Here is a 72,089-nt window from a genome sequence, read left to right on the forward strand (position 1 = left end):
ACAATTTGAAAGGGATGTGAGCGACACTTGTTTTTAATACAGATATTTTTGTGCGTGTGGAATAAGTTGCCACATTGAGTGGCAGAGTTTGGTGCGCTCACAACACTTCAAAGGCATCTAAATGGGTATGCAGACAGGAAGTGTTCGGATAGATACGGGACAAATATTGGCAAATATGTTTAGATTAGATACGGTCATCTGTTCAGCAGGTGCAAGTTGGATAGGAAGGCTTGCTTCCGTGCTCGGAAATTCTGTGATACTCCAGTACCTGACAACAGTTTCAATAGACCAATTGCAAAAATGCATGCTGTTTGTTACTAAGTCAGCGCGTTTGAATTTTATTTTTTCTTGAGGCGTAATGTTTTGAAATGACATAGAGAGGAATGTTTTCCAGACATTTACAGACAGTGACCATTCTCCTTGATACATTCCTTGATACAATCAAATAATTTTGTTGACTAAAAAAACCTCACAAATCGTGTTATCCCTCAACTCTCCAGAGAATCCAAAACTGACAGCTCTTAACGTGGACAAGGTGCAAAACTCAAAAGGCAGAGTCATTATCAGACACACAAACTCATTACTTCTGTCTGTGAGGCAGTGCGAGACGTGTATGTCAAGAACTATTCACACAAATAGTACCGAAGCAATTCCAAACGGAGCTTCCCGACATTCTGGAGATTTAGTGCATTGCCAAGTAACAGAAAGTGTTCAAGTAACATAAAACAAAACAGAAAACTGTACCATGCAAAGTGAATATTACCAATTATATTCTCGATTAAATTAGGTCAACAAGGCGCTGGTGCCTCCATCTGATCGAGAGAGCTAATCTCCATCCTCCCTCACCAGAACAGTAATGGATGAAATGAGAGAAATATAACAACGTTTCACGTTGCGGTTGCCCACCTTTTACCCACAACAACAACAAAAAACGAGGGAGCAGATTCAGTGCAGGATCTGGCTTCACAACAGCGGTGAAATAACGACGTCCACTCACTTTCAGGGAAAGCTGTGAACAACTCACATTGTCCAGAATATGAAGACACAGCGCAGGCTGTTTAGTTCCCATATTCTACTGCTGACCCGACATTCATACGAAAATGTACATTTCCAAAAGAGCGTCTGTAGCTGTGGAATGACAGTGGCAGCTGTTTCCCCGCGCTCTTACTGCCGCCCTTGGTCGTGTAGAGGCTGGTATTCTCATCTTACACGCGGTAGTTGAGTGTGCAATTGTCTGTTGTGGAAAGGCGGAGTGTTTTGGAGCAGAACGATGTGAAGTTCGGATGCTTCTGGAGATCTTGTTGAAAAGTTCGGTGACGCGAGGAAGATGGTTTGCAGACTTTTCCTCGCCTGTCTGGGTGACATTCTCAGCGCTGCAGAGGTTCCTGTGAAGCGCTGCTCTCATGTTTTGGTACGAATGCATTTGGTTTCATTCTCGCTGCTTCCGTTTGTTGGGATTGCAGATTGGGTCCAACGGATAGAATCCGTGGATGAGTGCCCTGCTTCCAGGAATTGTCTGGCTGTCTTCTGCTTGCCCTGTCCTATTATTGTTGTGCTATTCTAGTCGAATGTGTGGCCCTTGCCGTTTTTATGTATTGCTACTAGGTACTGCTGGACTGACGTCCACACAAATTCTTTGACAAGAACCAATATCCACACACCTTCATTCGCAGATGCATGGCACACAAAGTTCGCAGCGAGGATATGCTTTGAGGTAATGTTTAAATCATGCTTCCCTGTATTAAAAACAAATTCTGGAAAACGATATCCAGACTCCTCCGAACATTCGGACTTATGACAACACAGAAACCGAGAGCCTCACTGAGACAACAACTCACGAGAAAACAAGGCCCAATCCGCATCATGTGCAGGTCAAACGTGGTTGACGAGATTCCACGCAGGGACTGCACGAAACACGACAAAGGAGAAAGAGGCTGACAACTAGAGAGCTGCATTCATAATTTCACATGGACTATAAACGCCTCCGACAGCTGTTCCTTGCAGTTATGCACAGAATATTGAATGTCTCTGATTCCAGGGCTTGGAACTCGGATGATATGACCGTCTGCAGCACTGGTTACTTCCTTGTGTGAGGTAACTCCTGATGGAACACATGTGACACTCTATTGCTCATTGAGAAATATATCCAAAATAGGAGCTCAGAGCAGCATTTCTGTTGTCTTTCTGGTGCTGTCGCTGACATGCCCTGTGGCACTACACTTATTCTGTGATTCCTGAGGGTTTGGCACATGCTTCCACGATCGTATTATGGGCAGTAATCTGCATTTTCGCTTCAATAACGGGTGTGTGAAGCGGAGGTCCACAATTCTCTATTCAATTTTTCTCTTCTTATGCGCAACTGCAATACAGTAAAGGATCAATTAATATTGTAAGATGATATACAGAGGCGTGTGAAATACCGAAGTTTTAATGACATTTATGCAATGGTTAGAGATTACCTTGATTCGGGAAGTAAGGATGTAAAGTCTGTTTGGCTGGATTTGAGGAACAGTGAGGCATGAACTCACAAGCATGTGTAGTTTAAAAGCCCACTCGCAGTAACCACAAAGCGAAATAAATCGTACAAGGAAAAAATATTGTGTGTGAGTGACAAAAATGGCAATAGTCATGCGTGATGTTAACTTCCCATCTAAAACTCTCGGTTCCATTGTACAAACGTTTGCAGAACAATAATCAAATAATCCCACATGTCCCATAAAACATCACGAGGGATATCTTGGTAATTGATTACTCTACTGGTTACTTAATTTTCCTATTTTCTTGGAAACCATCTCTTTAATTGTGAGCATCAGAAAAGGCTTTCTTTTGCCAGCAAGAAATAAATATGTGATTAACCTTTGTTCGTTTCATATATAAGAACACTGAGACTCCTCTGCACTGCACATCTTTTGTGTTTCTATCGATTTTAATAGTAGCGTGTCTTTTGATTCTTCCCAATCAGTCTCCCATGGGGAACATTGTTGAGCGCCTTACTGAAGTCCATATAGACCACATTTACTGCTCTGCCCTCATCAATCTTCTTTGTTACTTCTTCAAAAAACTCAATCCCGACATGAAACTGCATCTGCCAAGAATACTCCAATTGTTGGAGGGAATCCTGAGGAACGGAATGTACATGTATTTGGAAAGGCATGGACTGATTCGGGACAGTTAACATGGTTTTGTGCGTGGGAAATCATGTCTCACAAATTTGATTGAGTTTTTTTGAAGAAGTAACAAAGAAGATTGATGAGGGCAGAGCAGTAAATGTGGTCTATATGGACTTCAGTAAGGCGTTGAACAATGTTCCCCATGGGAGACTGATTGGCAAGGTTAGATCTCATGTAACAGCAGTGGACCTAACACCGACCCTTGTGGTACGCCGCCAGTACATGGACACCAAGAAGAACATGTTCCATTAACTACAACACTGTTTTCTATTGGCAAGCCAATTACTGATCAAAGCTGCAATCTCTCCCACAATTCCATTCCACCGCATTTTGTATAATAGCCTATTGTGGGGAACCTTATCGAACAACGTTCTGAAACCCATATACACCACATCAATCGGTTTACTGTAATCTCCCTGTTTGGTCACTTTGTCAAAAAAGTCAATAAGATTCGTTAGGCAAGGCCGACCCATCACGAAACCGTGCTGACTGTCCCTGATCAGATTATTCTTTTCCAGATGGTCATAAATCCTATCCATAATAACCTTTTCCAACACGTTACTAACAACTGCAGTGAGACTCACTGGTCTGTAATTACCAGGGTTGTCTCTACGACACTTTTTGAACACGGGAACCGCGTATGCTATGCTCCATTCCACAGGCACTATTCCTGTAGATAACGATGATTTGACGATCGATGCCAAAGGCTCATCAATCTCTTCCCTTGCTTCCCAGAGGATACTAGGACAGATCCCATCCAGCCCAGGGGACTTGTCTGTTATCACACTCTGCAGTATTTCTATCACCTAATCCTTGTGAACCTCAATCTCTAGTACTCTGGACGCAAGTATCTCAGTATCATCCTCGCCAACATTTTCATTTTCTATAGCGAACACTGTCGAAAAATATTTATTTAGCGCTTCCCCAATCTCCTCTGACTCCACACACAACTTCCCATTATTATCCTTGATTGTCCCAAATTTAACTCTCGTCATTCTTTTAATCCTGACATACCTATGGAAAACCTTAGGGTTAACCCTGATCCTATCTGCCAACAACTTCACATGTCTCTTCCTGGCTCTTCTCAGCTCTCTGTTTAGATCTTTCCTGATATCGTTGGAACCCTCGAGCGCTCTAACTGAGTTTTCACATTTTGTCCTAACATAATAAGACTTCTTGTTCTTCTTGACCAGGGATTCCACTTCCTTAGTAAACCACGGCTCATGCGTTCTATATCTTCCTCCCTGCCTGACAGGTACATACTTATCTAGGACACACAGGAGCTTTTCCTTGAATAAGCTCCACATTTTAATGTGCTCACCCCCTGCAGTTTCCTACCCATTCTACGCTTCCTAAATCTTACCTAATCTTCCTAAATCGTGGGACTTGAGCCTCACAACACACTTCACATTCAACAACCAGATATACGAACAAATCAACGGAACACCCTTGGGCTCACCGATGTCGGAACTCATAGCAGAAGCAGTAATGCAAAGGTTAGAGCAGTCTTACCGCAAATTCAACCCAAACACTGGTTCAGATACGGGGATGACACCTTTGTAATCATTAAAAACACGGAAATAGAGAAAACATACAGGATCATCAACTCCACACTCACAGGAATCCGATTCACGAGAGAGGAAGAAAAGGGCAACAAACTCCCATTCCTAGACGTGATGGTACAGAGAACACCTAACGGAGAATTCACCACAAAGGTACACAGGAAAGCCACACACACAGACCAAGTCCTGAATTATGAGAGCAACCACCCCAACATACACAAACGAAGTTGCATCAAGACACTATTCAAAAGGAGCACAACACACTGCAGCACACCAGAACTGCAAAAAGAGGAAGAGGAACACCTATACAAGGTATTCGCCGAAAATGGATATCCTCGCAATTTTATCAACAGATGCCTAAGGGATAGACCACGGAAAGAGGACATGCCACAACCCAAAGGACTAGCCCCACTACCACACATCAAGAACATCTCCGAACTGACAGCCAGACTACTGCGACCACTAGGACTCTTAACAGCACACAAACCAACAGCCACACTCAGACAACAGCTTATCAGAACTAAGGACCCGATAACCAACATGAGCAAAACTAATGTAGTATACAAAATCCCACGCAAGGACTGCACAAAACACTATATAGGACAAACAGGAAGACAGCTAACGATCCGCATCCAGGAACATCAACTAGCCACGAAACGAAGCGACCACCTATGCGTAGTCGCCACACACACAGACGACAAGCAACATGAATTCGAGTGCGACAACACTACTATTATAGGGCAAGCCAAATAAAGAACAGCCAGGGAATTCCCAGAAGCATGGCACTCATCCACAAACTCCATCAACAAACACATCGACTTGGACCCAATATACCAGCCACTGCAGCGGAGAGCTGAAACTGACAACAGCAAGCGGCAAGGACAGGCCACTATAAATGCCACACGAAACACCACAGAAGCGATTCACAGGAGGATCCCAAGCACGGAGGATGCCACCTCGACAGGGGACGAAACGTTTCCAACAAAAACTTCCAGCTCGGCGAACAGAAACACATCATTGTCTTGAGTGTTCCAGAGTTTTTCATTGTCCCAGAGTCCAGATGAAGTTTGCATTCCTCACGTACGTGAGCGAGAATGATTTCAATGTCTCAGATCAGTTCCTGTCCCAACAACATCAGAGTCAATGTCCCGTCCTCTACTCGGTCCGACAGTTCACACTTCTTCATTCTCCTCTGATTCCATTTCCCAAAGAGTTTCTCAAGATTTACAAAGCTGGAGCCTAAATTATATGGTTTGCTTCCTAAACATTTTTTCAACTGCCAACTGACAATATTTTCACAGTATCTCTTCACAATCCTCTGGCTTGCACCATGTCCAGGGATGAGAAGTCCCGCTTGGTGGAGAGATTCCCGAGGCTGATAAGTTTCACTTTGGAACAAAAATGGTTAAGTGGCGATTTCCTGCGGTTGTTTCTAATGCTGGAGAGGGAGCGGTGGGGAATGAGCACTTTGACGAGCAGGAGGAAGTGTTGCCAGTGACCCGAGTCACAGAACAGTGAACAGGGATTAAAGGAATCTAATGAAAAGTAGCACTTCTGCTCAGGACGTGTCGAGCAGTGTATCTGGAAAGAGAAACAGAGATAATGTTTTAACTATGGAACATTTCTGATGAAGAACTCGAGTTTCCCAAGTCTAATCAAATTCCCGGCCTGGTTCACAAAATAGTTTTTCTGAACTTTGAGCGAAAATTGTACCAGCAGGAAAGCATCTACAACGTAGTCAGCAGGATTTGAACCTACGTGGGAAAACCCCAATGCATTTCTAATCCATCGCCTTAACCACTCGGCCATGACTACCGACAGCTAAAGTGGGTTGAGCATTGACCAAATCAGCCGTGATCTCATTGAAAGCTACCGTTGACTTGAGCGAAATGCTTCCATCTCCTTTCATACCTTTGCTGTCATTTGTAAGGTGCGAGACACCAATGTAAAAGAAGAAAAGCACAAAGGTAGGAAAAGATATTTGCAGCCAAACTGAGTCAAAATTATTTATTGAAAGGAAAATCACACTTGGCAATTTGCCATATCTCTTTGCGAACATGACCAGCAGAAGTAAGCAAAGGAGCTATTGATCTGAGTATTCTCGGACCTGAAGCAAACAAAGTTTAGTGACATATTCATTTCTTTTTCTGGCGAACGAAATGATCTTTCCTGATGGTTACAATGAAAAAGATGGTTCCCAATAAAAGACAGAGATTAATTCGCATGTAGATATATTTCAATGTGACACGATTCATTTTCAGTCCCTAATTACCCCAGAGATGGAGGAGGTGAGTTACTTTTCTTCACTCTTCAACTCCTCAGCACGGAGGTACAAACATGAAACCGCTAGAGATGGAGTTCTTGAATTGGGAACCAGCGACACTGAAGGAACGATGGAAAAGTGAGGACTGCAGATGCTGGAAACCTGACTTTAGATCAGAGTGATGCTGGAAAAGCACAGCAGGTCAGGCTGCATCCGAGGAGCAGGAGAGTCGACGTTTCTGTTGCTAGTCATGCTCCGCTGTACAAACAATTCTCGTTTTTGGCTCAAATTTCCAGCACCTGCAGCTATTTGTTTTATGTTAACCTTCATAATGTTTTGGACAAAACCAATGACCTGCCAGCATCGGAAAATCGGCAGAAGTACTGGTACACCGATATGTTTGCTGAACAATACAACCATTCCATGAGCGGGAATACGATCCGGGCCACGGTGCTGAGAATACCGAATCCTCACAAGTAAATAACAAGACAAGGCGATAGATACTATCGTACTTGGTGTAAATAAAACACCCTGTCTGAACATTTTCGTTGCAGATTTTTTTCAAATTGTCTTCGAAGATTTACAAAGTGGGAAAAGGCCATTCCGCCCGTGTGCATTGCGGCTAATCAGAGAGCCATCTATTCTAGTCGCAGTTTCGAACTTTGGCCCAAAGTCTCGTGTGTTCTAATGTTTCCAGGTCAAATGTCAATGAGGTTATCCTATGTTCTTACATGGCACAATAATGGGACAGAAGTATAACGAATTGTAACTCTTTTGAGGAACTCATGCTCATTTTCACCCACAGAGGGAGACACACCAGAAGATACCGCCAAACTGACGGAGGTGTCCGTTGTGGAGAGCTGGAATTTGAAATGGACAATAGGACAAATGCAAGCTTTACATGCAGAAGCACAGAGGCGATGTCCCGAGAGAACTTTACAGGGGAGCGTCAACGTATACCACGGTTAAAGCAAAACAGTCCCCCTCGAGCCAGGTAGGACTCGAATCTGCAATCTTCTGATCCGAAGTCAGACGCGTTATCCATTACACCACTGGCCCAAGAGACAAGCGTGCACTTGGCAGAATGTCGATATGTAATGCCATGGACTTTCACGGAATCAGAATTAAAAAGGTGAACAAGCAGCGAAGATAATCACCAACATTGCTTCACTTCGAAGTTTCCAATTTGTGAAGCAGTGCCTTTCACTGGCAAAGGAGAAACATTTGTCCTCAGCTGCCTGCTTCAGGGTCGCCTCGTTCTCTGCTGGAAGTTTCCATCGTTTTATTCACAGTCACGACGCGATGTCATGATCCACTCCAGTGAAAAAGTGTCATGGTGTCGTCCAAACAAGACCCTGCAGAAACTCAGCGAGAGACCTCCGGTCATTTCAAGCTCTGGATGTGGAATTAGACGAGATGCGTGACACCTTTTATTGGCGCCGCCACTTCACTGCAAATTAGCGGCTCAAAACGAGCCGTTGTTGCATCAACTTGATTTGTACCTTCCTGTCGTGCTTTTGCTAAACAACATCAGATAGATCCCATCCGGCCCAGCTGACTTATCTATTTTCACACTCTGCAGTATGTTGTGGTTCTGTTCGCCGAGCTGGAAGTTTTTGTTGCAAACGTTTCGTCCCCTGGCTAGGGGACATCATCAGTGCTTGGGAGCCTCCTGCGAAGCGCTTCTTTGATGTTTCCTCCGGTGTTTATAGTGGTCTGTCCCTGCCGCTTTCGTTTGTCAGTTTCAGCTGTCCGCTGTAATGGTTGGTATATTGGGTCCAGGTCGATGTGTTTGTTGATGGAGTTTGTGGATGAATGCCATGCCTCTAGGAATTCCCTGGCTGTTCTATATCTGGCTTTCCCTATGATAGTAGTGTTGTCCCAGTCGAATTCATGTTGCTTGTTGTCTGCGTGTGTGGCTACTAAGGATAGCTGGTCGTGTCGTTTCGTGGCTAGTTGATGTTCATGCATGCGGATTGTTAGCTGTCTTCCTGTTTGTCCTATATAGTGTTTTGTGCAGTCCTTGCATGGTATTTTGTACACTACATTAGTTTTGCTCATGTTGGGTATCGGGTCTTAAACTACTGAACTTGTGCCTCACAACACACTTCACATTCAACAACCAGAATTACGAACAAATCAACGGAACACCCATGGGATCACCAATCTCGGGACTCATAGCAGAGGCAGTTATGCAAAGGTGAGAACAAACAGTCCTACCACAAATTCAACCCAAACTCTGGGTCAGATATGTCGATGACACGTTCGTAATAATTAAAAACACGGAAATAGAAAAAAACACACCGGATCATCAACGCCACACTCACAGGAATCCGATTCACGAGAGAAGAAGAAAAGGATAGCCAACTCCCATTCCGAGACGTGATGGTACAGAGAACACCGAAAGGAGAATTTACTACAAGGGTATACAGGAAAGCCACACACACAGACGAAGTCCTAAACTATGAAAGTAACCACCCCAACACACACAAACGAAGCTGCATCAGGACACTATTCAAAAGGGCCACAACACACTGCAGTACACCAGAACTGCAAAAAGAAGAAGAGGAACACCTATACAAGGTATTCGCCAAAAACGGAGACCCGCTCAACTTCATCAACAGATGCCTAAGAGAATGACCACGGAACGAGGACATACCACAACCAAAAGGACTAGCCACACTACCATACATCAGGAACACCTCAGAACTGACAGCCAGACTACTGCGACCCCTAGGACTCCTAACGGCACACAAACCAACAGCCACGCACAGACAACAACTCACCAGTACGAAGGACCCGATACCCAACATGAGCAAAACGAATGTAGTGTACAAAATACCATGCAAGGACTGCACAAAACACTATAGAGGACAAACAGGAAGACAGCTAACAATCCGCATACATGAACATCGACGAGCCACGAAACGACACAACCAGCTATCCTTCGTAGCCACACACGCAGGCAAGCAGCAACATGAATTTGACTGGGACAACACTACTATCATAGGGCAAGCCAGACAGAGAACAGCCAGGGAATTCCTAGAGGCATGGTATTCATCCACAAACTCCATCAACAAACACATCGACCTGGACCCAATATACCAACCACTACAGCGGACAGCTGAAACTGACAACCGGAAGCGGCAGGGACAGACCACTATAAACACCGGAGGAAACATCAAAGAAGCGCTTCGCAGGAGGCTCCCAAGCACTGATGATGTCGCCTAGCCAGGGGACGAAACGTTTGCAACAATAATTTCCAGCTCGGCGAACAGAACCACAACAACGAGCACCCGAGCTACACATCTTCGCACAAACTTTGAACTCTGCAGTATTTCGAATATCTCTTCCTTGTGAACCTCAATCTCTTCTAGTCTAGACGCAAGTATCTCTATACCTTCCTCGCCAACATTTTCAGTTTCAATAGCGAATACTGTCGAAAAATATTTATTTAGTGCTTCCCCGATCTCCTCTGACTCCACACACAACTTCCCACTATTATCCTTGATTGTCCCAAATTTAACTCTCGTCATTCTTTAATTCCAAACATACCTATGGAAAGCCTTAGGGTTAACCCTGAACCTATCTGCCAACAACTTCACATGTCTCCTCCTGGCTCTTCTCAGCTCTCTTTATAGGTCTTTCCTGATATCGTTGGAACCCTCGAGCGCTCTAACTGAGTTTTCACATTTTATCCAAACATAAGACTTCTTGGTCTTCTTGACCAGGGATTCCACTTTCTTAGTAAACCACGGCTCACGCGTTCTATATCTTACTCCCTGCCTGACAGGAACATACTTATCTAGGACACACAGGAGATTTTCCTTGAATCAGCTCCACATTTTAATGTGCTCACCCCCTGCAGTTTCCTACCACATTCTACGCTTCCTAAATCTTACCTCGATACATCGTAATTTCCCTTCCACCAGCTGAACCTCTTGCTCCGTGGAGTACACCTATCCCTTTCAATCACGAAAGTAAACCTGAGAGAATTGTGATCGCTGTCTCCAAAGTGCTCATCTACTTCCGAATCTAAAACCTAGCCAGGCTCGTTACCCTGTACTAAATCGAAAGTGGCTTCGTCCCTTGAAGGCATGTCTACATACTGAGTCAGGAGGCCCTCCTGCACACACTGGGCAAAAACTGACCCATCTATAGTACTCGTACTGTCGTGATCCCAGTCAATATTTGTATTTTTTCTTGAGTGTTCCAGAGTTTTTCATTGTCCCAGAGTCCAGATGAAGTTTGCATTCCTCACGAACGTGAGCGAGAATTCTTTCAATGTCTCAGATCAGTTCCTGTCCCAACAACATCAGAGTCAATGTCCCGTCCTCGACTCGGTCGGAAAGTTCACACTTCTTCATCCTCCTCTGATTCCATTTCCCAAAGAGTTTCTCAAGATTTCCAAAACTGGAGCCTAAATTATATGGTTTGCTTCTTAAACATTTTTCCAACTGCCAACTGAAAATATTTTCACAGTATCTCTTCACAATCCTCTGTCTTGCACCATGTCCAGGGATGAGAAGTCCCGTTTGGTGGAGAGATTCCCGAGGCTGGTGAGTTTCACTTTGGAACAAAGTTGGTTAAGTGGCAATTTCCTGCGGTTGTTTGTAATGACCGGAGAGGGAGCGGTGGGGAATGAGCACTTTGACGAGCAGGAGGAAGTGTTGCCACTGACCCGAGTCAGAGAACAGAGGACATGGATTAAAGGAATCTAATGAAAAGCAGCACTTCTGCTCAGGACGTTCAATAACAACTGCAGAAACCCGATGTGTCGAGCAGTGTATCTGGAAAGAGAAACAGAGATAATGATTTAAATATGGAACGTTTCTGATGAAGAACTCGAGTTTCCCAAGTCTAATCAAATTACTGGCCTGGTTTGCAAAATAGGTTTTCGGAACTTTGAGCGAAAATTATTCCAGCAGGAATGTATTCTTACGTAGTCAGCAGGATTCGAACCTACGTGGTGAAACCCCAATGGATTTCTAATCCATCGCCTTAACCACTCGGCCATGACTACAGACGGCGCAGGAGGGTTGAGAATTGACTAAATCAGCCGTGATCTCATTGAAAGCTCTTGCTGACTTGATGAGCTAAATCCTTCCATCTCCTTTCATACCTTTGCTGTCATTTGTAAGGTGCGAGACACCAATGTAAAAGAAGAAAAGCACAAAGGTAGGAAAAGATATTTGCAGCCAAACTGAGTCAAAATTATTTATTGAAAGGAAAATCACACTTGGCAATTTGCTAGATATCTTTGCGAACATGACCAGCAGAGGTAAGCAAGGGAGCTATTGATCTGAGTATTCTTGGACCTGAAGCAAACAAATAGTGATATATTCATTTCTTTTTCTGGCGAACGAAATGTTCTTTCCTGATGGTTACAATGAAAGAGATGGTTCCCAATAAAAGACAAACATTAAGTCGCATCTCGATATATTTCAATGTGACACGATTCATTTTCAGTCCCTAATTACCCCAGAGATGGACGGGGTGAGTTACTTTTCTTCACGCTTCAAATCCTCAGCGTGGAGGTACAAACATGAAGCCGCTAGAGATGGAGTTCTTGCATTGGGAACCAGCGACACTGAAGGAACGATGGAAAAGTGAGGACTACAGATGCTGGAAACCTAATTTTAGATCAGAGTGATGCTGGAAAAGCACAGCAGGTCAGGCAGCATCCGAGGAGCAGGAAAGTCGACGTTTCTGTTGCCAGTCTTGCTGCGTTCCGCAAACAAGTTTCGTTTTTGGCTCAGATTTCCAGCTACTGCAGCTATTTGTTTTATGTTAACCTTCATAATGTTTTGGACAAAACCAAGGACCTGCCAGCATCGGAAAATCGGCAGAAGTACTGGTACACCGATATGTTTGCTGAACAATGCAACCATTCCATGAGCGGGAATACGATCCGGGCCACGGTGCTGAGAGTACCGAATCCTCACAAGTCAATCTTCACACGAACATTTTCGTTGCAGATTATTTTCAACTTGTCTTCGAAGATTTACAAAGTGGGAAAAGGCCATTCCGCCCTTTGTGCATTGCGGCTAATCAGAGAGCCGTCTATTCTAGTCGCAGTTTCCAATTTTGGCCCAAAGTTTGGTCATGCAGAAACTCAGCGAGTTCACTCAGACATTTTTGTGTGTGCAGAATGATTTGCCACATTTAAGGCAAATGCAATGGCATCCCGAATGGGTATATACACAGGAAGCGTTCGGAGAGATTAGGAACACATTTTGGCAAATATGGTTCAATTAATTTCGGTTATCTGTTCAGCAGGGACATGTTCGATAGTAGGGTATTTTTCCGTGCTCGGCTTTGTTGATGAGCTCCCGCAGCTGACACCAGTTTTAATGGACCATTTGCAAAAAAATGCACTCTGTTTGTTAGGCAGTAAGCGCGTTTGCCTTTCTTTCTGGAGGGTGGATGGGACGAGTTGACCAAGCGATGAGGGTCTTTCCGGACTTTTGCTGCCAATGACCATTCGTTTGGCACCTTCCCAACTTTGCCATCAAAAAGTTTGGCTGAAGAATAATACCGCACGTATAATGTTACCCCCCTCAGCTCTCCTACGAATCCAGAAACTGACAACTCTTCATGTGGAACAGAAGCAAAACAGAAAGGGTGGACCATTGCCAGACACACCGAAGCATGCATGCTGCCTTTGATGCAGTGCAAGCCGATTACGTCATGAACTGCTCAGAGAAACGGCAGCGAGGCAATTCAGGACATACTGGAGATTTAGTGCATTGCCAAGTCACAGGAAGTGCTCAACAAACATAAAACAAAACAGAACAGCAATAATCCATGAAAAATGAAGTTTACCAATTGCACTCGTGATGAAATTAGGTCAACAATGCGCTGATGACTCCATCTGATCGAGAGGACCAATCACCAGCCCCCTTCACCAGGACAGTAATGAATGAAATGCGAAAAATACAAAAAAACATTTCTCATCGCGATTGCCAACCTTTTCGCCACTGCAACAACAAAAACGGCGAGCAGATACAATGCAGAATCTGGTTTCGTATCAGCAATGAAATAGTAATATCCATTCACTTTCAGTGAAAACGGTGAACAAAGGAAATTGTCTGAAATATAAATACCCAGCGCAGGCTGCTTGGTTCCCCGATTATACTGCTGCACAGACTTTCATATTTAAAGGTACCTTTCAAAGAGAGTGTTTGTGGCTGTCCATATGACAATGGAAATTGTTGCCCTCGTTCTCACTGCCATTATTGATCGTGTTGGGTTTGGCATCCTCACCTTGCACGCGGGAGTTCAGTGTACAATTCTCTGCAGTGAAAAATCGGAGTGCTTTGGAGCAGAAAGATGCGAATCTCGTGTGCTTCATGGAGATGTTGTTGGAATGTTTTGCGGTGCTGGGAAGTGGGATCCTCACAGTTCTGGGTAACATCCTCAGGGTTGCAGAGCCTGTTGTGAAGCCTACTGTCCTGTGGCGGTTGGAATTGATTTAGTTTCAGTGCCGCTGGGTCCAGTTGTTGGTGTTGCAGATTGGATCCTGATCAATGTGTCTATTGATGGAATCCATGGATGGGTGCTCTGCTTCTAGAAATTCTCTGGCTGCCTTCTGATTGCCATGTTCTATTACAGTTGTGCTGCTCTCGAGGATGCTTTCTGTCTGAACGTATAGCTACTCGGGACAGCTGGCCGTGCCAATTAGTGACGGCCACACAAACTCTTTGCCAAGAATATGTATCCCACAACTGCATTCCCAGATGTCTGGCACACTGAATTGTCAACTAGGATATGCCATAAAGCAATTGAAACACCATGCTTCCCTTTAATAAAATAAATTTCTGGAAATTGATAGCCAGACTCCTCTGAACACACGGATTTAGGACAGCACATAAATCAGGGAAAGCTCACCAGAAAACAATATCCAATGCCCATCTTGTGCAGGACAGATGTGGTTGTCAAGATTCCACGCAGGGACTGCACGAAACACGATATCGGAGAAACAGTCGGACAACTAGCGAGCTGCAATCATGAACTTCAGCCAGCCAGTATACGCCATGGGCAGATGTTCTTGTAGTTGTATGTAGGGCATTGAGTGTTTCTGATTCAGGGGCTTGTACCGTCTGGAGCACTGGTTAATTCCTTGTGTTGTAACTACTGTTAGAACATATGTAAAACTCGATTGCTCATTGAGATGTACATCCAAAATATTAGCCGAGAGAAGGAATTTGGTGGTTTTTCTGGTGCTGTTCCTGTCATACCCTATGGAACTGGACTTATTGTGTGCTTCCTGACGGTTCGATGCATGCTTCCGTGATCGTATTTCGGGCAGAAACCTGCGTTTTAGCTTCGATAGCGTGCGTTTGCAAACCTGGTACACCTCCCTGTATTTTGTTATCTCTTATTGTGTGCAATTGCAACACGGCAAATTATTAATTTACATTGGAAGGTGACAAACGGAGGCGTGTGAAATGCCAAGGTATTAGTGACATTTATTAATTGGTTGCATATTACTTTGATTCGGGAGATAAGGATGTAAAACGTGTTTGTGTAGAAATGAGGACCAGTGAGGAAAGATGTCATCCGCAGGTGTAGTTTACAAGTGCACTCGCAGTAAACATTCCGTACGAGAAAAAAATACTACATGTGAGTGATAAAAGATGGCAATAGTTACGGGTGAACTTAGTTTCCAATCTCCCACTCATGGTTCAATGGTAAAAAAAAAAGTTTGGATGACAATAATCAATAAATCATATCTGTCCCAGAGAACAACGCGAGCCATATTTTGGTCATCGATGAGTTTACAGCTGACTTAGTCTCTGTCTTTTCTTGGAAACCATCTCCTTTGTTGTGACCATCAGGAAAGATATTACTTTTGACATAAAGAAAATGAAGATTATGTCACTAATCTTTGTTTGTTTCATGCCCAAGTACAATCAGACGACCTTGATCAACTCTGCTAGTCATGCTAGCAAAGAAATCTGGAAACATGCCAAGTGTGAGTTTTCACTCAGTAAATAATTTTGATTCAGTTTGATTGAAACCACCACTCCCTAAAGTTGTGTTTTTCTTCTTTTAAAATGGTGTCCGGTATCTTCCAAATGACGGCAAAGATATGAGAGCAGATGGAAGCAATGTAGCCTATCAAGTCTGCGACAACATTCAATGAGATCATGGCTGAGTTGGTTAATTCTCAACCCCCGTTTTTATCCTCATCTCCGTGATGCTCCATGTCTGTCTATCACAGCCTTGAATACACCTCGCCTTCACAGCCCTCTGTTGTTCGGAAACCCACAGATTTGCTACCCTCTGAAAGAGTGAATATCCTCCTTATTATTTTCTTAAATGTTTGATCCCTTCAGCTGTGAGAACGCATTCTCGTCCCAATTACTCGGGGGTGTACATCACAGCAGAATAAGCTCCTGAAGGTAGGTCTGCACTCTCCACTGCCGCTCCGTGTATTTGAAACATTTTCATATTTTGACCTCTGATTAAAAATAGTAGACCTAATTTGCACATCAGATTTGCCAGTGGTGAATCTTTTCAAGACGACTTCAATGAGCGTAATTCTACTGGCAGTGAATAGGGCTAGACAAATTAGATTACTGACAGTGGGGAAACAGGGCCTTCGGGCCAACAAGTCCACACCGCCGCGCCAAAGCACAACCCACCCATACCCCTACATTTACCCCTTACTTAACACTACGAGCAATTTAGCATGGCCAATTCGCCTGTCCTGACCTGCACATCTTTGGACTGTGGGAGGAAACCGGAGCACCCGGAGGAAACACACGCAGACACGGCGAGAGCGTGCAAACTCCACACAGTCAGTCGCCTGAGGCGGCAATTGAACGCGGGTTTCTGGCGCTGTCAGCCAGCAGTGTTAACCACTGTGCCACAGTGCCGACCTAATGCAAGGACATTTTTCTTTCGCGATCCAGTGCTGTGTTTATTCAACTCTCTGCGCATGAAAATGGATCCTACCCATCCACTTTATCTCTCATCAATATGTGTGCAATTCAAATTGATGCGGCCATGACTACACACGCGCAATGCTGTCTTAGTATGTCTTATGTAATGGAAAGTTCCAAACTGAAACACCAGGATTTGGCTTTTCTTGGCACCTCAGCATCCTCCTCCTTTCGAAAGCAAGAGAGTCTGACAGCGAATACTGGGGTCAGGAAAAGCCAAATCCTGGTATTTCAGGTTGGAACTTTCCGTTACATAAGACATACTAAGACAGCATTGCACGCGTGTAGTCATGGCCGCGTGATACAGGTGGTGGATTAGAAATCCATTGGGGCTTCCCTCCTCAGGCTCCGTTTTCAGTGATGTCATGCAGGACGCGTTTTCACTCACAGTTCAGAAATCTCGTCTCAACATACAAGACCAGTCAGTTGATTAGACTTAGCAAACTCAAGTTATTAATCAAAAATGCAACACACTTAAAATATTATCTCCGTTTCTCTTTTCACACTTACTGCCAGACCCATTGAGATTTTGCAGTATTCTTTGAATGTACTGTGCAGAAGTGCTGTTTTTGAATAGATTCCTTTTACCGCAGTCCTCCGTTCACTAACTCTGGTCACTGGCAACACTTCCCCCCGCTCGTCGAAGAGCCAATCCCCACCATTAATTTTCCCATCATTATAAATTGCCGCAGGAAATTGCTGACAAACCATCTTTGCTCCAAAGCGAAACTCACCAACATCGGGAATCCCTCCACAAAACGGGACTTCTCATCCCTGGACATGGTGAAATCCAGACGATTGTGAACAGAATTTGGGAAAATATTGTCACTTGTCAGGTGAAAAAGTGTTAAGAAGGCAAAACACGTCACCCAGTCTCCAGCTTTGTGAATCTTCAGAAACTCTTTGGGAAAAGGACTCAGAGGAGAATGAAGAAGGGTCAATTGTCAGACTGATCGGAATCAGTCAGGACAACTTTCCGTTCTTTAAAAGGACGGGACATTGATTCTGATGTTCTCAGGACAAGAACTGATTGGAGACATTGAAGTAATTCTCGGTCCTGTACATGAGGAATACAAACCTTGTATGGACACTGGGACAATGAAAATACTCATACCACACAAGATACTGAGAGGTTCGAAGACAGATGTTCCCGATTGGAGCAGAGCTGGTTCTCAGTGACATGGGTGTGTCTATCGTGGATGGGATCAGACTGTTCCCATGTCGCCATTATGAATGTCCCAGTCCTTATTTCGGAAAAGTAAAACTGATAGAGGACAGTTGTCGTTCTGGGAATGGCAGTCTGAAGTGGTAGGTCAATCACAGACTGCTTTCGAGGATCGTCCAAGGTGTTAGGTTGGAAGTATCAGCTCATTCGACTGTTAACTGAAATGTTACTGGTTCAATAGCCCCAGGGCGACAGCGATTGATGTTCATAATGCATCTGTTTTCTGTGCAGCACCGTTTCATGTTTCTAATGGGGTCAGGAAAATGTTTTCCAAACAGAAACCTTTGGTATGACGAACGATTAAAAAAAAGTTTCTGCATTGCTTTAATGGTTCATGTAAAGAACTGTGCATTCTGGGAATCTGAAGCAAAGACAGAAACTGCTGTCGAAACTAACCAGTTTGGCAGTGCCTGTGGGAGATTATCGAGTTCTGATGAAGTTTTGAAATATTTGTCTCTAATTCTCTCTGAATAGACGCTGTAAGATCTGCTGAGATTCTCCTGGTATTTCTGTTCGTGGTTTTAACTGAATGCCTATTCCATTTATAAGGATGATACAACCAAACCCACCACAAACCAAGATTAAGAAATAACACCTCTGCATCTCACTCCACTGCAAGCCCAAGAATAATTACACGATACTGCACTTCTCCAGCTTCCACCCTAAATATATTAAAGATGCCATACCGTAAGGACAAGCGCTTCACCTGCACAGGAACCGCTCAGATGAGGAATAATGCGATAGACACCTAAAGATTTTGAAGTATATCCTCATGATGATGGGGTACATGTTGAACTGATTGATCGCCAATTCCGGTGTGCCACAGTGAAAATCTGCTGTGAACTCGTCAGAAGACAGACAGAGGATGCGACTAATAGAGTATCTTTCATCGTCAGTACTTTCCTGGAGTTCAGCACGTTCTTCACAGGATTCAGCATGTCACCGATGATGATGAGCATCTCACTAAGAACATCCCCATGGCTTCAATTCTCACCTTCAAACACCCAGCAAAATTATAACATACGACCGTTTACAGTAAACTACTCAGCCTTCACATAGCATTAACCACAACACCACAGCACCATGCCTTCGCAACCTTTGCAAGACATGGACACTACCATCACCCGTTGGTACACCACCCACCACGTACACGACAGATACTCATGTGACTCAGACAATGTTGTTTGTCACATATGCAGCAGGCAATGATACAACAAGATACCACAAGATACTCAGTAATGGTATATTGGCGAGACCATGCAGATGGTGTGCCAATGGATGAATGGTAACGGCATAACAATTGCCAGACAGGATTATTCACACCCAGTCGGGGAAGAGTTCAGCAATCAAGGACATTTGGTTTTCAATCTTCGACTAACTGTCGGCCAAGGCGGCTTTCGAGGTACACAACAACGCAAAATCGACAAACAGAATTGGATCGCCAACTGCCTTCGTTGTGGTGATGGCATCAACCATGATATTCGGTTAATGTCACACCACATGTGACCCACCACACTGTTCTGTATCTGTGAAATCTTCCTTATTGTTCTGTTTTCACACCATCACCGTGACAAGTTGTTATTGTCTCTCTACCTTAATCACTTTGTTCAATATTGGCTAACTGATAATTTGGGTCAGTCTCGCGGCATGTCACTCTAGCCAAATAAAAATCAGAAGAACTGGGAATTTATTAAACCAGGAACAAGGGCAAGGGTTACTGGGCGGGGTGGGGGAACGGGACTGGGGCATCGTGGCGAAGGGGGCAGGTGTTTCGCTGCTCTGGGGACATCTGTGGAGGAACATGAGAGTTAATGTTTCGGAGCTGGTGTCCCTTCCTCTGGTGTTTTTGTTGTGGAGCGGTTTTCCAGTTGCTTCTGTTTCTGTTCCATGTCATTCCAGTGCCTTGATTTGTCTCCAGTACGACTTTATTTTAACGGTTTGTAATTATCTCTCTGCCTCACTTTGTTGGATCATAGGTCAACCATTCTGTTGGCACTCAGTTATTGACACATTACTCACACTGTCGGACACTTTTGTTCACTTGCAGAGACTAAGTCTTTGACACTCCGCTCCCACAATTTGCCTGATATTTTGATCTGTCTGCCCTTGATCTCTCTTCCCTTAAATTCAGTGTTCTGTGTTATTCCCTCCCATTTCACCTAACGAAAGGGCTCTGGTCCGAAATCTTGTTATTTCAAATAAACATGTGCATCTATAACCTGGTGTGATTTCTGAATTGGTCCATCGCAGTCCAAAACCGCAACCTCCACAGCAGGTACACGGAAACACCACTACACGCACTTTCCCCTCCACACTATGTTCAAGCTCATTTACTCCTGTTGCCGCATGTAATTCTGAACTTGTTGTTGTTCGTGATGAAATCTTAAGGTTCAAGCGGTTCTCTTGCAATGTATGTACTTTGGAATGTGGTTTAATTTCAAAGAAAAACATACTTCAAGGGACGATATATGCTTCAAAGCTTTGCCTGAGTTGTTTAAATGTCATTTATCTTGAACCCAGTGAGCTGACGGAAGAATAAACGTGCTTTGCACTTCTACCACACGGTGCCAGGGACCCAGTTCAATTCCAGCCTGTGACGACTGTCTGTATGGTGCTTGTATTCCTCCCATGTGTGCGTGCGTTATCGTGCGATTTTCCAGACAGTCCGAAAGATAAATAATGTTTCTAGGTGTCGTTTTGAATGTCTGCAAACGATATTCCAATTCTCACACAGGAACTACACCTCGAAGTCTGCACTTACGCAATTTAAAGTTATGCATTCAGTGTTCACGCTTCGGAAATCACAGCTTTTTACCATTAAGATCAAATCTTGTGTTTCTTAATCTATATCATAAACAGTCGAAATAGTCTCATTTATCTACATTTAATGAATGTACTTCAAGGTGATTGGAATGATAACTTCTCAGATTCTGGTTCATTTTGATCGTGGATAGGTAGATGATAACCACTCTTCCCATCAGCCCAACTGGATTTGCAAGGCATCGATCACCAACGCTGAGCCGTGCTGCTCTCTGGGAGAGGGTGAAGCGCGGTGATGGCCTGTTCGGTGACATCATACATGTATTTGTCTCCAGTTAGTTTCTATGGAGTAGGACTGACAATGAGGGGAAGTTCGAAGGCAAGAGCTGATTCTGGGAGGGGAAGCTTCTTGAAGAGGTTTTGGCAGTATCTGAGAGACTTTCCAAATTTCAAACAGGCAAAGTCATGAAATAAAATCTCTGGGGTTGCCTTCTAACAGGAGAATGGTGTAACCGAAAATATATAACATAGCCTAAATGAACATAAATACCGCAGTCTTAGCAGGACGAATGGTAAGAAGAACATATTTGATTGAGGACTTCCTGCTGCAGCCTTTAAGTAGCGCAGCTTAGTCAGCTGCTCATAAATGATGATAAAACATCTATCCTCTAACTGATCACCTTCAGCCACGTGCTGGAGTATGTCTAGTCTACTTATGTCTACCTTTTGCTGCAAAATGGCTATGGAGACGTGTATGTCTTTGATATCAGGCTTATTCGGAAGAATGGCTCTACTAAGGTTTGAAGTTAGCTTTCGTGATTCGTTGGTTAGCTCTACTGCCTTACAACATGAAGGACCTGGATTCGATTCCAGCCTCAGGCGACCGTTAGAGTTCGCATATTCTTCCTGTGTCTGCATGGGTTTCTTCGGGTTGCTCCAGTTTCCTACTACAGTCCAAAGCTATGCAGGTTAGATAAATTGGATATGCTAAATTGTACCTCGTTCTCCAGAATGTGTTAGTCAGGAGCAGTGCAAAGTAATAGGGAAGGGAAATTGCTGTGGGTGGAATACTCCTTAGAGGTTGCGTGTGAACTTGTTGGGCCTAATGACCTGTTTCCACACTGTAGGGATGGTATGATTCTATTTCATAACGTCGATACTTTAACAGCGTAAGGCATGGTACAACTCAGCAGCTTGCTAGTAAAATGGTGAATGGTGGATTCACGCTGATTATCTGTGTCAAAGTTAACTGGCATGTGTTCATCTCAATTGGAATTGACGACTATGCAAATTTAATTGAAACAGAATCATGGCTGGAAAATACCTCCAGTGAAAATGCATCACCAAATTCAACATTTCTATTCATGGCAAGTTGCTGAGTCAGCCTATCTCAAATGTCTGATGACATGAATCTGCTGCAAGAACACAGGGATACATATTTCCAAACTGCTCCTCTTAACTCTGTAGCTTAAGCGTTACATTTTTGTGAAGTTTTTCTCACCTCCCAGTAAGTATTGGCCTTCTAACAATTGAGTTTGATAAAGTTTATTTGAACAGTTCATTTAACTATTCGGATGTTTTGAAGTGGGGGAGGAGAGCAACCCTCTGATCCACTGGGACAGTGAAGACTGACTGAAGGAATACCTATCCAATTGTGATGGTTAGTAGCTTGGAAGGGAACATGCAGATAATTATATTCTCATTCGTTTACTTCCTTTGTCTTTAGGACGATAGTAGTACTAGAGTTGGAGTGTGCTGTCAAATGGAAATTGTTGATGAATCAAAAAAACTGCGACAGTGGTGAATGGATTGAAATTACATATAAAGTGCCAATCGAACTGGATCAATTGCCATGGAATGGAACGTTCTGACGAAACTCAGCCGACCTGTTAGCAACTGGGTAAAGTGTCAGAGAAGGAATGTTTCTTGTCCGACATGTCCTCCCTTCAGTACTGTTCTGAAGAAGAGTCATTTTGACCTCAAAAAGTTAACTGTATTTCTCTCCAAGTATGCTGTTAGAGTTGCTGAACTTCTCCAGCACTTTCTGCTTTCATTTCAGTTATTCAATATTCGAAGAATTGTCCTTTTGTACGAATGTTTCATAATGGCGCTTTCCAACAACTTGGGGTATGTTGTCGATATATTTGTTCAGTCAATCGGGGAGTATTCCATCACACACTTGACGTGAGACTTCTCCGTATTGGAGAAGCGATTGGAGTCAGAAAGCCCATTACTGATGGCAGTTATCTGGCCTGCTCTTGTAGCCACATTATTTATGTAGGGATGACAGTTCATTTTGGGGTTAATAGTAACTTCCAGATTGTTGATCGTTGAAGACTAGGTAATGTCAACACCATTGAATTTCCAGAGGTGTTGATTGGATTATCTTAATCAGGATGTGTGAAATTCATTTCACTTTTCTGCCCAGGCCTTCACATTGCCAGAATTCTGCTGCATTGTGAAATGGAATGCTTCAGGAGTTGAGGAGGTAAGAATGCGGCTGAACTCTGGACATTTATTAACGAACAGAACCTTGAATAATTCCTGAAGTGAGGTCCTGGAGTTTATATAACTGACCTGCAACAACCAATCCAGTTTCTGTGCGTCTGGAGTCACATGTATCTTGGAGCAAATAAGAATAGCAGCTTTACTTCCCTAAGGGGTAGAGGCGAATCGGAAGGGATTTTCCATGGTAAGTTGTAATGGGTCAAAGGCATTAGACATAGAATTTCAACTTAGAATTCATGGCATCTGTCGTTGCAGGGTTTGAATTAGGTCTCTGATATCAATTCTGCAATATCTTCACGTGAGCTGATTATCATGTACTGATAAGCAATGCTTCTCCAAAACTGGGATTAAGCTTGTTATTAAGCTTCTTCATTTCTCAGAAATTTGAATAAAAACAAAAAAAAAATGTGAGCAATGCTACAGTCTCAGTCTCCACAAGCTGCTTACACACAGTACCATGCAACACCTTTGGTGATGCATCAACTCAGAATTTCAAACAAGGAGCTTGTCAGTTGCCTGAAGGGAGAGAAAACGTCGCACAGAAAACTGCATCAAACAATTCAAACATGTGGAGAAGGTGAGCCTCACTATCCTGGTCTTCATTGGCGTTCCTTATAAGGCATTATGACAATTTCACTTGTTTTAGTCTGCTGCTGATCTGCTCTTTGGTTTAAACTTTTGAACAATAAAGTCTCCAATTCACTGACAAGTTTCCTTATTTAGACACAGGAAGTGCGATATCAGTTCACTGAGCAGTAGTCTCCTTACAATTCTCTAGTGATAGAGACTCCCGATGTCACTGGAAATGCAGAACTTCCTAATCTCTGTGTTCTGCCATCCGTTCCGGTTTCATACCGTTTGTAGGTATGATACGAAATCAGGCAAGTCAGTTGCAAAGAATGGTAAACGGAAGTGAAACATTAACTCTTGCTAACCCACAGATGATGTAAGACATGCTGAGCCATTTCTGTTTCTGATATACAATTGAAGCCTGTTTTTGCGACAACTTTGAATGTTAAGTAGTGACCTGAGAGAAGTAATGCAAGACACTAAAATGAAGCGATAAACTGTTTCAGTTCGCTGTGGATTCTGCAATGAGTCTGAAAATAAATGAGGTTCAGAGTATTCAGGACAGATGTTAGTGAGCACTTCTACACACAATATTTGGGAGAGGTTTGGAACTCACTTCCACAAACGACAGTAGATGCAGGGTTTTTATTTTGGTTGCCAGAATTAATCCTGTGATTGTTTACATCTATCTCTAAAGACAATAGCAGCAGAAACAAGAGAAAACTGTGACCGAAAATCACCTATCAGGGATCTCGCCTTTCTGAGTTGGAAGTATCTGGCTATTCCTAAATCCTGGAACTCCCTCGCTAACAGCATCTTGGCTATACCTCTATGTTAAGTTCGCTCAAGTTTCTGTACAGTAGCTCATCATCTCAATCACTGGAGTAATTAGGGATGGGCAGTGAATCCAATGCCGTTGAGTGACGTCTATACGCCACGAATGAGTTTCGAACATCTGCAGGTTCTACGTGGACGGCCGCAAGCGATCGGGAGAAGGGAGTAGTGGAGCAGGGCGTTTGAGTAAAGTGAAAGGCACTGATGACTGGAGGGCGTGAGGCTGTAAGTGAGAGAGGAAGTGGTGATGCAAGGCTCACTGTTGGTATTAATGGGTCAGCCTATACTGGTCACTTTTTACACTGACTTGCACAACACCGCTGATCAATTCAACACAATGATACTGTTCTCTTGGCGTTGTATTCCCTCTGTGCATATTAACGTGGTTAATGGGCCCAGTGAGGATGGACGTATCTTCTTTATCCTGTCGGCTTAAACAGACTTTAATAAAGTAACAAATGTCCAAGTTACTGTGATTGAACAGCTAATTAAATACACATATGGATTTGAACAGCATTGTCTGCGCTGACACCGTTGATGAATTAGTTAAAGCGCCTGGTAATAACGAGACTAGTATGGTGTCACATCCTGGCGTTGCATGTCCTGTACATTGAAGGATCGTTGCTTAAACTTCTTTAAACTGCCTTATTGTTGATCCACCATACCGAAAGAGCATGCTTCTTGTGTTTGAGCTGAGTGCATTTTTATTTCGTGTTACCACGTCCTGCCGCCTGCTGTGGCCCCATCAGTCAATATAGATCCTGCTAATTCAACGGAAAGATTCTTTACTATAATCCACAAGGACGTTTCAGTTAACGGTCGAATGCGCTGAAACTTCCAACCTAACAAATTCGACGATCCTCAAAAGCAGTCCGTGACTGAATTCCAAATTCAATGTGCCATTCCCTGAACTACTATTGTCCTCTATCAGTTTTACTTTTCCAAATGAAAGACTGAACCATTCATTATGGAGCCATTTTAACAGTCTGATACCCACAAGACAGACACACCCATGTCACTGGGAACCAGCTCACCTCCATCAGGGATAATCTCCTCTTTTGCCTCTCAGTGCCTTGTGTGTTCCAGAGATTTTCATTGTCGCAGAGTCCAGATGAAGTTTCTATTCCCCATGTACAGGAGTGAGATTTTTTTCAATGTCTCAGACCAGTTCCTGTCCCGACAACATCAGACTCAATATTCTGGCCTCTGCTCGGTCCGACAGTTCACCCTTCTGCATTCTCCACTGATTGCACTTCCCAAAGAGTTTCTAAAGATTCCCAAAGCTGGTGCCTGGATTGGTTTGGCTCCTTAACATTTTTCCAACTGCCAATTGACAATATTTTCACAGTAAAGCTTCGGAAACCTCTGGTCTGCACCATGTCCAGTGATGAGAAGTCCCGTTTGGTGGAGAGATTCCCGAGGCTGGTGAGTTGCACTTCGGAACAAAGATGGTTAAGTGGCAATTTCCTGCGGTTGTTTCTAATGATGAGAGAGGGAGCGGTGGGGAATGAGCACTTTGACGAGCAGGAGGAAGTGTTGCCACTGACCCGAGTCCGTGAACAGAGGACAGGGATGAAAGGAATCTAATGAAAAGCAGCACTTCTGCTTAGGACGTTCAATAACAACTACAGAAACCCGATGTGTCGAGCAGTGTAGCTGGAAAGAGAAACAGAGATAATGTTTTAAATATGGAACATTTCTGATGAAGAACTCGAGTTCCAAAGTCTAATTAAATTACCGGCCTGGTTTGCAAAATAGGTGTTTTGAACATTGAGCGAAAATCCGCCCAGCAGCAAGTCATTCATAACGGAGTCAGCTGGATTCGGACCTACGCGGGGATACATGAATAGATTTTTAACCTATCACGTAAACCACTCGGCCAAGTGTACTGACTAAAAAGCAGAGTTGAGCATTAACCAAATCAGCCATGATCTCATTGAAATCAGTCGCTGACTTGATGAGCTAAATGCTTCCATCTCCTCTCCTAACTCTGCTGTCAATTGTAAGTTGCGAGACACCAATGTAAAAGAAGAAAAGCACAAAATTAGGAAAAGATATTTACAGCCAAACTGAGTCAAAATTGTTGATTGAAAGGAAAATCAAACTTGGCAATTTGCTAGTTCTCTTTGTAAACATGACCAGCAGAGGTAATAAAGGGAGCTATTGATCTGAGTGTTCTTGGACCTGAAGCACAACAGAAATACGTCTCTTGGGTACTATTTTGGATGTATTTCTCAATGAGCTATCATGTTTTACATATGTTCCATCGGGAATTACCTCACGCAAGGAAGTAACCAGTGCGGCAGACGGTCATATATTCCGAGTTCCAAGTCCCGGAGTCAGAGAGACTCAGTGCCCTGTGTGTACCTGCAAGGAACAGCTGTGCATGGAGTTTTCAGGGTAACTGAACTGCATGAATACAGCTCGATGGTCGTCTGTCTGCTTCTCCTCTATAGTTTTCTGTGAAGTCTCTGCGTGCAATCTTGTCAACTATGTTTGTCCGGCACAAGATGGGCATTGGTCACTTGTCTCTAAGAGAGGCTGTTGGTTTATGTGTTGTCATAATTCCGAGTGTAAGGAGGAATCTGGTTGTCAGTTCCCAGAAACTTACTTTAATAAATGGAAGCGTGCTTTTTAACTTGCCGCGTGGCATATCCTCGTTGCGAAGTTCGTGCACTGCGAATCACGTTGCGGGACAATCCAATTTTGGCAAAGAATTTGTGTGGCAGTCACGAGTTGCCACGACCAGCTATCCCTAGTTGCAATACGGACAAATGACGAGAACTGCAAATTCGATTACAGCAGCAGAAGTTTAATGTGACAGGGCAAACAGAAGGCAGCAGAAGATTTCTGGGCGTAGGGTAATCACCCAAGGTACCTTTTCATATGAAAGTCTGTGCATTAGTAGAATCTGGGACCCAAGTAGTGTATGATGGTGATTCATATTCCAGACAACTTGTGTTGTTCCCCGTTTACTCTGAAAATGAATAGACATAGTTATTTCACCGTTATTTCGAAAGATGATCCTGCATTGAGGAGGTGGCTGGAGCATCTCAGAGTTGTCGAGCATGGAAACAAATCCCGCGATCCAACTTGCCATTGCTGAATAGATAACCGAAATTAATCCATACATATCTGCCAATATTTGTGCCTTATCTCTCCGAGGTCTTCCTGTCTGTACAACCATTCAGATGCCTTTGAAATGTTGTGAGTGCACCAGACTCTGCCACTAAATGTGGCAATTCATTCCACACACACAAAAATTCTGTGTGAGAAACATGTGTCCCTCACATCCCTTTTAAATTTTTCCTCTCTCACATTAAACGTTTGCTATGTAGATTTGAACTCGCATGTCTTGTGAAAAAGTGCTCCCTGACTATTTACTTTGTCTGTCTTCCTCATGATTTTATTAGCTTCTGTGAGGCCATATGTAAGCACTGAAGCTCCTGGGAATCTGACGAAGACTATTCAGTTTCGTTCTCATGTCCAAGCAGTGCAAACCTTGCAAATCCTTGTAAAGGTTTTCTCAATTAGTCTTGCAAGAAGGATGTCCACCTGCAGCACTTGTTTGACCGCGTGGTCACTCTGGAACTGCGGGTGGACTCACTGTGGAGCATCAGCAATTCTGGAGAATTATGTTGCCTCGCAGGTGCTCAGCCCAGGGATGTCGACCATCGGCTGAAGAGCATTCGAAAAGGGGATCGGGAACAGCCAGTTGTCTTGGTGCATACAGGCACCAACGGAAAAAAAACGCGATGAGGACCTGCAGGGATAATTCAGGGAGCTATGAGGGAAATTAAAGAGGAGGACCTCAAAGGTAGTAATCTCGGAATTACTGCCGGTACCATGTGACTGCCAGTGTAGAAATGAATAAAAAAAGGCACGATGAACACGTGACTTCAGGAATGGTGCTGCAGGGCGGGTTTCAGATTTGTTGGATTTTGCGACCAGTTCTGGGGAATGTGGGACTAAGAAAATTGACGATCTACATCTGAACCAGACAGGAATGAATGTCCTTTCGGGAGTTTTTGCTACTGCTGTTGGGGAGGTTTTATATTAATGTGGCAGGGGGCTGGGAACCACAAGATTAAACAAGTCGGCAGTGCGGTGGAAACTGGAAACGCTAAGAATCAGGAAGATAGCATTAATAATGGGAAGAGTAGGCAGACAGCAGATGACTGCAAAAGAACTGGTGGCCTGAAACGCATCTACTTTAATTCATGGAGTATAGACAGATGAACTTAGGGCTGAGGTTGGAGCCTGGGAATATGAGGAGAAAGTGAGGTCTGCAGATGCTGGAGATCAGAGCTGGAAATGTGTTGCTGGAAAAGTGCAGCAGGTCAGGCAGCATCCAGGGAACAGGAGAATCGACGTTTCGGACATAAGCCCTTCCTGAAGAAGGGCTTATGCCCGAAACGTCGATTCTCCTGTTCCCTGGATGCTGCCTGACCTGCTGCGCTTTTCCAGCAACACATTTCCAGCCTGGGAATATGACGTTATTGCGATCACAGAGATTTAGTTGAAGGAAGGGCATGGTTGGCAACCAAATGTTCTAGGATATAGATGCTTCAGACGGGACAGGGAGGGAAAAATGGGGAAGGGGTTGCATTGCTGGCCAGGGATGATATCATGGATGTGCGAAAGGAGGACACCATGTAAGGCTTGGGCCGTGAGACACTATGGATGGAGCAGTGACATAAGTAGGGTGAGGTTAGATTTTTGTGGCTGTATTACAGTGAGCGTGAGGTGTAAGAAGAAAATAGTTAAACAGACCATGGAAAGACGTAGAGGCAATAATTTAGTGTTGATTGAAGATTTCTGTTTTCCCAACATTGACTGGGATACTCTCAGCGTCAGAGGTCTGGATGGGATACCATTTGTAAGAAGCCTCCAGATGAGTTTTCTGGAGTGGTATATCAATAGTCCGACGAGGGAATAGGACATATTGGAACTGATATTGGGGAATACACCAGGGCTGGTGATAGCAGTTGCCGTGGGTGATTTCTTTGGGAAGTGTCCAATCTTCTGTAAGTGTTAGAATACTCATTGACACAGATGAGTGTTGTCATGAGGAAAGAGCACTAAACTGGGCCAAAGCTAATTATATCAAAATTATGCAGGAGGTCGAAAATGTGGATTGGACACAGCTATTTGTAGGAATGTCCACAGTTCATATGTGGCAGGCTTTCAAAGATAGGTTAAATATAGTGCAGGATAGGCATGTCCCATTGAAGGCAAAGGATTTGGAAGGCAATGTTCGTGAACTGTTGATGACAGGACATTTGTACGACTCGCCAAGAGGAAAAGGGAAGCATACATAACGCCTCGGCAGCCAATAACATAATGGTCCCTCGAGGAACATGAGAAGAATAGGACAAGTCTTAAACGAGGGATCAAGGGTGTTAAAAGGGGTCATGAAACATCTTCACGCTAGCACAATTACGTAGAATCCTAACGCCTATTATTCATATATAAGAAGCAAGCGGGTAACCAGAGAAAGGATTGGTCCACTAAAGGAAAATGAAGGAAGGCTGTATGTCGAATCTGAGAGAGTGGGTATGATTCTGAATGATTATTTTGCATCAGTGGTCACTGAGGAGAGGAACATGATGAATGTTGAGTGTAGAGTAAAACATTTGATTAGTCTGGATCATGTCGACATAAGTAGGGAAGCTGTGTTGGGCAGGCTAGGGGTAATTAATGTGGACAAATCCCCAGGAACGGATGGGATCTATCCCTGGTTCCTGGGTGAGGTGAGAGAGGAAATAGCTGGGGCCCTGACAGATATCTTCGTGGCGAACTTCAGCACAGGTGAGGTTCTGGCCGACTGGAACGTTGCTCATATTGTCCCCTGTACAAGAAGGATAGTAGGGATATTCCGGATAATGTCAGAACAATGGGCCTAACATCAGTGTTGGGAAAGTTGCTGGAGAAGGTACTGAGGGATAGGATCTATTCATATTTAGAAAATAATGTGCATATCAGTGAGAGGCACAGAGTTTTTCGGGGAAGTGCCCAAGTTGATAGATGAAGGAAAGGCTGTTGATGTCATATACATGCACTACAGTATGGAGTTAGATAAGGTTCCCCATGGTAACCAAATACAGAACGTAAAGTAACATGGTGTGCAGGGTGTTCTAGACAGATGGATAAAGAATTAGTTGAGCAATAGGAGACAGAGAATGTCAGTTGAATGGAGTTTCTAGAAATGGAGAAAGATGACCAGTAGTGCTTCACAGTGGTCAGTGTTGTAGCCACTGTTGTTTGTGATATACATAAATGATCTGGAAGAGAGCACTGTTGGAATGATCAGGAAGTTTGCAGATGACACGAAGTTTTCTGGACTAGCAGAAAGTATAAGTGACTGTTTCAGAATACAGGAGGACAGAGATATAGTGGAAAGTTGGGCGGAAATGTGGCAGCTGGAGTTCAAAACAGATAACTGTGAGGTGACGCATTTCAGTCAGTCTAATTATAGATGGGGTTATACAATGAACGGAAGAGCTTTGGGAAAAAAAGTTGATGGACAGAGAGATCTGTGAGTGCAGGTCCAGTGAGCACTGAAGTTTGCTGCACAGGTGGATAGAGTAGACAAGCAGGCATATATTATGCTTGGCTTCATTGGATGGGGTATTGAATAAAATGGCTGGCAGGTCATGTTAAAATTGAACAATATATTGGCCTGGCCACACTTAGAATACTGTGTAAATTTCTGGTCGCCGCATTACCAAACGGATGTGGACCCTTTGGAGAGGGCGCGTAAAAGGTTTAAGCGGATGTTGCCTCGTATGGAAGGTGCAATCTAGGAAGAGAGGTTGAGTAGGTTAGGTTTGTTTTCATTAGGAAAAAGGAGTTTGAGTGGGACCTTTTTAAGGTTTACCAAATCATGAAGGGTACAGACAGGATAGATAGAGAAAAGTTTTATTTCCTAGTTGAAGGATTAAGTACCGAGAGGTCACGCTTTCAAGGTGAGAGGTGAAAAGGTTAAGAGGGATACACGCGGCAACTACTTGACACAGCGGGTGGTGGGTGTCTGGAACGAGTTCCCAGCTGAGACTGGAGAGGTAATCACGGTAGATACATTTAAGATGCGTCTGGACAGATGCATGAGTAGTTGGGGAGCAGAGGGATACAGATGCTTAGGAATTGGGTGACAGATTTAAACAGTAGATTTGGATCGGCTCAGGCTTGAATGGATGAAGGGCCTGTTCCTTGTCTGTACATTTTCTTTAGTCTTTCTTCTTAAATTACGCCAATTTCATTACAAAATTTGCGAGGTCTAAGTGCCTGAAGTGAATCGATGCTGAAACACTAGTCAAAACAAATCTGAGTGATGGCTTTTGTGTGGTAGCGTGGTCGAGCGGTCTAATATGCTGGAGTTTCAGCTTCAGTTTCTATCGAATCGTGGCTTCAAATACCAGCAGCCTAAGTGAGCTACTATGTGGAAATGTATGTGAGTGGAGTGCGCATGCGTGGATGCCTTTTAATTTGAGTATTTGCAGCTCCTCAGTCTGCTTACCCTCTCGGTGATAACATTAACGACCGTCTCTGAAAACAACGCAAGTTCCTGCTGTCCGACATATCCTCATGTACCGTCGATAACATTGGTTTTGGATATCTGCGTTGCGAGTTTCTGTATCTCAAATGGTCAGCGCAGTTGGCTGAAATGTTGGTGGTTCGACCCCACCCAGGGAATAAGCCTCAAATATTTCAGTATAAGCATTTACCCCGACCATATATTGACATTGTAACTGGGAAAACTCATCCATGATTCACCCCAAATCCGCAGGGAGTGAGACGTTTACATGCAGCAGAATACGACATCACCTTCTCCAAGCTACCGATGCCAACAGAAAGCGGCCACTGCAGCTTCAATCAGCGACTTTCTGCCAAGCCATGGGGAACAACTCGTGGAAACCCCTTCCTTAGTAACAGCTCTTTCCGTGTGAAAGGAGCAAACCTTTCGCTTTAAATTGGAAAGGGCTTCAGGACATTGGAATGTTGCTCCAGTCCTTGGAACGTGTTATAAATAAAACTCCTGACGTGAAAATAAGAAGTGGTAAAGGTTTTCGGCAGAAAGAACAAATAAAGTGTTGATTGAGCCGACTCTGTCTCGTCAGCAGATGGGAAATGCCCAACACTGTAAACGGAAATGATTGGGTTTCCTTAGGTAATTTCCCGACTGATTTACTGTCTGCCAGAGTGATTGGAAATCACATCAGCGACAAAAAGGTGAGGGTAAAAATATGAAGATATTAAGGCTGAACCTTAAATCCCGGGACAAGTGCTGAATAGATTGTAATGCTTTGAAGGAATAACTGAAGTGAAAGTTGTGAATGATATTTTTGTGATTAGGGGGAATGAACTGGATCTGAAAAAAATGCTGATGAATTATGCTCGCAATGTAATAGCAAACTAATCCATAGTGCACCGTGCTTGGCTAGCTCAGTCGGTGCAGTGTGAGATGCTTAGTATGAGGGTGGTGGGTGCAAGTCTCACAATGGGCGTTATCACCGCTTAATACAATTCCGGCTCTTCGTTCCACGTGCAGCATTGAAACCCTTCGCAGGGGAATGTTCTTGCTGCTTTCATTGTCCGCCTGCTTTTGATCACACGTCGGTTTCTGAGTGAACACTGTTTCCATTTTACTGGAGGCGCCAGAGACAACTTTATCAGTGCAGCCGAAAATACAATGAATGATGTCCGTTTCAAAACGTGAGGTTCCAAACCAACCGTGCACCACCCAAAGTGTTCAAAGGCACGGAAAGCGAATGGCCACATGGTAGGGGTCTGACAGAGACATATCAATGTCACATGTGTCCTGAACCAATCTTCAGTGATTCAGATTGTTCTGATGGAAACCGAAGGGAACTCTCCCTCAACGTTTTGCAATTGTTCTTCTTGTGTTTAACGTAATGAACAGTATATTATCAGTAACGAGGGTGGAGGTGCGGCAGGATCGTGAGGTTTCAGTGTGGGACATAGACACAGTAAGTCAAGTATCCCAAGAGCACGGGAGAACTGTTTGGTCCAGGATCACTGTCATCTTCTGTTTCTAAACCAACAAATGAAATTACATGAAAATCTCAGCAGATCTGTTAGCATCTTGGAAATATAAATCAATTTAAGACTTCGGGATTAGTGATACTTCTTTTCCATGTCCATCTCCACCTGCTTTTGCACACTCTTCCTTTTTATTGAATGTCTCCTGACTTCCAACTTTGTAATGTTTTGAACAAATAACAAAAGTGAAGGATGTGAATTATGTTATTTGTGATTGGGAGGAATGAGCTGGATCTTTGCAAATTGCTGTGCCAGGTGAATTATGCTCAGAATGAAATAGCAAACTAATGCATCGTGTCCCAAGCCTGGATATATCAGTTCGGTGCAATGTGAGTTGTTTAATCAAAGAGTCGTGCGTCCAAGCCCCATAATAGTCGTTTTCACTGTTTAATAGAGTTCCAGATCTTCTTTCCACATGCAGAATTGCAAGCCAACGCTGGTGGAGCATTCTTGTTGTTTTCGCTGACACATATGTCCTCCTGCTTTGATCACATGTCGGTTACTGAGTGAAAACTGTCTGCACTTTACTGGAAGCGCCAGATATAACTTTATAAGTGCAGCTGAAAATACTATGAATTATGTCCATTTCAAAACGTGAGATTCCACTTCATCCGTGCACCAACCAAAGTGTTCAAAGACACAGAACGCGAATGACCATTTGTTAGTGGTCTGACAGAGACGGCTTAATGTCTCATGGGTCCTGAACAAAGATTAACTGATTCAGAATGTGCTGATGGAACGGAACGGAGCTCTCCCTGTACATTTTGCAATTGTTCTTGTTGTGTGCTCATGTAAGTTTATGTAATGAACTGTTTATTGCCAGTAACGAGGGTGGGGGTGGGGAAGGATTCTGAGGTTTCAGTGTGGGACAGACGTGATCTGATCGAACGGGTAAGTCAAATATTCCCAGAACATGAGAGAGCTGATTGGTCCAGGATCACTCCCATCTTCAGCTTCAGAATCAACAAATGAAATTCATGGAAAATCTCAGCAGGTCCGGTCGCATCTTGAAAATGAAAACCAAATGAGATTTCGGGACTGGTGACACTTCATTTTCCATCTTCATGTCCCTCTGCCTTTCTACAAACTTCCTTTTTATTGAATATGTCCTGACTTCAAACTTTATATTCAGCTTCACTTTTATTGCTTCCTCTCCAAACATTTTCCCAGTCTCTAAAATTGTATCATGCTTGTTCTATCTCTCACTTTGCCCAGGACTTCCAACTGAACAAATAACTCTGTTTCTATTTCCTTAGATACCAGATGGCCAGAGATTGCAAAACATAGGAGCGGTTAGCGCTTTCAGAATTCGATCTTGGCTAATATCGTTCTTAACCCCATTCTCCAGTCCTCTACCTGAACACTTACTCCCCAGTCTTAGGATCCAGTCTTTTTGCCAGAGTGGGTCCTAATCCGTCCCAAAACCCTCCACATGTGTTGGCAGCTGTTACACCGTGTCTACGTGTCATCACTCTCAGTTTCAGTGATTCTCGGCAAACACGAACTGTTCTGAGCAGCTCGATCGGGTCTCTGGCTCCACTGTGATCCTGCGGGGGAGCAGTAATCATCTTCATCTCCTACGGAAATTATCGGCGCTTCAAAAAAAAAACGGACAGAAAGAAAGATAGGCTTGTGTGTCAACATATGTGGAGGCAATTGCTTTCTGACCTGGTCAGTAAAACTTAATCTGTATATCCCCGCACATTCTAGCTGTCGTGGTGAAAGGGAATACAAGTCCAATTAATTGCCATCTACCGTATTTATTTGATATGTTTTATTTTATTCTTCCTTGTTTTGAATATGCAGGGATGTTTCCAGCACTGATGGTCACCATTTCTAAGAGTGCATGCTGCGGGCCCTGATCTTTTCTGGAGAGTAGCAGTATCAGTTTGTGCGAAAGTGGCCCAGTCCAAACTTTAGAAGAAACATTGTTGTTCCCTCTTTCTGGGCGACAGTCTTTCATATCCGATCGATGGGGTTTTATTGCATTCTCATCAGCAAACCTTGTTTTGAATTTACTCGCCCGATACTACTGTAGCGGTGAAAAGAATATAATTCCGAATACCTGCTGCGTGAAATTCATTTTCAAATTTCTATTCGCAGTGGTCCTTCATATGTGGCGATTTCTATATCAGTGCTGGCCATCCTGTTTAAGAGTGCCGTTGCATATGTTCCTCTGTCTTGGCGCGGCAGGGAAAATTGTCTGTGCCTTTTCAGGCAATATTTCCTGGATATTTCAACACGGTATTCTTTTTTTTTCAATCATATCCTCTTTATGGACACAGTTACCAGGCACTGATCCTTTATGTAACAACAGTACCGCATTTGCTTGACATGCGAAGGTGGCCTAGATCAGTAACATGGAGAGCATTAATTTCCATCTGTCATAGCGAACACTGGATTCATGATGTTAGTCTCTGTCAAATGCATCCGAAAATGTGCTCTGAAAGCTTCATTTGAACGCTGTCTGGCGTTTCTCAACGTGTGTCAACCAAAACCAGAAATCCTCAATCATCGTTCGGAGCAGTTCACATATTCGAGTTTCGAAGCAGCAGACACGGATACAGTTCATTCAGTCAACAACAGGAATGAAAAGATTTACAGGCACAGATGTACTATCGACTCTTGTTCTCATACTGTTACTAATATTACCGTGTGGCCTGAAGTCTAAGCCATGTTGTAACTGAAAATCAGGAAATCACAGACAGGCTGCCGAATGACGCAGTATATATTTTGTTTTCTTGTTCTCACACAGTTCCAGGAAATTATGACAGCGAGGGAGAGGAATGCAAGTCAAGTGCAGCTCTGGTGAAACACCTTCTGTCTGATTCAGTCATCAACAAGAAACGTGAAGGCGACTGAAGCGGGAAACCTTTTCACAACTTGAACAAAGAGCAATCACGAAGAGTGACCACCTCTTTGACATCTCAGATCGCCTTTGGCCTTCCCTGAATATGTATAAAAACCAATTTTTGAACACCTCAAAGTGAGAACTGTTTGATTTACCGACAATAAGTGAGTCGCATGTCCTTGATTCCCACATAGGTTTCCAACTCAGCTTGCAGCCAGGTGGCAGTTGCTCATGGCTCTGCTGGATAATGCACTATATGGAGAAAGAAAAGGAAAGTTGGAACTCTTATTGGGTCTGGGTTTTGAATAATCTTGCTACGTGTTCTGCCATTCTCTGATTCCAGTGCAAACCCAGTTTTTCAGTTCATCTGAGCAGCAGGAGAGTCGGCGTTTCTGTCAGGAGCAGAATTCATCATCTCCCGTGATCACTTTATCTGAGGAGAGAAAATGCACAACGTTTCACACAGCGATTAATCGGAATTGCATTCCGTTTCAGCATGGCAGCAGATATGGGCTAGCAAATTCAAAGCCAGATTTGCTAATGAGAACAACAAGCACGACCGCTCAGATAGAGCAATTCCTTCCCACCGCTTATTCTGCAGAACTGGTGCAGTTGCTGTGAGTATGCTGCAGGGTATCATCAGGTACATGCTCTTTGGTTTCTGGTTTTGGCCTGTGTGCTCGCGTGGCTGAGCAACCTGAGATTGTGATTTCAGATTCCACTTCTTAAGAAGGCTTGTGTTTGCATCCCTGTGCGGCCACTTGTGCTAATGGATCAAGCTGGCAACGTTTTGCAGGAATGAGTTTTGTTAAAGTTGAACAGAAAAAAAGCAGTCATTTCTTCTAACCCGGCTGTGATGTGGCACAGCAGAAAACAACCAACATGTCACTGCACATGTTTTCCCCTTCTGCTGTAGTTGTCACGTTCCCCTCCAGCTCGAAAGTCCACCAGTATAATACGCGACTCAAAAGCAGGCTGCGCCAAGTCCTCATATTCCAGACAATTTGCACTTTTCACCATTTTCTCTGAAAGTGAATGGAGATACTTCTTTTCCTGTTGATGTGAAATTGGGTTCCACATTGAATCTGCTCGCAGTTTTCTGTTGTTGTTGCGAAAAGGAGGAAAATTGCGATATGAAACTTGGTTACTTTTCCCTAATTTCCATAATTTCTGTCCTGATGAGAGAGGCTGGTGATTGGTCCTCTCGATCCGGTGGAGACATCAGCCCAATTGTTAACCTCATCTAATCGAGACTGTAATTGGTAATCTTCACTTTTCATGGTTCATTGTTAGTCAGTTCTGATTCATGTTACTTGAGCGCTTTCCTGGGAGTATTGATGCACTAAGGCGCCAGTACATTGAAAGCACTATTTGGAATTGCCTCGCTGCCATTTGTGTGAGCAGCTCATGACCCAGACGACTCGCTCTGCCTCACAGGCAGCATTCATGAGTCCGTGTGTCTGAAAATAGGTTCTCTTTGTCAGTTCTGCTTCTGTTCATGAGTTGTCAGTTTTCGGTTTCGCTGGAGAGCTGCAGGGGCAACATGATTTGTGAGGTATTTTCCACAGCCAAAATCTCCCACTGAGAAGTTGGGAATGTGTCAAGAAGAATGGTCATTGGCAGCCTAAGACCAGAAAAAAATGATTCGTTGCTAGTTTTAACCGAAGCAGCCTGAGGGAGTTATCTCAAATGGGAGAGTACTGACTTTGCATGCGAGAGATTGCGGAGTTGCTAGCTCCGTTCTCCATCCCCTTTTATGGCGGCACCGTGGCTCAGTGGTTAGCACTGCCGCCTCACAGCACGAGTGTTCCATGCTTGATTCCTGTGCGTAGTTTGCACATTCTCCCTGCATCTGCGTGGGTTTCTTCCCACACTCCAAAGATGTGCAAGGCAGGTGAATTTGACATGCTAATTTACCCATAATGATCGGTGCATTAGTTGGTGGGAAATTGGTCTGGGTGGGTTACTCTTTGGAGGGTCGGTGTGGACTAGTTGCGCTAAAGGGCCTGTTTCCATACTGTAGGGAATCTAATCTAACCATCTTCCAGAAAACCAGCACAACGCACTGACCAAGTGATGAGTGCCTATTCAAACTGGTGATCGCCACTGCAGCATCTCAGAGGGTCTGAGCCCGTAAACAACCGCTCTATTTGCCAAATTTTCACGTTTATTCTTTTTCAACTTTCCTGTCTGTTTTCAGATCAATATGCCTTTGAAATGTTGAGAGTATACCAGACTCCAACACTAAATCTGACAATTCATTCCAAACACGCAAAACAATGTCCTTCAGATCCCTTTTAAATTTTATCACTCTCCCCTTAAAACATTGTTCCCTTGTTTTGAACTTGCCTGCCTTGGGAAGAAATGTTCATTGACCATTTACTCTACCGTCTCCTTCATATTAATATAAACCTCTGTAAGCCCATCCCACAGCCCCCAAGCTCCACGGAAGATTTTCACATCCAATTCAGCTTTACGCTACAGTCCAAACACTATAAGCCTTGCAACATCCTCATAAATATTATTGAACTTACGCCAAGTTCGCCATTGAAAGGGCATATGGGTAAGTACCTGAAGTGAGGCGATGCTGAAACACTAATCATGAAAAACGTGGTTACGGGGGTTTGTGTGGCAGCGTGGCAGAGGTGGTCAAGGAGCTGTCTTTAAACTATAACCTCAATCTAGTCATTGATTTGAATTCCCACCACGACCAGAACCACAGGTGAAGTCGAGAACTCTGTTTTTCATGAAAGACCTATAAACATTGAGATGTCAGGATTTGATCTCATATTCGGCTGTTTTTTGACAGGAACTTTCACAAACTAAGGCTGAGGGACTGCCCAAGCTTAACGATTCAAAACTATGCGTGCATTTACTTGACTATTCGAACACAGGAACTCGGACTCATTATTGTGTGTTTCACAGTTACTCGGTGTAAATTTAAAACAACCTCTGGTTATGCAGAAGCGTTCAAAGCTGGATATTCTCCAATGAAAATGCACAGGAAGAGGCAATGTCTTATTGCTTTTGCTTCGAACTGATAACTTAGCCTGTTTGAACTGACAGGATAACGCGGATCCATCCATCCTCTTGGGCACCTTCAATCGCGTTAATATCCGCAAAGGTAAACTCACACTAAGAGTAATGGGCTCATTGTGGTGAATTGTTAAGGAGTGGTGTGTGCTTCTGAGTGAATAGTGGTCAGTAAATACTGACACTAACATTGAACGTTGCAACACCAGCTCCTCACTCACTTGCTGTCTCATGCCTCCCAGTCATCATTGCCTTTCACATTTTCCCCTCGTCCGTTCCACTTCTCAATTTATTCCCGAACGTTTGCAAGTGTTCCCTTAGAAACTGCAGCTTTAGGAAACGTATTACTGGGATAAAGTCATTACTCAATGTGATGGGATGCACCATCAATCCCTAATTACCCGAGAGATTGAGATTTTGAGTTACTCCGCAGAACCCTGGATATCCTCAGTACCGGGGTACAGGCATGATGCCATGAGGCAAGGATTTAGGCCTAGTGACATTGAAGGAACAGCGAGATATTTTCAAGTGTGAAACGCTAGATCCTTGGAGGGGTCATTGCGGTGATAGCATTCACGGGTATTTGCTGCCATTGTCCTTCCAGACAGATGCTGATCGATCACTGAATTGTTCTGGCAGGATCCGTGTGTGTGTTCTGTGTGCAACCAGGATTTAGTTTTCATTCGGATAATTCTCAAGAAGAGAATTAAATCTTCACTTCCTGACTGGAAATTAAAGCCTGTTCTGGGCAACTTAAACTCAGACCCGTATGCAGGGATGTCCATTGATACTGCAGTCGGATTTGGGACCTGACCTGTACAAATTTTTGTTCCTGCTCTTCACGTCATAATCGTCTTCGTCAGCAATGTGTCTCTCTCCAAGTTTCCAAGTCGGTTCATATTATCATCCTGGGTTTCAATGTAAAGAAGGCAATGCTTGATAAACTGATGTTGTTCAGCAGATATACTGCAGCAAGTTAAGTAAAGACTGATGCAAGCACGAGCTCGTTTTGAGCTGTGCTGATGTTGTGGCAGCAAGAAAGGCATCGTTAAACTCGCCTCATTCCGGATGACGGGCTCGAAATGACCAGTGGTTTCTCGCTGAATTAGTTCAAGCTCTGGAATGTAAAAGACTTCAAATATGAAAGTTCAGTGAAAGGAAATGGTTCACAGAGTGGGGAATTCCAAGTGAAACAGAGCAGCAATTGTGTTTGCTGATTTTTCACCATGTGAATGCTGTTTCCCTGATGTGGACGTTTACATTACCTATAGACAAACTGTCACAGCGCTAAACCTGGTCTTTGGGTCAGTGACGGAATTGGTAACACGCCTGACATCGAGTTAGGGGATTGTCGGTTCGCATTTAAAATCACGAGGATGCAGCGTGCTAGTCCATTCCTGTTGTCTGTCAGGAAAGGAAGGGTTTGGTTTTGTTGAATTTGCAGTTTCTTTCGTCCACTTCAATTTCTAGCACAGAGCAACGTCTCTCATTGTCTGTAGAACTGGCTTTGGTTTAACCAAAAGCTGCCTTTTGGCGGTTGAACTTGCATGTTGGAGCGGACAGCTGAAGTGAAGCACAAGGAGCTGGTCAAATCCTGAGAACTCTTCCACTCTCGGGGAATGTGTCTGGGTGTCTCTTTCTGTGGGAGACACGACGTGGGTAATAACACAGTGTGACTATGTCAAACTTCAATCCCATTGTTGTGTCATCTAAGATCAAAGCGAGAACCTCACTGCCATTTGCACTGGAAACATCAGAAGACATAAGGTTATGGACCAAAGCTGGAAACTGGGAATAGAATAGATGAATGTCTTTAAACCAGACTGCACCATAGGCCAAATGGGATTTTCCGGACTGCAAAACTTGAAGACGAGTAGAAACCAATCTGCAGTGAAACTGATCAGAAATGAAAGGGAAAAGCCATTTCATTGAGAATAAGTGCAAGAGCGTCTGTCTTCATTCCGTGTAATTTCATAGTTAGGATTTGGAACTCTAACCGCCATAGTGTTGGTTCTATTCTCGGACAGAGAATGAACGTTTTATTGTGCAAATATATCGTGGTACCAGTATTTCTTACCACTGGTCCGTACCTGGTAATGCTGGGTTTTGTGCTACGTTATCAAAAATCAAAAAGATGCAGGTTTTGGAAATCTGAACTAAAAACGAGAATTGATAGAAAAACCCGCTACACCTGGCAACATCTGTGAAGAAAAGCCGATTTTATTTTTAGATTGACAGGAAACAAGTTAGTTATAGATTTCTATATTATACTGTTGGGAAAATGATAATTTTACCTGTCGAATTAGGATATTTATCAAAATCACTCTTGAGCTTACAAACGTCGAATTTACAATCTTAAAAGGACTTAATCAGCTGTCATGCTACTTTCATTTTCCTGAGGTGGTGGAAGGCTATGTTTTAATGGCTACATTTCCTTTTGCTTTCTGTTATTTAGCAGTCACGCCGAATGGAGAATTGTTTCTCTCAGTGTCTGCCTCAATATGTGTCTTCGTTTTTTTCTATACGTGTCTCTGTATCCTCCTGGGCCTTTTCACATTCTCCGACTCTCTGGCTCTCCATATCCCTCATTTCCCATTTCTGCTCATGAAAAGCCTGACATTCAGAGATAGTTTGAGATTCGTACTGCTGAGAGGCTTTCTGACTCCTGGCTGGAGTCGGTCGAAGTTGTCTCACATTCTCTGGATAATGCGCCTGTCACTTCGACCTGAGGCAAGGAGACATTTCTTCCTCAAAATCTAAAGACCCTTTCGAAGTTAAAGTTGAATTCCTTATCCAACTGATAGTTGAAGAAGAACAAAGATGCATTTACTGTTGGTGTACAACGAATGAATGGTGACAGCAGAGAATGAGGGTGATCACGTCGTGGTGTCAGTGCCATTACAACAACATTCCCCGGGAATGCTGCACTGTCTCCTGCCTCACCAATTAATTTCCACAAAACTGGGAATGAAGGAATGAGAATAAGAGGATGAGAAGCAGAAGTGCTTGTGGAACTGCGAGAAGAATCTCCAGGTTAAAATAGTAGTTAAAAAGAGCAACATACACTACTGGATTTAAACCTGGAAAATGAAGCCGGAACGCGAAATCAAAATATACATCAATTCAAACAGGACACTGAGTTTCTCGATGAGCAACACAATACTTGCGAGAAATAACGAGCTTTCAATACAATGAGCAGGCATCAGTGTGATGGGAGGTGCTTTCATCAGCTAAGCCACGGCGCCACGTTAAAAGCCAGATTTGTCGACGATATGTGCAATGTCTGAACCACTTGATCACAGGAATTCGAAAACGCGTTTTCTGTATTAACGATACTCAGTATGAATGGCAATCAAACTCTGCTTGTGCAAAAGCAGACATTTCAATGCTGAGCATGCCCCACTGAAAAGGCACAGAAAAAGACAGTATTCTCTTGCCTTGGCATCCAACAGATATTTTCATCTGTTTAAACTGATAGAATAAAGAGGATGTGCTCATCTCCTCTCGCGTCCCATTAACCACGTTAATACACAAGCAGGGAATTTCAAACCAAGATGAACAGGCTCATTGGCAGCATTGACAGCAATGGTGTGTGAGTCATTGCGAGAAATAAATGCTGAACCAATAGCACTGACACTGAGCCTTGCACCATCAGTTCCACACTCACATCTTGTGTCATGTCTCCTCGGCATCAGAGCATTTGACTTTAATTATTCTACCCTACACCTCTCCTCAAATTATTCCCGACCGCTTGCAGTGTCGAATTAGTGCATGCAATTATTTGTGGCAGTCCTTGCATGGAATTTTGTATATGACGTTGGTTTTATCCATGGGTTGCACTGGGTCTTTTAAATTTGTTGGTTTTGTTTGAGACTTTTGGTGGGATTCCGAGGGGTCACAGTTGTCTGGCTGCCACGTTTGAGACTTCAGTGATGTATTGAAAGGTCGATAGGGTTTCTGGCTGTGTTAGGTCTACTTGTCGTGGTTTGTTCCTGAGGAATCTGTGGACTGTATTTTTTAAGTATCCGTTCTTCCTGAATACGTTTTATAGGTGCTTCTCCTCTGTTTTCCGAAGTTCGTCTGTGTTGAAATGTGTGGTGCTTCGTTGGAATAGTGTTCTGATACAGCTTCCTTTTTGCGTGTTGGAATAGTTGCTGGTGTAGTTACGTATTTGGTCAGTGTTTGTCGGTTTGCTGTATATGCAGACACACCAGAGAATTCCGAGAGGCCTCACACTCCAATCACAACGCCATAAACAAACACATTGATCGATTTACCATCTGTCAAACCCTCAGAAAACGAATAGGAAATGATATCACCACAAACCCCAGGAACCCCATCCAGGACAAACATATAAATAGAAAGCAGGAGACAACATATTCGCTTCACTTGGAGGTCGCCACTGATGATGTTACCTAGCCAGGTAATGAAACGTGTGGATAACAAACGTACAGCTCAGCGAGCAAACCTACACCCTAACCCTCGACCGGAGCTATAAACGTTCACAAACCTTTGGACTACTAAGCCTCTCAGGGATGCTCCATCTCGGAATTATTTCAGTTAGGAAGACTTTGGTAACGGCATTGGCAATCTGTTTTGCCGTAGGAAACGCTTGCACCCATTTTGAAAACATATCAACTATTACCAGACAATACCTTTTTCCTTTGCAGGGTGTTAGTTCGCTTAAATCCAGTTATAAATGTTCAAATTGTTTTTGGGATTTCGGAAATGCTACACAACTCATCTGTATTCCCCTCCCCACATTATTGTGGCACAGATAAGACGTCGTTCACAATATTTCTGGAAGTAATGAGTAAATCCCTCAATGTACCACTGTGCTGACATACTGTCATATCTCCTTTCTTTTGACACATGTTCCTTACCGTGTGTCAGTTTGGCATAGAATTTAATAATGGTCGTGGTAGAAAAGGTTTAGCAGTGGGGCCAAACCATACCCCTTACCTCAAACTGCACTCTGCTTTTTCCCACTCAAACGTGTCTTCCAGCCTGGACATCGACTGTGACTCCCGTACGTCTGCTATTTGGGAAAGGATTTTTGTCATTCCCATGTCAAACTGATCATTTACCGGCTGCTGGGCTGCCGTCTTTGCCGCTGAGTCTGCCCTTGCAATTCCTTGAGAAACGGAATCATTATTTTTCGTGTAGGCATCATATTTACACACAGCGATTGATTTAGGCAATACGACCACTTCCAAGAGATCAGAAATCTGATCACGGGTGTGTGATGGGCTTTCCGGTGAAGGTCAAGAAGTCCCTGTATTTCCACAGGATTCCAACATCATGTGCAACTCCGAATCCGTATCTGCTATTGGTTAAATATTCACTGTGTTTCCCTTAGCCAATTTGCATGCCTCAGTCAAGGCAATCAGCTCCGCTGCTTGCGCTGACAGTTGAGAAGCGAGTGATCCCGCTTTGAATATCTCATGGGTAGTTACTAGAGCATGCCCAATAAAATTCTGACCTATCTCCTTGCACCTGAATGCTGTCCCATCCACACAAAAAAACGCCATATTTAGATTCTGAATTGGTGAATTCTGCAAGTCTTGTCTAGGCAGCACATTTCATTAATTACAGCGATGCAATCATGTGCGTCTCCGTCTCCTTCTCTAGTGAGAGAATTAGCAGCATTAAGGACGTTACATCGTTTTATTGCAATGTTAGGCTTCTCCAATAACGCAGTATTGTATCTGAGTCAACACGCTGCCGACGTATGTACTGCCTTTTGCTCGGAAAGCAGTAAGGATACTGCATGTGTGATCAGTTTGGTTAAGTCGCCATAGCCGATTATATCCCTGGACACTGCAACCACAGCTCACAGGCAATCTGATACGCAATCCTGCCGCTACGAGGTCGAGCTTAGCCGAAAAATAAGCTGCCAGCCTGAATTTTCCCCCATGATCCTGCAACAACACAGATGTCATGCAGCCATGTTTCTCATCTGCCGTTTGACAGAAGGCTTGTTTGGATTCGGAATCCCCAGTGTCGGTGTCCTTTGAAACGTCTTTTTCAATTCAACTCGGCCGCTGGGATCCATTGCAATGGACCATGGTTCTGCTCCCCTTTTCATGGGCCATGTCACTTCAGGCGCCTCAAGATTTGTGTAATGTGGGATAAAAGTTCTTCAGTAGGAGCGTATGCCCAAAAAGGTTAGCAATTGTTTCTTCATGTGAGGCCTTGGAATTTGCTGAATGACTTGCACTCTCTCTTGACAAATGGCCTTCCCTTGTTCAGATATTAAGTGACTGAAGAACTTCACCTGTTGTTGCATAAATCGAAGCTTTGCGAGACTGATTTTGTGCCCTTCCCTCGTGTAATGCAAGGGAATCCTTCTCACATTGTTCCTCTGTCGGTGCTACTATTCAGCAATCGTCTACAGATTGCAGAAGCGCAGACCCAGGGGTTAAAACAAGAGTCTCCAGTCTTCTGCGTATAGCCTCATTATATATGGTGGGTCACTCACAGTAACATTGACAAAGTCATGTGAACTCATAAGATTTCCCTTTGAATTAAAAAGCGAACCAGAATTGACTATCTGGATGCACCGTCACACTAAAGAATGTATTTGCTAAATCCACAGTATGGAACCATTTACTGTCCGGTGGAAATGGAACTAATACAGTATAGGGTTTGGGAACACTTGATGCGCGCGGGACAACACTGTTATTGACTGCCTGCAGGTCTTGAACAAACCTGCATTCCTCCGGTTCACTTGGAATTTTTGTTGCCTTTTTGATCAGAAAAATGGGAGTTCTCACAAGTGAGTTTACACAGGGGATTATCTTCTAGCCTTTGGGAAGGATTGAAAAACTAGAGTAACTACTTCTATGGCCTCGGGTTTTAACTGGCATTGTGCACTGCAAGGACGATACTCCGACTTCGTGGTTACTCGTATTGGTTCACAACCTCGTATAAGCCCCACATCATGTTTGCCTTTTACCCATAATTCAGTAGGGACCGTTATTAATCTTGGGTCTGAGAAGTTTATGTTAGGGAAACGCCAGGCAGGCCTTCTAGGCTCTACAGGGCTCGCGGGGGTTACCTCGACTGTTCTATTGCCTGAGTTGGACAAATTAATTTCTTCCTATATGTCCGCACATCTGCATTGAACCACATACCCACATCGTCCCAGAACACTCAGCATTTCGTTCTTTATGCCTTTAGTACCCATGGCCCCAAATCCTGCCAATTGTCACTGGACACCTTCGCCAGTGACACGCGAGGAGCGCAGCCTTCCACATCAAAAATATAGAATTTACTTGCCGTCACAGGTACTTTACATAAGTTCACACTGACTGCACATCTGTCATCCCTTCAATAAAATTCGCACAATAACAACTGACCTGGTTTAACCAATCTCCTGAACCAATACTTCTCTTATGGGTGCTCAGGGCCATCCTGGTGTATGTGTGCTGTGCAGTGCAGCATATTCCCGCAAAAAAAAATCGATGTTGATATGATTAACATGGTTACCTGCTTCCAGGGCGAGTGAATTGCTTATTGAACTCATTGCTCTCCGGCTTAATCGCCACTCATAGACATACACAAGGGGTCGTGGGTTGTATTTTACAGTTTACACTTGTGAATCTTCCCTTTGAATTACCTGCAAGCCCGTCGGAGTACTGAGCAAATACAACCCCAGTCTCACTATGAGATCCCGAGCCATCAAATGTAAAGGACAGAATTCCGCTAACAAAATTGAGAATTAGAATGTATACACATTACTGATTTCACACAATATGGGTGCGGTAAAACGCTCTCATATCACGAAGCCTGATGCCTCCATTGAGTTCAGGAACATTCCACTCATCTTTATTGGCGTCAACTCTCTGAACTGTCTTGATTTGAGGAGTGAATGTGCTGGCCATGTATCTACCAAAAAGGTAACTGGTGTACCTTCCACGTATAACATAGAGGTAGGCATCGACATATACGCATCATTGGTTTATTGAATATATTGTCCACACTCCGCAATCTCAATATTCAATATAGAGTTGGGATACATCTCAGTGCCCGTTAGGTTAGTAGAAGTGATTAGCATAAGGGATTCTTCATAGCCAAATATAAAGGAAAGAGACTTACCTGTACCTTGTGGCCTGCCCACCTCAACCTCAGTCGTCCCCTGTCAGTCACTATGCTGTCCAGCCTCCAGGACAGATTGAGGCTGTCTGTGCGGGCACTGTCTCGACTAGTGGTCCATTGCTCCTCAAACAAAGCACTAGCCAGATCTATCTCTGCAAGCACACTTCCGCGAACCCTTCCTCTTTTGCGAACTCCACCTTTGCCTCTCTCTTTTCCCGCAGTTCCTCACTCCAACGGCTGAACGACCATTTGCATCATAATAAGCTGAGGTTTATGTGATTGCTGTTGCATCTTTAATTTCCGGTTATGGTTCTCTTGAGCCAGCAATTTTTCAGCATGTATCACGTATTGTTCTATCTAATCCAGCTTTCCCGTGTCCCCGGTAATACACGTATATTTTACCTATTTTGTTGTTTCGTACTTCATTCCATTGATGAAGCTGCTCCTCAGGTCTGCCTCATATGGTGTGATGTCTGCCGTCGCTATGTCCTTGGGTGGTATCAGTCCACAATAGACGTCATCGACTTTCCTGAGGCGCTTAAGGTACTGGGACATTGTCTCAACTTCTTTAGGGATTCTTGCTTCAATTGATTGTGGGTACGATATGCTATTGGTGATTCAGAACACCCTGAGGCGGCGACCGTTGACTTGGATCTGATCCAGTCTTAAGACATTGTACAGCTTCATTAGGTTGTTTTCCGTGTGTGTGTGCATGTGCGTTGGTGTTTGTACGTGTACTTGATCTATCCTTTATTCGAGATTTTCTTTCCATGAAATCAGGCTCAGCCTTCAACATGTTATAAGCACTCCAATTCACAGGTTCTATTTTACCCTTCCGTTTCTCCTTCTCTCTCTCCTCCAACGGTGACCTCAGCATTTGCAACTGCATGTTACTTAAACTTCCTTCCTCCAGAAAACCATATTCCTTGATTTACATTTTTAACTGCTTTACAGAAACTGGGCCATAATTATTTATCATATATTGTATTTTTTCTTGACCATTCCGAGTTGTCTGTCGACCCTCTTTTTGTTCGCTCTTGTTGGAGCCGATTTTCATGGATATTGGAAAAGTGAACATCTCTCTCTGTCTGTCTGTCTGTCTCTCTCTCTCTCTCACGATACCATAATCTTCTCTTTGCCAATATAACTTGTTTTTACCTGCCGAGGTCCCCTCTCATTGGTTGCGACCGCCTCATTGCCTTGGTTTTCACAAACCAAGAACCCACGTAACCGGTACAGCTTTGGCGACTCCAACGTGGCACATGGTGGCTTCAAGTCTATACCGACATTAATCTTGCTGTCTCTTAAACTCTCTCGCGACGGCAATCCTTTCACTTGAGTTTTACTCGAATATCGCGTGAGAGTTCACTGGTCCCGCTTCCTGGTTCATTTATTCTCTTCGAACGAGTCTCCATGTCGGATTACTTTAGCCACAACTCTTACCCCGACCCTATTCGATTCGAAACGCGACTCTGGAGCGATCCACTTATCCACAGTTCTCTCTTGCAAAGGGGCCAATTCAGTGCTCGAGATGGAGTGAAAGACCTTCAAGGCAGTGGCGCGTACACCTCCTGGGAATCTTCAAAATCTTACCCAGTCGCAGGGTCCCAGGCGAGCCCCCAAGTTTACTGCCGTGGGATTTCAATCGATTCGACTCAAATGCTACCAAGAGCAAAGGAAAAGTTTAATTTTGAAATTTGCAGAGTGGACCCGACACATTTGCAAGACGCCTCATAAAATGGACGCCTGACGGTTTTCACATATTCCCTTTATACTATATATTGCCTTGCCTTATCACACCTCAAGCCAGGAACCTGGATCAGTCGAGTTCCTTTCCACACATGGAGTTGCTTTTTCTAATTCATGGACTGCAGATATAATAGATTATTGGCCTTGAGAGTCAGCTGAAAATTAGGTTGAACTTTACATTTTTTCGGTCTTTTTGCAAAGTTAGGTCCATACTTCTTTATTTCAAACTGATTTCACAAGAAATGATAATTTTCCATTGCAGGGGATCAGGCTGACAGTGGACTGAATAAGTGTGATGGAGTGAGGATGATAGTGACACAATGAGGGTGAGGTGTCAGCGTGGTAGTGATGCAGACTATGTGAGTGGATCAGGCCGATATGTACGCAGTTTGGGGGGGTCAGAGTGATTGTGATGCAGTAAGTCTGAGGGATCAGACCGATAGTGACGCAGTAAGTGTGAGGTGGTCAGGGTGATAGTGAAGCACTTCGTGTGAGGGGTCAGTGTGAGAGTGACGCAGTAAGAGTGAGTGGTCAGTTTGATAGTGACACAGTAATTGGAGAGAGATCAGGCTGAGAGGGATGCAGTAAGTGTTACTATGTCAGGCTGATCCTGACGCATAACGTGGGAGAGGACAGGGGGATAGTGACGCAGTAAGTGTGCAGGGGTCAGGCAGAGACTGTCGCAGTGAGTGTGAGACAGTCAGGGTGATAGTGAGGGAGTAAGTGTGTGCGTTCAGGCTGGCAGTGACACAATAAGTTGTGAGCATCAGGCTGATAGTGGCCAATAAAAGTGAGGTGTTGGGGGAATAGTGACGCAGTAAGTGTGAGGTGTCAGGCTGTTAGTGATGCGGTAAGTGTGAGGGGTCAGTCTGATAGTGAAGCAGTAAGTGTGGTGGGGTCAGGCTGATAGTGTCACAGTATGTGTGCGGGGTCAGGCTGATAGTGATGCAGTAAGTGTCCGTGAGTCAGAGTGATCCTAATGCAGGAAATGTGAGGGGACAGGGTGATAGTGACGCAGTGAGTATGAGGGGGTCAGCGTGATGGTGACGGAGTAAGTGTGAGTGTTCAGGCTGATATTGATGCAGTATGTTGAGGGCGTCAGGCTAATACTGGCCAGTAAGTGTTAAGTGACAGGGTGGCAGTGATGCAGGAAATGTGAGGAGTCAGACTGATAGACACGGTGAAATTGTGAGGGGTCAGGCTGATAGTGATGCAGGAAGTGTGCGAGTGTCAGGCTGATAGTGACGCAGTAAGTGTGTTGGGAGCAGAGTGATAGGAACGCAATAAGTGTGAGCGGCTCTGGATGACAGTGACAGGTCAGTATGAGGGGGAGGATGGTAGTGATCCAGTGAGTGTGAGGTGTCAGGATGACAGTGAAACAGACTGTGTGAATGTGTCATTGTGATGGTGACATGGCAAGTGTGATGGGGTCAGGGTGACAGTGACGCAGTGAGTGTGAGATGTCAGTGTGATAGTTACGCAGAACATTTGAGGGGCCAGGCTTATAGTGACGCAGTATGGGCAAGGGGTCAGGGTGACAGTGATGTAAATGCACTCACAGGGCCAGGTTGTCGTAAAGCTGTAAGTGTGAGTGTCTCAGGCTGATAGTGATGAAGTAAATGCGACGGGGTAAGGTGGATAAGGTTGCAGTAAGAGTGCAGGGGTAGTGCTAGAAGTGACGCAGTAAATGTGAGTGCTGAAGCTGATACTGACGCATGAAGTTTAAGGGGATCAGTCTGATCTTGACGAAGTATGTATGACATTGTCAGGATGATAGTTACGCTGTAAGTGTATGGGGGCACAATGATCTTGATGCAGCAAGAGTGGCGAGTCAGGATGATAGTGACGCAGTAAGCATGAGTGGGTAAGTCTTATAGTGACGCAGTATATGTGAGGGAGTCAGCCTGGAAGTGGCGCAGTATGTGTGAGATGGTCAGGCTGATATTGATGCAGTCTGACCCCTCACACTTACTGTGTCACTATCAGCCTGACTCCATCACATTTATTGTGTCAGTATCAGACTGACGCAGTTGGGGTCAAAATGATAGTGACGCAATAGGTGTAAGCGGCTCAGGATGATAGTGACACAGTGGGTGTGAGATACCAGTGTGATAGTAACGTAGTAAGTGTAAGTGTAAGGCCCTCAGTGTGATAGTGCCAAAGCAAGTGTGGGGTGTCAGGGTGTAAATGACGTCGTAAGTGAGAGAGGGGCATTGCGATAGTGAAGCAGTAAGTGTGAGGGGGTCAGGCTGATAGTGACACAGTCAATGTGACGGGGCAGTGTTTTAGTGACAAGATAAGTGTGAGGCGTCAGTCTGATACTGACACAATAAATGTGATTGAGTCAGGCTGATAGTGATACAGTAAGTGTGAGGAGTCAGACAGATAGTGACACAATAAGAGTCAGGATTCAGGGTGATAGTATAATGGGAAGTGTGAGGGCGTGACTGAAAGTGACGCAATAAGTGTGTGGTGGTTAGGCTGATGGTGACGCAGTAAAAATAAGGCCGACAAGGTGAAAATGGCAAAGACTGTGTGAGTGGGTCAAGGTGATAGTGACGCAGTAAATGTGAGGAGGTCAGGGTGAAAGTGACGCAGTAAATGAGAGAGGATCAGAGTGAGAGTGACGCAGTAAGTCTGAGGGGTCAGACTGATATTGACGCACTAAGTGTGAAGGGGTCAAGCTGATAGTGACACAGTCAGTGTGAGGGGAGAGAGTTTTAGTTACACAGTAAGTGCAAGGCGTCAGACTGAAACTGATACAAAAAGTGTGAGTGGTTCAGAGTGATAGTGACGCAGTCAGTGTGATGGTGCAGAGTTTCAGTAACATGGTAAACGTGAGGCGTCAGTCTGATACTGACGCAAAAAGTGTGATGGAGGCAGGCTGATAGTGACGCAGTAGGTTTTAGGAGTGAGGGTGATATTAACATAGGAATTGCGAGGGCGTAACTGATAGTGACGCAATATTTGTGGGGATGTCAGGCTGATAGTGACGCAGTAAAAATGAGGATGTCAAGGTGGAACTGGTGCAGTAAGTGTGAGGAAGGCAGATGGACAGTGACGCAGTAAGTGTGAGGGGTTCACGCTGATATTGAGGCATGCAAGTGTGAGGGGCTAGGTTGATAGTGACGCTGTGTGCCGGCGGGTCTGGCTGAAAACGACGCAGAGAATGTGAGTGTCTCAGTGTGACAGTGACGCATTACGTGTGCGAGGGTCAGGGTGATAATGACAGAGGAAGTGTGAGGTGGTGAGTTTGATAGTGATGCTGTAATTGTGAGCTTGGTCAGCGTGATAGTGAGGGGCTCAGGCTGATAGCGACACAGCAATTGTGAGGAGGTCAGGGTAGTAATGACGCAAAACGTGTGACGGGTCAGGCTAATAGTGATGCAGTGAAGGTGAGAGTGTTGGTGTGCTAGTGACGCAGTAAGTGTGAGCCGCTCAGGATGATAGTGTCACAACATGTGCGAGGTTTCAGGTAGACACCCATGCAGTAATTGTGACGTGTTCAGGGTGAAAGTGACACAGACACATTGAGGATGTCAGATTGAAAGTGACACAGGAAATGTGAGGGGACAGGTTGATAGTGACACAGTAAGTGTAAGGGGTCAGGCTGATAGTGATATATTAATTGTGATGGAGTCAGGATAATAGTGGTGCAGTGAGTATGAGTTGTCAGGGTGATAGTGACACACACACGGTTTGAGTGGGATAGAGTTATAGTGATGCAGCAAGTATGAGGAGGTTAGAGTGATAGTGTGCAGGGTCTGGCTGAAGGTGACGCAAGAAGAGTGAAAGGTTCAGGGTGATCTGGACGCACTAAGTTTGGGGGCTCAAGGTGATAGTGATGCTGTAAGTATGAGTGGGTCAGTCTGATAGTGACACAGTACATTTGAAGGGATCAGGCTGGGAGTGATGCAGTAAGCGTGATGGGGTCAGGCTGATATTGATGCACTAAGTGAGAGGGTATCAAGGTGATGGTGACGCATGAAGTGTGAGCAGGTTAGAGAGAGAGTGACGCCGTGAGTGAGTGGGGTTTGGCTGATAGGGATGCAGTAGGTGCGCATGTGTCAGGGTGTGAGTGATGCAGGAAGTATGAGGGTGCCAGAAGTATAGTGACGCATCAAGTATGAAGGGGTCAGAGTGATTGTGACGCAGTAATTCTGAGGGGATCAGGGAGATACCAACGCAGTAAGCATGAGGGTGTCAGGCTGTTCGTGACGCTGTCAGTGTGAGTGCCTCAGCCTAATAATGATGAAATAAATTTGAGAGAGTAATTCTGCTTGTCAGGTGATAAGTGTGAGTGAGTCAGGCTGGTAGTGATGCTGTACGTGTGAGTGTTGAAGCTCATAGTGAAGCAGAAGGTGTGAGGTGGTCAGTGTGATTGTGAGGCAGTAAATGTGAGAGGGTCAAGATGATAGTGACATAGTTAGTTTGAGGAAGCAGTGTTGTAGTGACACCGTAAGTGTGAGGCGTCAGTCTGATACTTACATAATAAGTGTGATGGAGTCAGGCTGATAGTGACACAGTAAGTGTAAGGAGTCAGGGTGATAGTAACATAGGAAGTGTAAGGGTGTGACTGATAGTGACAAAGTAAGTGCTTGGCAGTCAGGCTGATAGTGACGCAGTCAAAATGATGGTCTCGAAGTGAAAGTGGCGCAGTAAATGTGAGGGCGCCAGATGGATAGTGATGTAGTAAGTTTGAGGGGTTCACGCTGATATTAAGGCGGTAAGTGTGAGGGGTCAGGTCTATAGTGATGCAGTAAGTGTCGGCGGATCAGGCTGATAGTGATGCATTCAAAGACCAAATATCCAAGGCTCACTGTAGCGCTGATTAGTGAGACTAGTCAAGGCTAAGACAAAAATCAATAGTTCTCATCCTGGTCATAAATCACAATGCTTCATTTTAAAATTCTCCTCTCCTGCTTCTAGATTCACCAATGAGGGAACAAAATTTAATTGCACCACCCTGTTTATCACTTCAAATATTTTGCAACTCTCAATGAGATTTGCAAATCTCTTGTTTTGAAACTGTTAAAAAAAGGCCGGATTTGCCCAATTAAAATTCAGAGGACTAACGTTCATCCATGATATCAAGGCGAAACACTATTCGTGGTATTCCTCATATGGCATTAGTATCTTTCCTAAATTGAGGATTGTAATTCCTCATACTGTCGTCCAAGTGCGGTCGAACTGAGCCACCATACATTGGAAATAATGCTTCGTTCTCGTGCCCTGAAATCCTTCTGCAGCTTTCACAACAGACTTCTACAACGGCGACTAGACTGCAATGACTTATTAAAAACTTCTCCAAGATGCATTTCTAAACATCTGTACATCAGACTTTCTACTTCAAACCTTCGACAAATAATCTCCACACATCTCCCTCCTGACAAGTATGATAAAGTCAAATCGTTGCTATTTATTAGATCATGAGGGACATGGATAGGTTGACTCGTCACGGTGTTTTCCGGCTGGTGAGGAAGTCAAAATTTAAAAAAAAAAAGGTTTACATTTAGAGGGTAAGGATTTAAAAGGGTCGTCAGGGGCAACTTTTTCAGTCGTGTCCAGAATGAGCTGCCAGAGAAATTGTTGTAGACTGGTACAACTGTAACATTTAATGGCATCTGGATGGATATAGAGTAACAAGGTTTTGAGGGATGTGGGCCAAATGTTGGCAAATGGGACCTATTAATTTAGGATAACTGTCCACCATGGTCAAGTTGGAAAGAAGGACCACTTTCCGTGTTGTATTGTTCAAGGACTTGATGACTCTAGAACAACCGAAAAAACTTTGCAAATAATTCCGTCAAGACGATTTCAAGTTCCAAATCTTTGGTTCATCTTCCCCTTTTGCGCTCACAAATTCATTACCTGATGTCAGAACTTACGGATTAGTTGCTGGATCCATTCATGTAAATTGGTTCTGCATTCTTTCTAATTCCGATATTGTTTTTACGAATGTAGCTAGTGTTTATGGACTAAGCATCAATATTTCTAATACCATATTTCGATGAATATTAAAACACAACAGCATATCTAATTTGGCACCAGATGATGAGCAATTGAGTCAAAATCGATCGGACGCAGTGAGACAATGATTCTCTCTTCGTGTGGTGTACATCCGTGACTCTATAATTCTACGAAGAATCATTCCCATAACTTCAGCTGTGTCAGAATCTAGTTTGCGGTGAAAGCCTGTCAATCTGCGAAGGTACCGTTCGTCTGGGTCTCTGCAAAGGATTTGGCGAAATCTTTGGGTCTTGACAATTTGTTCTTCCAACAAATGAATTCAGTTATTTTACTATGAAAATTAACAGGCTTGCCGCAGCTGTGATGGCCGAGAGGTTAAGGCGTTGGACTTGAAATCCACTGGGGTTTCCCTGCACAGGTTCGAATCCTGTTCACAGCGTAGAATCTTTTAAAAGTCATTAATTCATTTGCAGAATTTGAATTTCGTGGAGCTTGAGCTTTGCATTCAATCGAAAGTAAATTTTCAACTGTGAAGAATCCGAAGTAATTTCAAGACTGACCCAGTCATCTAATTGAATAAATTATGTGTCGAGACACAAAAAGCCACCAACTTCCAACACGAATCAGTGTCAACACATTTGTCGAACTGTCATGAAATTTGGATGTTCGGGGGGTGGAATTCAGCAAAACAAGAAGCAATGCAATACATTTACCTGCAGGTGATGACATATTTTTCAGGATCAGTTGAAAGTCAAGCTGAGAAAGTTCAACCTAATTTACAGCTGACTCTCAAGGCCAATAATCTATTATATCAGCAGTCAATGAATTAGAAAAAAGCAATTCCATGTGTGGAAAGGAACTCGACTGATTCAGGTTCCTGGCTTGCGATGTGAAAAGGCAAGGCGATATCAGCGGAGTAGAATCTTCTGGAAATATTAGAAATGGAATGTTAACGGTCTTCTGCTGTCCACATTCGTAAGAAACTGTGCATTAAGAACTGAAATTGAAAATTAACGATGAAAATCAGACTTAGCCCTCTGTTTGTGGTGTAGCATTGTTCAGAACAATTGGTTGTTGTTGAGGCTAAAATTGACCAAAATAATCGATGGGGAACTTATCCACGGCCTTCGTTGGAGCGGTTGGTGTGGAGAGGTCAGCTTGAAGAACCAAATGCCAATTATTCATCATGGCTGTCTGAATTGCTTAGTTAAACATACTCCCAGTTTAATGAAAAAATGTTTTGCTATCGGAGCTAGATGTTTTCGTGTCAGCATGTTCAGATATGAGAAGACACTCCATGGAGTAGATGTGACTTAAATATTGACTCTAACGTCAGAGATGTTGACACATTTCTGCACCAGAACAGCACTACCATTGGTATCAAATCAAACTGAACAAAGGACTAGTCACTTCGACATTTCCTGTCTGCAGACTCTGCCAATAGACCGTTCAGGCCCGATGTAGGAATAGGGCGTGGTGACATCTGTTCGCAAGTGGATCACTTCATTCTTGCTCACGATCCGTAAACAGTAATTCATTTTGAACTACTTAGCCATCAGCATGGTAAGTGGTACATAATGCACAGGTTTGCTTCTCGAAAGAAAGAGCGAAATCTTATTCAATGCAGACGCAAATTCAAGTTGTCCCTGGTCGGCCAGAAGACAGATGTCGCGAAACAAAGTGAATACAGAAAACAATCAATGTTTTCTGGGAGTCAAAAAGATGTACTGGAAGAACGGAAACATATATTTGGAACTAAAGTCACATACCACTTCCACAGACTAACGGTGTTCTTGAACCGTTATCTTAATTTGACCTTCAGGTCCACCATTGCTGCAAAAATTATGTTAACAACTCAGAACTTTGTGTTCTTTGATATTCTCTCCTTCATGTTTCTCTTGATTTTAAAACTCAAACCGAGCAATAGTAATGCGCCCTACTTCATTTGCAAAGATCAGAAGAAGATCAATTTATAAGAGAACAGAAATAAAGCTACGTCTGTCTTTCGAGAGAAAACACAGTTACCATTTAGACTCCAAAAAGTCTTCTTCAGAAGTCTGCGCAATGAACTCGAAATAGTAGACCGAAAATGAAAAAAAGATGCCAAAATGCCGCGAATACACCACCCGCAAGTGCCTCAAGTCCTACTCGAATATGCCGTATTATTACCATCAGCATCAGTGGAGAAGGGAACAAAGCTCATTCTGCAGTTGTCAACCTGTTATGACGTAGTTTGTAAAGTCAGAAATCTGATTCGGTAAAAAGCGGGATGAGAGCGGGATATAGGAAGTCTGAAAAAAGCAAGTGCGTGCTTTGCTTTGAAGAAGGTTGGCAGTGATGAAAATGGAAATTAACTACAGTAAGGGGGGCTGAATTAATACTCAGAATCGTTGCAACACACAGGGACGCAATTCTTTTTGCTAGGTTTCTGTTCTGCCATTTTATAATCACGACTGCTGTCGGGTTTGGTTTCCATTCCAAGCTTAGGTGACAGCCTGATGGAAGTTTGCACATTCGCCCAATTTCTGTGTGGTTGCTCTGGTTTGCTGCCACATTCTAAACATTTGCAGGTTATTTGGAATCGCCATTGAACGCACACGGTTACAGAGACAGTGATGTCTCTGTAATAGGAGTGTCTGGATAGGACGTACTTCAGAGGATTTTTGTGAACTTAAATAGACAGAGTGGGGTTAGTCTGCTGTTTCCTGGGTGAGCTACATGGACAGAGAGTGGTCAGGGTCTTCTTCCCTGAGGGAGATACGTTGACAGAGTTGGGTTAGTTGCTCTTACCTGTTTCAGTCACGCAGATACAGTAGGGTCAGTCTGCCTTTCCCTGGGCGAAATTCTTTCACAGAGTGGTGACAGTCTGCTCTTCCCTGCCTGAGTGAAATAGAAAGAGCGGGGTCAGTATTCTCTTCCCTCGATAATTTATGTTGACAGTCTGGCTTCCGTCTGCTCTTCCCTGGCGAGTTACATTGGTAGAGTGGGGTTAGTGTTCATTCATTGGGTGAGTGCCATAGACGGAATGGGATCAGTCTGCTCTTCCCTGAGGGAATTACATTTATAGAGTGGGGTCAGACTGCTCTTCAGAGAATGACTTATATTGACAGTGTGGAATCAGTCTGCTGAGTTACACTGAAATTGTGGGGTCAGTCTGTCCTTCCCTGGGTGAGTAACACTGACTGAGTGGCGTCAGTTTGCTCTTCCCTCAGTGAGTTACATTGACAGAGTGGCGTCAGGAGTGGCGTCTTTGAGGAGTTGACAAAAGTAACTCGTCCCCTACATCTTTGGGATAATTAGGGATGGGCAGTGAATCTTATCTCATTGAAAGACAACTGTGTCCCAGAAATGCATTTCTAATAATTGCATGTACTAATTCGACGGGAATAACTTGAGGAGAAGTGCAGGGTAGAATAATTAAAGTCAAATGCACTGATGCCGAGGAGACATGACACAAGATGTGAATGTGGAGCTAATGGTGCAAGGCTCAGTGTCAGTGCTATTGGTTCAGCATTTATTTCTCACTGTTCGCAATGACTCACACTCCGATTTTAACACTTTTCCAAGAGTAGAAATGAAAAATGGGTGGATATTGACAGACAGAGTGTGGGATAATGTAGAAGAGAGTGAGATGGTACAGAGAGACAAAGGGAGACAAACAGAAATTCTCCATTCACCATGGCTGCTCATTCACATAAAGGCGAAGAAAAAGGTAATGAAGGCCAACCTTTCACCAACTCAGGGCAACAGCAACAGCATTACAGCCGATAAAGGAATTTTGCATTTTTACAGATGACGTCTGTCAGCTAATGAGAGATTCTGGTAAGTATGCTGTTTCACGAAGTGAAATTGACAATTACCCAGGCAATAAAACAATAAAAAGCATACGTAGCCTGAATCTGTGATATGAAACATGAAACCTCTTTGTCTCCACAGATGCTGTCAGGCCCTGCAGAGTTTCTCTGTCAGTTCCTGTTGTTGATTCAGGTTTCCAGGATTCGCACTTCTTTGTTTGATGCTGGTCTGAATCCTGTTTGTGGCAATACTCCATTCATTGCCAGTTCCATTCAACATTCCCTGCTTTGGGAAGGTTGTCAGTTAGCAAAGCCTTGGCTACTGCACTGGCATCCTGGTTAGACGTGGGAGCACTTCCACCCGTTGGGAAAACATCAACTATTACCAGACAATGCCTTTTCCCTTCGCTGGGTGTTAGTTCAATAAAATCCATCTGTAAATGTTCAAAGGGTCTTTGGGATTGGGGGTGTTCTGCCTGATTCATTTGTATTCCCCTCCCCACATTATTAATGGCACAGATAACACATTATTCACATTATTTTTATGAATAATGAGTAAATCGCTTTCTGTACCAGCGTGCTGAAATATTGTCGTACATCCCCACATTTGACACATGGTCCTTACCGTGTGTAATTTTGGCATAGAAAGGGAATAAAGATCTAGGTAGACAGGGTTTACCCTTGGGGCCACACCACACCCATTCCCTCATTCTGCACCATGCCCTAGTCCATTCACGCTTCTCCTTCGATGTGGCCTGCGAACTGTAACTCCCATAAGTCTGCTTTGGATTACAAATATTTGACATACACATGTCAAACTGATCACTTAGCGGCGATTGGCTGCCGTCCTTGCCGCTGAGTCTACATTTTCATTGCCTTGAGAAATTGAATCATAATTTTTCCTGTGGGCTTCACATGTACATACAGTGATTGATTTAGGCAATCGGGTTGCTTTCAGGACGTCAGAGATCAGGCCATGTTATGTGATTGGCTTTCCAGTGGAGGTCAAGAAGCCCTTGTTCTTCCACAGAGATCCAAAATTATGTACAACCCCGAATGAATATCTGCTGTCGATGTAAATATTCACTGTTCTTCCTTCAGCCAATCTGCATACCTCAATCAAGGCAATCAGCTCTGCTGCTTGCGCTGACAGATGAGAAGGAGGTGATCCCGCTTTGACGACCTCGTGGGTAGTTGCTACAACATACCAGACACTGGCCTATCTCTTTGCTTCTGAATGCTGACCTATCCACAATAAAACGCGGTATACAGATTCTAAATTGGTGAATCCTACACGTCTGGTCTCGGGCGTCAAATGTCATTAATTACAGCGACACAGTCATGTGGGTCTCCGTCTCCTTATGTGGGGAGAAGACAAGCAGCATTAAGGACGTTACATCGCTTTATTGTCATGTTAGGCTTCTCCAATAGCATAGCATTGTATGTGAGCCAAGGTCCTGCCGACATGTGTGCTGTGTTTTGCTCAGAAAGCAGTAAGGATACTGCATTGGAACCAGTCGGTTAAATTCAACAAAGCCGACTATGTCCCTGGAAGCTGCAACAGCCTTTTCAAATGCAGGCACGACACGGAGGCATTTATGCAATCCTGCCGTTACGGAATCTAAGTTGAGGCGATAAATAAACTACTGGCCTCAATTTTCCACACTTAATTCTGCATCAGCACAGATGTCATGCAGACACGCTTCTCATCCACTGTTTGTACAAAAGGCTTGTTTGGATATTGAATCCCAGTGTCGGTGTAGTTTGGAGTGCCATTTCAATTCAACAAAGGCACGCTAGGCCTCAGGGGTCACTGCAACGGACTCGAGCTCTGTAAACCTGAACCATGAGCTATGTCACTTTTGGGCTCCTAAAGGATTGCGTAATGCGGGTTAAACATTCTAAGTAACATTGCATGACCAAAAATGATAGCAATTGTTTCTTCATGTGAGGCTTTGAATTTTGCTGTTTTGCTTGAACTCTGTCTTTCCTTGTTCAGATATTAAGTGACCTAAGAACTTCAACTGTTGTTCCACAAGTTGTAGTTTTGCGAGACTGGATGGCAGAGCATCGTAAGCCTACATTTCTCACATTGTTTCTCTGTTAATTAAGCATTCGTTTATATACTGCAGAAGCGCTGACACCCCCAAGCCCGGTTAAAACAAGAGTCTCCAGACTCCTGTGTAGAGCTTCGTTAATTATGGTGGGAACTCACAGTAATCTTGAAAATGTCACGTGAAAGTGTACTATTGGCCTTTGAATGGAAAAGTGATCCAGAATTGAGTGTCGGCGTGTAACGGTACACAAAACAAAACATTTGCTAAATCCACAATAGAGAGCCATTTATATCCGATGGAATTTGAGTCAATATAATATAGGGGTTGGGAACATTTGGGGTATGCGGAACAACAGCGTTATTGATAACATGCAGGTCATGAAAAAACCTCCATTCCCCCGATTCACCTGGAATGTTTGCCTTTTTGAACGAAAAAATGGGTGTTCTCACCAGTGATTATTCACGGGGGTTTATCACTCCAGCCTATAAGAGAGATTCAAAGACTGGGGTAATTTCTTTCTCAGCCTCGGGTTTTAACGGCTCTTTTGCTTTGCAAGGACGATACTCAGACTTCGGGGTTATTCTTAACGGTTCGTATGAGCCCCACATCGTTTTTGCCTTTTGCCCTGAAATCAGTTGGGACCCTTCTTAATCTTGGGTCCGAAAAATCTACCATAGGTAAACTCCAGATGATACCCCTGGCGGTGATTACCTGGACTGTCCTGTCTGCCTGAGTTAGCCAATTTAGTTTCTTCCTATACGTCTTTATAACTGCATTTAGGCAGATACCCACATCGACCCTGAAGATACAATCTTTCGTTTTTTGGGCCTGTCGTACCCATGGTCCAAAATTCTGACACCTGTCGCTGGATGCTTTCGCCAATGATATGTGAGGAAAAGAGCCTTCCACATCAAACACACAGGGTCTACGTACCGTCATAGGTACTTTAAAAAGTTTAAAGTGACAGCACATCGGTGATCATTCCAATAAAATTCGCACAATAACAACTGATCTGGTTTAATCAATCTCCTGTACCAATCCTTCTCTTATGATTTGTCAGGACCATCGCAGTGTGTGTGTGTGTGCTGTGGAGTGCAGCATATTTTCAGCAAGAAAATCGGTGTTAATGGGATTACCATTGCTACTTGCTTCCTGGGTGAGTGAACCGCTCACGTAACCTATCGCTCTCTGACATGCATCAGTGGTCGTGATTCATATTTTCCAGCCTGCACTGTTAAATATTCTTTTTGTATTACTTGCAAACCCGTCAGGGTACTGCGCAAATCCGACCCCAGTCTCACTATAAGATCCCGAGACATCAGATTTACAGAACAGGATTCCGATAACAGAAATGAGAATTGGAATGTTGCCCCATTACTAGTTTCACACAATAGGGGTGCGGTCAATCTCTCTCGTGTCACGACTCCTGACGTACCCATTGAGTTGAGGAAGCTTCCGTTTATCTTTATTTGCGTCGACTCTCTGAACTGCCTTGATTTATGAACTGAATATGTTGCCCTTGTATCTTCCAATAAAGTAAGAGGTGGACCTTCCACATATAACATAGATGTAAGCATTGACTTATATGCATCATCGTTGTACTGAAAATATAGTTCACGCTTTGCAAACTCAGTGCTCAGTATAGACGTGGGACGTGTTTCAGTGCCCATAAGGTTAGTAGTAGAGATGAGCATAAGCGAGTTTTCGTTGCCAAGCATAAAGCTAAGAGGCTTACCTGTAACTTTGGGGCTGCCCACCTCCACCTCAGCCTTCCTCCATTAGCCACCCTGCTGCACAGCCTCCAGGGCCGATTGAGGCTGTCTGGGAGTGCACTGCCTCACTCAGTGGTCCATTGCTCTGCAAACAAAGCACCCGCCAGATTTACCTCTGCCAACCCTTCTTTTCACGCAGCACCTCCTTCCAACGGCTGGGCGACCATTTGCATCATAGTAAGCTGAGCTTTATTTGTTTGTTGTTCCATCTTTAATGTCCGTTTCTCCTTCTCTTGGGCCAGAAAGTTTTCAGCATGTAGCGCGTTCCATCAAATCCAGGTTTCCCGTGTCCCAGGTAATACATTGGCAAGACGCCTCATATAATGGGCGCATGATAGCTTTCACATATTCCCTTTAAAGTACAATTCGCTTCTTCTTATCAACACTTCAATGTCAGTGGCCTGAAATATTCGAGTTCCTTTCCAGATATGGAGTTGTTTTTATTTCTAATTCCTTGGCTGTTGGTGTGGTAGTTTGCTGGCCTTGTAAGTCTGCTATTAGTTCGGTTTAAATTAACATAGATTTTCTTTCTGTCTGCAACACTTGCCCTCTGCAAAGTCAGGCCCTTACTTTTTTGTTTCCCTGTGGTTTTATTGGTTTCAAAAGAAATGTTAATTTTCCATTGCAATAGACATCACATGATTTTTACAGGTTGCTGCAACATTGAGGGCCGAAGTGCCTGTACTGCACTGTAACGTTCTATGTTGTAAGATACATTTCCTGCTGGTTTTCGATGTCTCTCCTCACTATGGAAACTTCCAGACACATCTTCCAGTGATGTGTCAGCACTTCATTGAATCCAGACAACTGTAAGTTCCTGTTGAGAATGTGATCTCTCTACAATGGAGAGAGGAAAACAGAGTCGGTGACAAAGCTGAGATCACTTAAGTTCTGTCCAGAATCAACAAACATTACCCCGGTCTTCCAGTGTCCTGTTACTTTAACATTGCATTGTGTACCCAAGCCATCATACCAGTCTCTGGTCTGCTGCAGTTCTTCTTCAAGGCACAGGGCAAGCTGGAAGATCGGCAACTCATTTTCTACTGAAAGACCATGCAGATTTCAGGACCCAACATCGGGTTCAATCATTTTGGATCCTGTCCGCCCTCTTCCACATTTTTCACCCAGCCATACATCCCATCAGTTCCGAACACGAATCTTTGGACTCGAAGCGTTAACTGTCCTTTCTCATCATAGATGGACAAGAGCTGCTGATTTTGTTCAGACATTTTGGCATTTCTTAAAAGAACATTTCTTTTTCAATTGTAATCGCAAGACTGCAGGAACCGTCTGATTGCAGGAGGAGAAGTTCACAGGAGATGAAAATAATGCCAAGGGCTGGACCATTCCCATTGTGAAGGTAGATGAGCTAAGCTGGGGCTGTGTAACTAAGCACAGAGAAGGCTGAGTGAGAAACTGATTAACATGCACATATTATGAAGAGGATAGATATTTATGACAAGGATGAGGCTTTTCGGGAAGGAATAATAACCAGTGACATAGTTGAAAAGCAGGAGAAAAGCGGTTTAGAGGAGATTTAGGAAGAACGCCTTCACCCATAGAGTGTTGTTAATCTGGAATTTCTTATCTGAACGTGTGGTAATGCTAAGTGTTATGAGGACATTTCAGCAATATGTAGCCGAACACTTGAACATCCAGCGCACACGTGGATAAGGACCAGATATTGAAAAGTGTGACGAGGTCAGACTGACGTGAGATGGGTGTCCCGAACGAAATCATTCTAAGGCAAACTTTTGTGCTGAAAACTGGGTGAGGCCGCGACTCTCTTGTGCAATGGAAAGCGCGTTGAATTTCTACGCCTTTCTTAAGACTGCCATTCAAAAGTTGTGGATGCAAATTTCATCAGAGTCGAGTTTTAGTTTATGGTTTGAAAGGTGTTTAGACCAGAGTCGGTTGCTCATCTGCAAAACCAATAACATTCATGCAAAAACCCAACTGTCTCGAAATGCAACATTTTTCTCTCAGCGATGAATAACTTCGATGTCTATTTATGGTAGAGATCGATAAATATGTGTTAGCCACTTGGCAACACTATGCTATGGATACACTGGAAGAAGACATAAAAAGTGCTGTGTGAGCTATGACAGTACAGAATGGCGTGGCGGGGCAGGAGCGGTCTTAAGAATGGCCTACTTCTGCTCCTTTCTGCTTGAGTCTTTTCTGGCCCAGGTTTTTAAACAATTACAATGAGAACAATGTGAAGCTAAACCAATTAATATTTTCTGTCTCACCTCCACTTCGCTACCCTCCAAGCTGGAATAGATAGCTCCTGTTTCAGCTTTAGGTCAGGCAGTGGAGGATTCTCGATCAGGCTGAACATCCCTTCACATAGGTTTCCAAGTGGACACATGGAGCAAGCGATTACATGGATGCGGGGGATTCAGGGACAGACTTCCCTTTTGCTGCGTTAGAATTCTGGCCAAGGTAATGAACTTGAATTTCTGACATTTTGAAACTGGATTCTTGCGACTTTACTAATTAAACTAAAATTCAACTTGCCCTTGCATAGCATGATTAATTTTTCACTATTTATATAAAAAAACATGCGACGTGCCCTTGGATGTAGTAATGCAGAGGATTGTTGACGTTGTGTACAGTGAGGGTCATTGTGCCGTCTGAACATTCCAAAGGATGCTGGTGAAGTACCAGTGAATCGAATTCTCTGACGAATTGATACCGATAGAAGGAAAATCCCAGTACAGTGGCGACATAACATTGCCTGTGATCAACGCAGGAAGCCATGGTAAATGAACACAGAATTCAATTATGCCTATTTTCACCACATTTTACTATGTCATTTTCCTGAACCTGATGCTCCATATTCGATGATCTATCATCAGTATAACCTCCTCTGCGCTGTGTTTCATTTCAGATGTTCAGCAAAAAAGGAGGAATTGGTTTGAGGGGCCCAGTGGTAAGATCAGTAGCCATTGGTCATCAGTACACGGCAGCTCCAGTGAAGCAATTCGTCAGTTTGATGTAATTGCACGACAGACTAGAAGTGCGTAAGGTGCCGAAGTTGCACATTCGGTTCTCGCCAGGTGTTGGTTTTACTGATAGTGACCAGAGATGATTGCAACTTCAAGCTGAAGAACAGTTCAAACACCGAATATTACACCGCAATAAAGTTCATTTTGGCGCTAACGTTGCACCGACCTGTGATACCAATCTGACGAGCATTTTACCATCATAATCCGCAAGTTTATACAATGACCATTTCATTACCTGAAAGTTGTTGAGTCTACGAGTGTTGAAGGCAAGGCGTTCAGCACCCTTCCTACTCACTGATAAAGGAACCTACCTCGGTATCTATCACCCTCAATTTATATCGATGTGCCCTTGTGTCAAAATTACCATTTGAAGAAAAATGCCTTCGCTGCCCACCTTATGGCAACCTCTGATCATCTTCTATGTCTCTCAAAATTCATCCCTCCAACTTCTTGTCGCTATCAAAAACCGCCTCAAGTCCCTCAAACTTTCCTCGTAAGACCATCTCTCCATAGAAGGCAACATCCTAGAAAATGTCCTCTGCACCCTTTCCAATGCTTTCACATCCATCGTATAATGTGGCGACCAGAAATGCACGCAACTCTACGAGTGTGGCCACACCAGTTAATTTCTGGAGCTGCAAAGTGATAATTTCGCTCTGAAACTGAATGACTCTCCCAAGAAAAACTAACACACCGTACTCCTTGCAAACTACCTGTCAATGTGGGTGGTAACTTTCCGAGTTTTATATACATGGGCACCGAGATCGTTCTGCACATCTACACTTCCAAGAATATTACAATCAGCCTAGAACTCTTTATTCTTGTTGTTCCTCCGAAGTAAATTATCTTACACTTTTCCACATTAAAATCCATTTGCAACTTCTGAGGTCAGCTCTGCAGATTATCCATGCCCCTCTGTAACCGGCAGCAGATATTGGCACTATTGACAACATCGTCGATCTTAATGTCATCTGCAAATTTACGAATCCATCATTCCATGCCCTAATCTAGGTCATTTATAAAAATGACAAACAACAGCGGACACAAAAAGGAACCTTGTAGTACACCACCAGTTACTGAACTCCAGGATTATCATTTCCCATGAACTGACACACTCTGTCTTCTTTCAGCGATGCAATTTCTGATCCAAACCGCTAAACCATCCTCAATCCCATGACTCTGTATTTCATGCAACAGCCGATAGTGCCATACTGAAAATCATATCCACCACATCAACCACTTGACTCTCATCCACCTGTTTGCTCGCCTTCTCAAAGACCTCAATGAGGTTTGTGAGGCACAACCTGCTATTCATAAAATCGTACTCACTATCCCGAATCAACTTCTTCTTTTTTGACGATCATAATTCCTATCTCTCATAATCTGTTCCAAACAGTTAGCTGCAAGAAAGCTAAGGATCACTGTTCTATAATTACCAGCGTAATCTCTACTCCCCTCCGTGAAGAAGGGGACAATATTTGCTAAACTTGGGTTTTCTCGCACTAATAACATAAACACTGACGCAATAAAGCTTATATTCAAAAGTTCTGCAATCTCCTCCCACGATTCGCAGAGAATCCTCGGATACATCCCATCAAGTCCGGGGGACAAACCTATTTTTAGACTTTCATGAATTGCTAACAACTCCTCTTTATGAATGTCAATTTTGTTTATTCTAATAGGTTGCATCTCAATACTCACTTCGACAACATTGTCTTTTTCATTGTTGATATGATAAAAAAAAGTACATTCAGCGTCTCTGCTATCCTTGGACACCGCTACAACTTCGTACTTCTGTTCTTGACAGGCCATAATCATATGCTAGACATTCTTTTATTTTTGAACTATCAATTGAAAGCTTCAGGATTGTTTTTGCCAGACAAAGACTTCTCATGCCTCCTCTTCGCTCGAAGTAGCTCTTTCTTTAGGCCCTTCCTGGTTAGCTTTTAATTCCCAAGTGTCCTACCTCAGCCTTCATATCGCATGTTTACATAAGCCTCCTTCTCCTTCTTCGCAAGAGATTCAACTTTTACAGTAAATCCAGCTCCCTGTGTCGACCTCATATTCCCTGCATGACGCATACATACTTACCAATGACATGCAGTAGCTTTTCCCTGAATAAGCTCCATATTTCAGGTGTGCACAACACTTGAAGTTACTTTCAAGCGGTGCATCTTAACTCTTGCCTAATCGCATCATAATGGCCTTTCTCCCTACGATGCCTCATGCTCTGCAATAAATACCTATTCCTGTCCATCACGAAATAAACATAACGGAATTGTGGTCATTCTCAACAAAGTGCTCACTTACATCCAAAGAAAACAGCTGGCTCAGTTCATTTCCCATAATAAAACCAACGTGGCTTTGCGTCTTGTTGGCCTGTCTACATGCTGCGTCAGGAAACCCTCCTGCACACATTGGACAAAAACTGACCGATCAGAGTTGCTGAACCGATAACATTTCCAATCAATATTTGGAAAATTAAAGCTCCCCATAACAACTACCCTGTCACTTTGCAATCATCTTTGCAATCATTTCCTCTATATATCTAGAACATTTTTGTGGTGACCTCTCCGTTCCTGATTCTAATTCCAGTCCATTCTACGCTGTGGTTCTGTTCGCCGAGCTAGGAAGTTTTTGTTGCAAACGTTTCGTCCCCTGTCTAGGTTACATCCTCAGTGCTTGGGAGCCTCATGTGAAGCGCTTCTGTGGTGTTTCCTCCGGCATTTCTAGTGGCCTGTCCGTGCTACTTCCGGTTGTCAGTTTCAGCTGTCCGCTGTAGTGGCTGGTATATTGGGTCCAGGTCGATGTGTTTGTTGATGGAGTTTGTGGATGAGTGCCATGCTTCTAGGAATTCCCTGGTTGTTCTTTGTTTGGCTTGCCCTATAATGGTAGTGTTGTCCCAGTCGAATTCATGTTGCTTGTCGTCTGCGTGTGTGGCTACTCGGGATAGCTGGTCGTGTCGTTTCGTGGCTAGTTGATGTTCGTGGATGCGGATCGTTAGCTGTCTTCCTGTTTGTCCTATATAGTGTTTTGTGCAGTCCTTGCATGGGATTTTGTACATTACATTACTTTTGTTCATGCTGGGCCATACATCAGGAGCATACATCAGGAGCATTTCCGAACTGACTGACAGACTACTGCGACCACTAGGACTTATAACAGCACACAAACCAACAGCCACACTCAGACAACAACTCACCAGAACGAAGGACCCGATACACAGCATGAACAAAACTAATGCAGTGTACAAAATCCCATGCAAGGACTGCACAAAACACTTATTAGGACAAATATGACAAAACTACTCACAACCACCTGCAAATTGGAGCTACAATTCAGCTTCCCAGTCTGCGCCTGAATTCGTTCAAACCCTCATGAAGAGCTTTGGCAAATTATCCCCTCAGGGTATTGGTACTCTTCTGGTTCAGGTGAAGGCCAACCTGTTTGTAAAGGTTCATCGACTCCAGTATGAGCCCCAACTATCCAGGTATCGGAATCTCTCCCTCCTGCACCATCCTTGCAACAACATTTTCAAATGCGCTCTCCCTGCACTTCACCTCACTACGACCTAGAATGGGCAACAATTCAGAGAGAACTCTGTTTGTTCTAGATTTAAGATGTCACCCTCGATCCCTGAAATTCTGCCATACATCCACATCACTTTTATTACCAATGTTGTTAGTGCATTGTGGACAATGACTTGGGGTTGCCCACTCTCTCCCTTAAGGATTCTGAAAACATGATGCGAGACATCACAAACCCTGTTAGCAGGGAGACAACACAGCAATCATGAGTCTGCCCTATCTCCACAGAATCTCAATCTGTTCCCATCGATATGGAGTCTCCAATACCAAATGCTCTCCTCCTCTCTCCCCCACCCTTCTGAGAACAAGGGGCAATCTCTGTGCCAAAGACGAATACCCAATGGCTTTCCCCTCGTACGTCATCCCGCCCAAAGATAACAAATACGGTATGCATGTTACTGAGGGGCACGGCCACAGCAGATGCCTGCACTGTCTGCCTGTTAGCGTTTCGGCTCCCGACTGTATCCCATCTGTTTATTTATTGTACCTGAAGTGTTACTGCCTCCCTATAACTTCGCTCAATTCCACTCAGACTCCAAATGATCTGACATCAAGCTACAGTTCCCGAACGCAGTTGCTGAGGAGCTGGAGTTGGGTGCACTTCCTGCAGATGTGGATATCTGGGACATTATTGAAGACCCTTACCTCTCACATTCTACAGAAAGAAATTTCAAATGTCCGGCAATCCATTCCTAATATTGTCCACATGCACACACTCATATATATGCGAACATCTGTACATGTATATAAAAATGTGTGTGCACTTGCATGTATGCGTGTGCGCATATATATTTAAAAGTTGCAAAAGAAAGTTGATTGTTATTTTTTTAAGAAAGTTATTTTTTAAAAAATGATTTGGTGGAATATTCTGTCGTTGCGAAATACCTCAGTTACTTACAACCAGCAGAAATACTCCCTGAGTAAATATCCATCTCTCAATAGAGATACAGAGGTGACGTTTGAAGGTGTTGACGATTCTCATATCGCTGATCCTGTGCTGTGTTAAATTCTGGAAAGGATGTTTAGTTCGTTTCATGTTACTTATTTTGTTGCAACCTCACACAGGCCATTAAAACAATCCAAAAATTATTAGATTTATCTCATTGGACAATGTTGTCGGCAAAACTGGAACCGAAATGATAAAGGTGTTTGAAATACTGCTTTAAAGATTATAGGATTCAAACAGGAACATTTTTCGAGTCTTGTCACTGGATACTTTGGGGGGAGAGGGTGAGCAGCAAACGGTCTCACTCCCTTCTCTGTGATTGCAGCCAAATGTCCAAGGCAATAGATGTAAAGAAAATGGTGCATTCCATCGACAGGTCATTTCCCACTCACTATTGTATAATTTCGCTTTGATTGTCGCCATCGTTTAAAGGGTTAGGTGAGTGGGGAGATCGGGATTCTGGTGGTAAGCTGAGACATTGCGATAATTAATCCCACACTGTTGGCATCATTTTATATCATAAACCAATTATGCAGCGGACTGAGCTTACCGAATTCCCTTTTTTTGCTCAGCTAACAGAAACAGCTCAGTTCTTTTACAATTTATGGAAGTTCACGTAGAACAAGCTGCTGAACCTTTCTTCACAACCAGCACTTTCTACACATAGTTGTACTCAGTTGGAGGTGATATGTGGTACATTTCCAATTAACGTTAACCAATTAGAAATTGTGCACCTAACACTGACCAGACTCCATGTCTTGGTGAAATTCACTCATTATGTTTCTGCACGCATTTTTACAAATACTTTAGAATCAGCTTCTGACACATTTTTCCTGAAAAATAATCATTTTCGATTTCAATTACTGTAGAATGAAAACAAAAGTGCTCCAAACTTTTCCTTATTATTCATCGCTGGTTTTGAAGTTCGAAAGTCTAGTTATAGATCCATCTGAATGAAGGATTTTCCCTCCTGTTTATTCTCTGCAAATTCACATCATCAGGGAAACTTCCATATGGACGCAACTCCGTTTTACCTGGTTTCACGCCACATGATCTATTCATCTGTTCCACCATCCCATGAAACCCCGCTTTGTCTTTTCTAATGGCGTTATGCCCCATTATTTCGTTGGCTTCCTTTCCATTCTTTTTTGTTTCCCAGTAGACTCTGTCCATTCTTCCTGACGTCTTTTGATTCCAGTCATCGGCATCCATGTCTTTTATCATCTCTTTTATATCCCAGGGAATTCCATCTTGAGAAAGAATGCTGTTCCAATGCAACACATGAAAACCCGCTCGAATGGTGTATACTGGCAT

General features: G+C 43.7%; 2 non-coding genes across 2 annotated transcripts; one reads left to right on the forward strand and one right to left on the reverse strand.

Moving 5' to 3' along the window:
- Window positions 1-11,936: 11,936 nt before the first annotated feature.
- Window positions 11,937-12,018, reverse strand: trnas-aga (transfer RNA serine (anticodon AGA)). Its single transcript has one exon. It is a non-coding gene; the product is annotated as a tRNA-Ser (tRNA).
- Window positions 12,019-55,965: 43,947 nt separating this feature from the next.
- On the forward strand, window positions 55,966-56,047 carry trnas-uga (transfer RNA serine (anticodon UGA)). The gene has a single exon. It is a non-coding gene; the product is annotated as a tRNA-Ser (tRNA).
- Window positions 56,048-72,089: the final 16,042 nt, after the last annotated feature.

This window comes from Chiloscyllium plagiosum, unplaced genomic scaffold (assembly GCF_037043375.1).
Source record: "Chiloscyllium plagiosum isolate Xiang-an unplaced genomic scaffold, Cpla_swu_hap1 HiC_scaffold_46, whole genome shotgun sequence".
NCBI classification, from domain to species: Eukaryota; Metazoa; Chordata; class Chondrichthyes; order Orectolobiformes; family Hemiscylliidae; genus Chiloscyllium; species Chiloscyllium plagiosum.